We start from the raw sequence: 72,089 nt of genomic DNA, 5'->3' as shown, positions 1-72,089 counted from the left end.
TAACAAAAAGTCCCAGTTAAAAAACACATGCAATCAAATTGAAAGTGATATGTCTACAGGATTCTTTTCACAGGACGCTGCCCACAGGACGCTGATTACAGGGCGATTGCCTACAAGATACATTATTTCAAAGGACACTGCCAAACTGGATGCTTTCCATAGGGTGCTGCCCACAGGATGCTGCCTACAGGATAGTTTCCACAAGCCGCTGACCACAGGACAGCGCGTACAAGACGCTTTCCACAGGACACTGCCTACAGGATGCTGTCCACAGGGTACTGCCTACAGGAAGCTTTCCACAAGACACTGTCTACAGGATGTTTTCCACAAGATGCTGCCTACAGGACACTGCCCACAGAACACTGCCTACAGGATGCTTTCCAAAGGACACTGCCTACAGGACACTTTTCACAGGACACTTTCCTCAGGACACTGCCTACAGGACACTGCAATGTGATTGGCTGAGAGGAGTTTTATAAGTGACATTATTAGGTGATAGCGCACTGTAACCGAAGCTCTCCATGTATTACTCCGCCACATACAGGTAACCTAGCAACGATTATCAGCCAAATACAAACCCATTGCGATGTCATTAAACAACTTTGGAGGCGCTGGATCCCATAGGCAAAGTGCAGAAACGCCATGTCTCCAATAGGCGGCGCAGACACTTTTCACAGGACACTTTCCACAGGACACTGCCTACAGAACACTGCCCACAGGATGCTTTCCATAGGACACTGCCTATAGGATGCTGCCCAAAGGACACTGACTACAGGATGCTTTCCACAAGATACTGCCTACACAACACTGCTGACAGGATACTGCCTACAGGACACATTCCATAGGACGCTTCCCTCAGGACACTGCCTACAGGATGCTGTCCACAGGACAGTACCTACAGCGATTTAAAAATGTGCATTATTACACACATTATCAGACACCAATATCGGGTTAAGAGTTGTTATTATTAAAATAAAAGCTAAAGTGTATATATTTTACAGTTAATACAGGGTATTTTAAGCTGAATGTAAGGTGGACCCTTGTAATTCCGCAGGTCTTGCCGTTGGGTGGCGCTGAAGTAATTCCTAATTTTAATTCTTTAAAAAAAACATTTTCTTTTAGTCAAACGAGCGCTGGATGTTAATCTACACAGCTTCTCTCCTAAAAAATTTTTATTTGGGTGAGTAGGGCGCTTCTGTTTATTTACAGTATGCTTAGATTTCCACAATTTTGACTGAAATGGCCGATATTGCAGAGCTTACAGCGCAGCTACAAACAGAGCAGCTATGGAACTATTTTAACTCGCGGAGTGTTTATAACCAAACCGTTCGCATTTTCTCATCCTGTTTAACTCAAAATCTTTCAATTAATAGCAATAATGGAACTGTGGTATAAATCACAATAATACACAAGAGGTTCGTGCTGCTGTGCTGATACTCGGCACTCTGCCTTCAACCTCGGGCCTTTGACCGCATCACAGCAGTGCCAATATTACACATTATATCACTCCCTCTAGTGTATTATTGCCTAATTGATGGAAAGTGAACTTAAAAGTCTACATAAACATTTCTGTAGACCGTGAATTTAAGGAAAGACAAAACTAAACTAATTGGGAGATCCTTCATCATGCCGTAAAATAATGACCCAAAACCCACTGCAGCCTGGAAAAGCATCATAGAAGAAGAATGTAAAAGTTTAGTGGTATCAGTGGGTCACAGACATGATTACTGTAAGTGAAGTATTTGCAACTAAACATTAAGTGTTACTAACTTTAATTTACTTTAAGCTCATTAGAAAAATGTGTAGTAAAGACTAATGCAGCAGCCTGGGTCTATTTAGCGTCTCGCAGGTTCTGGACTGTGGTCTCGTTACGCAGGGGGAGTTTGTGGTGTTGTATTGGGATGTGGGATGCAGTGACGCATTGGGCTAAAGGCCAGTTACCCAGGCTTTTACAGAGCTGTCAGACCTGTCAGGAGGCAGAGTGCAGCTCCAGGCCTCGTCGACCCTCTCTACAGGCCTGTCACCGATTCAGCCTGCAGGGGTCTGTAGGCCTCACCGCGCAGCTCCGCAACCAGTCAGACTTCTGTATCTGACATACATCGACGATTCTGAAGAGACAAAAAACAACCTCTCCCAATGTTGGCAGTACTTTGAATAGGGCAATATCTTAAATTTTCCTTCATTCTGAGATCTGTGAGCCCTACTGTGCAGCTCCACACCCAGGCCTTTTTAATGGCAAGCTTTCAGAACGTCTACTCGATTTTTTTTCTTGATTCGATGTGGAAAAACCTACAGCTCTGCAAAGTAGGACATTTTCAGACTCTCTTTCTCAAAGGTCTTTGCTTTTCCTCCACCTGAAGTCTGTGAGCCTCACCACGCAGCTCAACACCCAGGCCTTTTTTACTGGCAAGCTTTCAGAACGTCTACTCTACTTTTGTTTTTGAGTTCATGTGGAAAACCATGATCCTAAGGTAAAAAGGATTTCTGCAAAGTACGACATATTTTTTTCTCTTTGTCATTTTCAGACATTCTTTCTCAAAGAAGGTCTTTACTTTTTCTCAACCCTGAGGTCTGTGAGCCTCACCATGCAGCTCCACACCCAGGCCTTTTTACTGGCAATCTTTAAGAACATCTACCCTACTTTTGTTTTTGATTTGATGTGGAAAACTGTGATTCTAAGTTAAACTGCATTTCTGCAAAGTAGAATATATTTTTTCTTTTTTATTTTCAGATTCTATTTCTCAAAGAAGGTCTTTGTTTTTCCTCAATCGAGAAGTCTTTTACAATGTCTACTCTACTTTTGTTCTTGAATTGATGTGGAAAACCGTGATCCTAAGATAACCTGTAGTTCTGCAAAGTATGACATATTTTTTTTCTTTTTGTAATTTTCAGATTCATTTTCTCAAAGAAGGTCTTTACTTTTCCTCAATCCTGAAGCCTGTGAGCCTCACCAAGCAGCTCCACACCCAGGCCTTTTCCCGTTTCACAACTTCTGTCACTTACATACTTACAGTACATTCTGAATTCACCATGTGCAAGACATGTCGCAATGTTCAAACAGTCTACCAACATTCTATTTTTTTTACCCCTTCCTTCTGCTTTGTTTAAATAGCAACGATACATGTAAATATACAGCCCTGGAAAAAAATACGAGACTTCAGTTTCTGAATCAGTTTCTCTGATTTTGCTATTTATAGGTATATGCTTGAATAAAATGAACATTGTTGTTTTATTTTATAAACTACGGACAACAGTTCTCCCAAATTCCAAATAAAAATATTGCAATTTTGAGCATTTATTTGCAGAAAATGAGAAATGGCTGAAATAACAAAAAAAGATGCAGATGAGCTTTCAGACCTCAAATAATGCAAAGAAAGCGTTAAGAGTTCAGAAATCAATATTTGGTGGAATAAGCCTGTTTTTTAATCACAGTTTTCATGCATCTTGGCATGTTCTCCTCCACCAGTCTTACACACTGCTTTTGGATAACTTTTTGCCTTTACTCCTGGTGCAAAAAATCAAGCAGTTCAGCTTGTTTTGATGGCTTGTGATCCTCCATCTTTCTCTTGATTAAATTCAAGGGGTTTTTAATTTGGTAAAATCAAAGAAACTCATCATTTTAAGTGGAGCTGTATATGAAATATGAGTTGCTGAAATAAAGTAATTTTTCAATTATATTCTAATTTTGAATGCACTAGTATACTGGCCAATCTCCTTAGATTGCTATGTAAACTCAGGAAAGGTGGTCTGAGATGGCTGGTCTGGAAGAAAGGTCTCTACTGCACTGTCTCTGGTTGCAACTTTGGCAATATGGTGGACAATTTTAGCTTTGTATATAATGAAAGGAAATCCAACCAGAGTGTCCATCTTTTTCTGTGTTTGAGTACTATAATGTTAGCTGGAACTTAAAAACCTTGCTTTTCAGATGTTAGTGAGTGTTCCAAACTTATATACATATAGCTGTGGGGATTGTTGCATCACTGAGATGACACCAGTCTGTTGTGCTGTATAGAATGAGGTATTTTTCAGTTCCAGCGTGTCAACACAGCAGTAATGTGCAGCTCCATGACTAGACCTTCTCAGGCATCTCATTACTCCTCAATCCTTTAAAACACAGAGGACGCAGACTAACAGCACAGATATAGAACTCGTTTCTTGCTTTTTACATCCTAATGAAACCAATTATCGGGACAAATGGGATCTGGTCCTAGAATCGTTGGTCAGAGGAGCACTCCCTGCATGCCTCAACTGCTGGAGAAGCCAATTTGATGGGACAGTGCTGTTATAAATGCAGTGAAATTACATTACGCTAATTATGTGCATTTGCCTGTCTGGCTGTGGAAGCTGTTTCTGGCTCTGGTCCAAGTTTGTCCATTCACTTATTCCTTCGTTCATTCCTTCTTATTCACTCATCCTTATCAGGGTCACGGTGGGTCCAAAGACTACCCGTAAACACTGGGCACGAGGCAGGAATACCCTTGGACAGACTGCCAGTCTGTTGTATGCTTGACTATTTTAGCTCTTAGCCAGAAGAGGCCATATTTACGTTTAAGTTTACATGGTTTAGCTTATCTACCAGCATAACCAAACTGGTGGACCAGCTTGAGAAGCCTTACCAAACTGGTTAATCAGTCTAAGCAGCGAAACTTTACGAAACCAGTTGACCATCTTTTTAAACATAAAAAAATGGTAGACCAGCTTGATTAGTGCAAACAAGCACAACAGCTTATCTAGATTTACCAGAAGACTAGCTTGAACAGCTTTACCAAACCAGCAGAACAGTTTGACCAGCTTTACCTTTAACTAGTAGATTAGCCTAAACAGCTTTACCAAACTAGTGGGTCATCTAAACCAGATTTACTGAACTAGCAGAACAGCTTAATCAGCTTTACCAAACTAGTGGATCAGTTTTACCAGATTTACCAAACTAGCAGAACAGCTTAATCAGTTTAACCAAACTAGTGGATCAGCTTAACCAGATTTACTAAACTAGCAGAACAGCTTAATCAGCTTTACCAAATTGGTGGAATAGCTTGACCAGCTTTACCAAACTAATGGATTATCTTAAGAAGCTTTACCAAACTAGCAGAACAGCTTAATCAGCTTTACCAATCCAACAGAACAGCTTGAATAGCTTTATCAAATTGGTGGAATAGCTTGACCAGCTTTACCAAACCAGCAGAACAGCTTGACCAGCTTTACCAAACTAGTAGATTAGCCTAAACAGCTTTACCAAGCTAGTAGACCAGCTTAATCAGCTTTACCAAACTAGTGGATCAGCTTAACCAGATTTACCAAACTAGTGGATCAGCTTAACCAGATTTACCAAACTAGCAGAACAGCTTAATCAGCTTTACCAAATTGGTGGAATAGCTTGACCAGCTTCACCAAACTAATGGATTATCTTAAGAAGCTTTGCCAAACTAGCAGGACAGCTTAATCAGCTTTACCAATCCAGCAGAACAGCTTGATCAGCTTTACCAAATTAGTGGAATAGCTTGACCAGCTTTACCAAACCGGCAGAACAGCTTGATCAGCTTTACCAAACTAGTAGATTAGCCTAAACAGCTTTACCAAGCTAATGGACCAGCTTACCCAGATTTACCAAACTAGTAGAACAGCTTAATCAGATTTTCCAAATTTGTGGAATAGCTTGACCAGCTTCACCAAACTAGTAGATTAGCCTAAACAGCTTTACCAAGCTAGTAGACCAGTTTAACCAGATTTACCAAACTAGCAGAACAGCTTAATCAGCTTTACCAAATTGGTGGAGTAGCTTGACCATTGACCAACTTTACCAAACCGGCAGAACAGCTTGACCAGCTTTGCCAAATTTTTGGATCAGCTTTACCAAACCAGCAGAACAGCTTGACTAGCATGACCAAACTAGTGGATCAGCTTGACCAGTTTTACCAAACTAGTTGATCAGCTCAATCAGCTTGACCAAATTGGTATAAAGCTTGAGCAGCTTTACCAAATTGTTGGATCAGCTTAATCACCATTACCAAACTAGCAGAACAGCTTCATCAGCTTTACTAAATTGATAGAAAAGCTAGATCACCAGCTTTTTGCTTACCTTGACCAATCAAGACCATCTTGGACCATCTGAAATCAAGCTGATTTTGTTTGCAGGAGTCTCATTTCAGTTTATTTAAATTCCAATCTGCCGTGTTATTGATCTCCATTACTCCCTTGGATTATGTAGAAACGTGAATTAATTTGACCCAGTGACCTCATGACTCATAAACTCGCCGGAACTGACCTTAAGTCATTGCATATCCTGACATGTTAAGTAGTAGGAGTGAATTGGGTTTGGATATGAAAGATAAACTATACGTAAATAATCTATATCTAGCTTTTAGTCACTGGGGATGAATGCTAATAGCGCTTCCTCTTTATGTCAGCCCTCAGGACGGTACAAAGACTTCAAACGGCAGAAATGGAACGTGAGATGCTACTGCTCTGGCGAGATTGTGGGGAGTTAAATAACATATAGATGAGTCTCGCGGCATTCCTTTACATCTTTATTTACGGGTCTGTTTAATTGATGCTCCTGTCAATTTGAAGTGCAAATAGCAGAATCCAGTTGCAGTACTCTGTGTTTAAAGCAGTTCTTCTTCTGAGCTGTGGACAGGGTCATTTCAGAACATGTGGAGGTCTTAAGCGAAATCCTGCTGGGTCTGAGCACCCACTACCACTTCCATATGTAAATGATTACAATATTAGAGTGAAAGCATGGGGGAAAGTTCATTGGGGAAAACTGTTTAATTGAAATGAGGCTCTAGTACCCAGTTGGATGCATCTAGCCTGGATACAAGATGCTATATGGTTGGGCATTACAGTTGTGAACCCTTTGGAATTACTTTGATTTCTCACAACAATAGACAAACACAATGGTGTTCTCCTATGAACAAAAATGTTAGCATGTGCCAGAGATTTCTGCAAGTCAGCTGACACTCTAGGATTCTTACTCACCTCATTGATCATTCTGCGCTGTGCTCTTACAGTCATCTTTACAGGATGACCACGACTAGGGAGCTCAGCAACAGTACTAGCATGTTGTTTTCAATAAAACCATGCAAACATCCTGACTAGTTCTGTAAAAGCTCAATTGCAAAAAAAAAAGGAATTGCCACAATCTGGCGAAAACCCTGGGAATTCCTTTCTTAAATTATATTAAAAGTACATTAATATTATGCTTTCATCAAATGATTGAAAGTAAACTTTGATCATACTTTTTAAAAAGTATATTTACAATATAGTGTATTAAAAAAAATAGACTACTATGAAACACACTTTTAGGTTAATGTAATTCAATATACTTCTAAAATACTTTTTTCCAAATATACTTGTGTACATTTTTATCAAAGTGTGTTAAAAAAAAAAGCGCTGTTACAGTAGTTCATTTAAAGTACAGTGTATCAAGTAACTTTTTAGAAAGTAAATTAAATTCCTACTACTAATTTTAAAACAATTAATTAAATTTGTAACATGCTAAACATTGTAGTACAGTATTTTAAAATATATTTTTATACCCAATGAAGTATACTAGAAGTGTGCTACTTACAAAAGACAGAACCAAGATGCATATTTATACTCAATTCTAAGTACATTTTTTCTTAATACATACCAGGTGTATTACAGTAATACAGTTGTAATACTCATTAAATATATTATAATTTTACTTTAAGCATACCTAAAATATGGGGTTTGGACATGAAGTAGTATGTTTAAATGTTACTTAATTATATTTAAAATATACTTAGAATTTTAGTACAGTTAAGAACACTTAGAACCATTTAAGTAAGACTTTAGTACTATTTTATGCAATTAAAATATAATACGGGGCGCCGAGTGGTCCAGTGGTCTAAAGCGCTGCCACTATGAGCAGGAGGTCGCCGGTTCGAACCCCAGCTCATGCAGCTTTGCCATCAAGCTGCCGGCGTTAGAGGGAGCAAAATTGGCCCTGCTCCCTCTGGGTGGGTAGATGGCGCTCTCTCCCCACATCACTATGGTGATGTCTGCAGCACAGGGCGTCTGTGAGCTGATGTATCAGAGCCGAGCCGCTGTGCTTTCCTCCAAGCGCGCTGGCTGCTCGGCAATGCTGCATCGGCAGCAGCTCGAAAAGAAGCGGTGGCTGACTTCACATGTATCGGAGGAAGCATGTGTTAGTCTTCACCCTCCTGGTGTGTTGAGGTATCACTGGTGATAGGGGGAGTCCTAATGAATGGGTTGGGTAATTGGCCGTGTAAATTGGGGAGAAAATGGGAAAAATTAGAAATAAAAAAAAAAATAATAATAATAAAAAAAAAAATAATAATAATACGTACAAAAAATGTTGTTCCATTTTAGCACTCTTTAAGTATACTGATTAATAATGTGGCTACACTTAAAGTACACTTTAGTGCACTATAGCAAAATAATGCTTAATATGCTTTAATCTATGTATTTTTTTTTCACTAGGGCAGAGGGCCAATTCATGCCAGGTTTTCCAGTAATCCAGGGTTCATAATTTGTCCAAATACTCATATATTTATGGTCCCCTATTGGTTTGAGCCTATAAGTACCTACTTCTATCTAGAAACAGCCCTGACGCACAGGGTCCAGTCACAGAAGCTTGCGTCGGTTCAGAAAGTCAGCTTTTACTGGGAATACAGAATGACATTAGCTCCCAATTCAGTGTCTGAGATGGAGTGAGTAGCCACACATTCACTTAGCAGCACTCTGAATGAATTACACTGCTATTAGGCGTTTAGCTGGTTTCCGGTCATGGATTGGGTTCAGTCTCTTTCAGTGGAGTTTCTAAGCTGACGTCGTAATTCAGTCCAACACCAGCGTTAACATCGTAAACAGCCACCTATCACGGCATCAAATGTCTTGGCAAGTAAGGGGATCTTGTTTTGTGGCTAAGTATCAAACATTTCTCATTTTCTATATTTACTTGTTCATATTTTGGCCCCACATTATAAAAACCTTATTATAAGTTTATATGCAGTTAGATTAAATCAATATACCAGTTTGAGCAGCTTTGAACAGTTTTTTATAGCTTCACCAAAGTGGTCATCCAGCTTGAACAAACAAGTCACGACTGCCGATATGACTACCTTGGTGGATGTAGCCATGCTGACAAATCAGTTAGTTCTTCAAACTCTATGAACACCTTAAACATCAAACCTACTATGATCAGAAAAAAAGATGCTTAGACCAACTGAAACAAGCTAACAGCAGAAACTACAGTGGTATAAAAAGTTTGGGCACCCCTGATTTTTTTTAATGATTTTTCTTTATAAATCATTGGTTGTTGGAATCAGCAATTTCAGTTAAATATATTATATAGCAGATGAAGACAGTAATATTTGGGAAGTGAAATTAAGTTCATATGACTTACAGAAAGAGTGCAATAATTCTTTAAACAAAATTAGGCAGGTGCATAAAATTGGCTCCTTAACCCTTTCTCAAAATTAAATCCACCTGTGTATGTAGGTCAAGGGTCAATGAGCTATGCTATGCTATATGATGTATTTAACTAAATTGCCGATCCGAACAACCAATGATTTGTAAAAGGAAATCATCAGAATTATTGGGGGTGCCCAAACTTTTTATACCACTGTATTTGGCGCAGGTCAGACTGCAGGCAGGCCAGTCCAGTAGCCATACTCCCTTCTTCCACACTTATGCCCATCAAGGTATTTAGGGGGGCCCAAGCTAAATGCCCCTCCCCATTTATGTTCTTCCTCTTCCTTTCTCTTCTTTCTTTTCTGCTTTTATGATGGATAACTTGTTCTTAATTGCTGAAGTTTCGTATTTTGCTGGCTGCGACAATCACATCCCTGACTAGCTGACTACTTTTAGCAGCTAGTGATATCCACTTGAGGGGATTCCAAGAAAAAGTGTTGTTGTACTTGCCTGCCTTGACAGTCACAGAATTTAAAGGGGTGTTCACACAGTTTGTCGTTGCATTCAATTCATAGCTATTTGTTGTCTTGTTGGACAATGCATGGACATCCATGGACAATATGTGGTCTTGAAGGCAGCATATGTTGCTTTAATATGTCAATGCACTTTATTTCATGACAGAGTACACAAGTGCACAGACACTCCTGTATTATGACATTGGCTTTTTGACTTAGACTGATAACAGTCTGGATGGTCCTTTTCCTTTAGTCCAGAGCCAATATCATCCATTTCACTGATTAGTACTGATTAGTCTGATCACAATACATGTTTCCACTGAGTGAAGCGAACTGAATCCTAGATGCTGCCAAGCCCAGAGAAGTTGACACCACTTTTGGACATGGTTAATGCTAAATATTAGTCTTCTGTTGAAAGTTCTATGTGGAATTGGACTTCAGTAAATCAGAGCACTGGAGAGAAATGAAGAAGGTACACTTCCGTGCTTAGACAGGACGGATATCATTACCTTAGTTAGCTCAGTTTAGTCAGCACTGAGCTTATAAACCCTGCAGCTGTGCCCCAGGGAGATATGAGCTAATCTCTCTGAACCATCCTGCCCTGATTTACTGCTCACCCACTCACCTTTATAGAGTCTTACCTCCACCTGCCGCCCCCTGGCCGAGCCGTCGCATCTCAGCCGGATGGGTTTAATGATCTCGCTCAGTGCTGAAGCTCCTCAGAGCTGTAATCTGCGAGATGTAAATAAGAATAGCTCACTCATCTGAGCGTAAGGGCCCCTGGGGGCCCGGAGCTGCGGGCGCCGCCGGCAGCGCTGAGGCCACTTTACGGAGACGCTTCATCGCTTCTTTAAACGCCGCTGTCTCCTGTGATGAGTGGCCAGCGTCGGCTAGATGAGAAGCTTTGCGAGAGAGATCCCTAAACGCTGGCTGTAATGATGTAACGCATGGAGGCTTCCATCATTAGCCCCTCCTGAGCCTCCGCACCAGGTACTGAAGACTTTTAGATTTGATTCAAAAGATTCAAGAGATCATAAGCATGCAAATCTTTAAAATCGAGTACCAATCACTTCAATGGCCACAGATCTGTAAAACCAAGCACTTGGACCTACAGACTGCTTCTACAAACATTAGTGAAAGACTGGGTCACTATCACGAACTTCCACGTCGTGTAATAGGATGCCTGTACCTGGGCAACATGTGCAGTCATGAAACTTCTTCCTCACTACTAGCCCTACTCACTATTTTCTCACGATACCACTATCCCTGCGGCAGCACGAATAACCCCCGCGGCCGCAATGTCACTATCCCCGTGCCAGCATGAATAACCTAAGGCTAAGGCTACTAAACTCTTACCTCAGACTTGGTGATTCTGTGATTGCGCAGTTTCACCGCGTCGAAGCCCCAGAGTCCACTCTATATCATAAAATCCAACGTGAATGGCGCCCCCTTTGACCTGTGTTCTGTCGAGTTGATCTGCCTTGTCAAACCGTGCTTCCCTAGTGTTTATGTAAGGTCTCGGTAAAACAATACTACACTACTACACGGTAAAACACTACTACAGCCTCCCCTCAGGCCGGAGGCTGCGGAACATCAAGTGCAAAACAACCAGACTGAGAAACAGCTTCATTCCGGAAGCTAAACTCCACCTAACAACACACTGCACTGTCACTTTACAAGGACGATTACTGCTTACAAACACTGTCACTTTACTTGCACTGAGACACTTTATCTTCTACTGCTCTAATTCTATATCATGCTGTTACAACCTGTCTACTCTCTCTATTTATTTGTTTTTTTTGGTGTATTTATCTTTATCTATTTTGTATATTCCAATTTAATTGTATCCTTTATTTTATTAATATATTTATTTTAATAGCTGCTCTTGGGTGTAAACTGGATCGTGAGATCACAATTTCGTTCCACCTCATGTACCACATGTGACGCGAATGACAATAAAATCTCCTTGAATCCTTGAAAACACAGAGTCAACCGGAGATCCGATTTAAACCCATAGTTACTTACACAAGATAACTAATGCTAGCTAGCTCTGTAAACAGAAGCTGCAAACAGAGTTAACAGAGCCGTTAGCTCCTTCTTAGCTCTAGCTCATATTGCTGTAGCCTGAGTTCAGCGCTGCCTTTGGACCTGAGCCGAGCTAGGCAAGACCATTTACATGCTTTTTAGTATTTCATTTGTAACGCCATTTATTGTCTCAAAACACCATAATCCGCATGTTTACTTTCACTCCGGGGTCTGCGGTGAATCTCATCACAATGTCTTGTGGTATAGTGGCTGTCTCCTAACATAACTGTGTTATAACAAGTGAAAAAACACACCAGAACAGGCTGGGGTTACACAATGATTAAGAATTGTGTCCCAAGCCTGTTGCAGATATAGTGTATGTAGCATTTTTGTAGTGTGTATTTCAGTCATTGATTTATTCCCTTGGAGCTTCTACCCAGTCAAGGCTAGTCCAGGTTAAAGGCTCCCCTCAGTCGATAGAAATTGAGAAGACAGTAGATGAGGAACCAGCGCCAGAGGAATGATCTCTCACGCAGAGCGCCGCTTCATTTATTCCTCTGTTCACAACGAGTGGAGGAAGAGGGTACGCGAAACATATGGCATAAGCTTAGATCACGCTCTGATACAGCACACGCCATCCCTCAGCTGTCCACGTCTGTCCCTGCAGTGTGTTTCTCCACTTCTCTTGATATGGATGTGGCTTCACTGTGGGTTGCACCGCCCCGGAGCTGGACCTTTCATTGTTCTGATCATGTAAGGGAATGGGTTTAAGTGCTGCTCCTCAGGCTGTGCTGTGTCTGCATGGGTGAACCTCGCTGAAAGATGATGAACTGCACCGGCCGCTGTGCTTCCTCGAGCTACAGAGCACTGTCCACTTGTCTGAGAGAGAGAGAGAAAGGGGCTTTTATTATGTAGGAGTGATGGAAAATAGTGCTGTTGGGGGAAGAATGCATTTGTGTTGGATCCCTGTCTAAGAGCACCATGTTCCAACTTACTAAATACACTCTTTCCATCAGAACATCAGAAGATTTATTTAAGTGTATTTAGAAAACATTATCAGTGAAATATTATCAGTATCAGAGTATGGCTAATAACTTTGGTAGATCTGAAAATAACAGCATAACTGAACAGAGAGAGAGCCAGAAGGTAACATAGACAAGAAGGCACCCTGAAACACTGGTATCCACCCACTCCATCTTCCACAAACCTGAGTGATTGTCTGCAGTGGATGAAACAACAGCACCAACATTTATATTATATGTCGAGAAACACCTGGATCTGCAGCTTTTATGTAAGAGGAAACAGCAATTCTTAACAACTAAACTGAATAATTATTATTTTTGTCTAGAATTAAGGATTGAGACTGTGTCTGAGACCTGAACATTTTCTGAAAGGCTATTCCAGAGTTGGGTGGCTTAAGAAAATAAGAAAAGCCTCCACCCCCTGCTGAAGTTCTCTGAATTCTAAGAACTAATGGAAAATCCAGCACCTTGTGATCTAATTGTTTTAGATGGTTTGTAATACAGAATTCTACTATATTTTGTAGCATTGCTGTGCGGATTTGATTGCATTTAGTGGCGAGAGGTCAAGATGTTAGATGTCAGTTTAAAGGGATGCCCACAAACTTGCTCTTCAGGCATCATTGAAGGCTGGTATGAGACCTGAACCTTAAGGTTAGCTCTATCAAAGGGTTTAGCCTCTACTGCCAGCAGAGGGCAGCAGCGGCGAGGCACTGTTCCCCAGGGGAACTCAAAATCCCAGGGTTCCCAGGGGTAATTAGTGCCAAGTCAAGTATAAACAAAGTCAAGTCTGAACAATTCTAAACGAAGTCAAGACTCAAGTCTAAACAAAGTCCAGTCTCTAGCCAAACCTTAAGTTTAAACAAAGTCAAGTCTTGAGTCAAATCTTAAGTCTAAACAAAGTCAAGTCTCAAGTCTAAACAAAGTCAAGTCTCAAGTCTAAACAAAGTCAAGTCTCAAGTCAGTTCTAAACAAAGTCACGTCTCAAGTTAAGTCGCAAGTCTAAACAAAGTCAAGTCTCAAATCTAAACCATGTCAAGTCGCAAGTCTACACAAAAGTCAAGTCAAGTCTAAAGTCAAGTACAAAAAAATTCCAAACAAAATCTCAAGTGTAAACCATGTCAAGTCTTAAGTCAGTTTCAAGTCAAGTCAAGTCTCAAGTCATCTCTAATCAAATCTCAAGTTCAGTCTAAACAAAGTCTAAACAAAGTCAAGTTTCAAGTCTAAACAAAGTCAAGTCTCAAGCCTTAACATGTCAAGTCTCAAGTCAGGTCTAAACAAAGTCAAATCTCAAGTCATACTAAAAAAGTCTGTTCAGAACCTAAAAGTTTCAGGGCTGACATTTTAATCAAGTCTCAAGTCTTAACAAAGTCAAGTTTTAGGTCAAACTTTAAATAAGAAAGAAAGACGTGGTGTCTCCTTTTTTGTTTTCCCGCTTTTTTCCCTCCCAACACTCTTAAGAGTGCAACTCCTGTTCTCACCTGTGCTCTGAGCTGGTAAACCACAGGTTGCCGGTTTAAACCCAGCTCCGGGCTACAACATCAAAAATGCACAATCACTTCAAAAATGTACTCAGTTACACTTCACTGTTTACCTTCCTACAATAGTATCCATTTATTTTATATATAAATATATTTAGTTATTTTCGGCAAACGACCACTCTATTCATTTTCCAACCCGTTCTCATGGGTTTTCCTCTCTGGCTTGGGTCTGTCGCTGACCGTCCCGTAACACCCTGATCTCCTGTTTGTCATAAATCACAGCAGTGCGGTGTGATATACAGCCCTGCCCAGCCAAATCCTGCGCCGTGTCAACTCATCCGCAAATTGCTTATTGATCTGACAATCGCCAAATGTATTGCGCTCCGCCTCTGGTTTTTAAAAACACACTCAGTAGAGCTGCTATAGTTTATCTGGGTTATTGTACTCTAGTACTAAAGAAAATATTCCCACCCTCACCAACACCCTTTTTAGCTCTGCTGTCTGCTGTATGTTTAAATCCAACCCTTACGTAACCATAAAATTGTGTATATACTGCCCTTGGCCTAGGAGTAAAAAATGACCTGAAGGTAATGTACGTTACAATACCTTAGTATTGTAGAGCTTTGATGATGTTTCACTGTCTCTTTTGTTGGGGTCACTCTATAAAAAAGCATTAAATGTCAAGCAGAAAAAAAGGTAACAGTTTCTGCTGCTAAACATGGTGGCGGGTTATTTTTACTCTCAACCCTGCCATCACATTGGCAGGCAACAGAGTGACAAGACAAGAGACCATCTCATCATTTCCTATTGGAGGCTGCAATTGACAACAGAAAAGCAATCTATGTTAAGACTTAGGATTTTCTTATGCAAATGAGCAATAAGAAGTGTTAAAGCAATCATCTACAATGATTGGCTGAAGATATTCTTCCAACCAATCATAGACAAAGGGGTCAAGAGGACCGTCAGATGTTGTTTGAGGTCATTATGCAGACATTTAGAAAAATACTAAAGGGTTTACAAACTTTCAAGCACCACTGTACACTACAGCTACACCTTAGCAATGACCCATTTCACTGTAATTTTCACCAAACAAGTTAACCTGAGTTGGCTAACCTAGTTAACTAGTTAGCTAGCGTTAAGTATCTAATGCTACATTAAAAACCTAACCTAGATACTAAAATTAGGGAGAAGAACATGTTTGAAGTATGATTACTTATGAATTGATGGAGGGAAATAATCCACTTACTGAAAAAAACTGCTGAGAACGTTTTCCTGAGGTTCTGTTACAACAGTTAACTACTGAACAAGCCATTGCTTTACTTCAGAAATTCTGTCATTTTTAACAGTAAAATCCGAATGTCTGAAAGATCTGACTGTGAGCTCTGCGACTGAGCCACCTGTCAATCAACTTGCCCTCAGCTGTCAGTCACCACATTGCCACACCCCTTTAAATATCACGGTATAACTCCTATAAAGCGTATTAACTGTAAAGAAAAACACTGGGCGTTAATAAAACAGGAGGGGGGCTTGCAGAACGTACAGAACCCAACTTTCAAAATTTAAACTTTTGTCCACTCCCATTCAAATGACCAGAGGGCGTATGATTATGGCTAAATCTGCTGGATTGTAACCTCATACTGTATATTCACTAGCCTGAGCTGCTGCTAGGTTAGCTTTAGCTTTAGCCACTAAAAGTCTCTACAGTCTGATTAGGAATCTAAGATCAGCACTCGAGCATCCGATATGATATGATTAACAAGGCCTGGACTGAGTCGACATGAAGAGTGTGTGTATGTGTGTGTGTGTGTGTGTGTGTGTTTGGGGGTGGGAGGGTGGGGGGGCTAGCAGAGCCCAGTCCAATCACATTAGGCTTGATTTAAGACAGGAGACAGAATGCGAGCGTCCGTACGAAAACACTCCTGACCTTTCGCTCCCCCGACCTTGAGCAGAGACAGGCAGTGGCATTGATCTGAAAGAGCAGATTTTAGTGTGATAAATGTCATGTGTAATCACATAAATCACCAGCGCTCTTTCATCTCGCAATATTTATCTGATAACAGGGAGCAGAAGGGAAGCGTTTCATGTGTTTCTAAATGTGGCCGAAGGAAACATGACTCTTATCCTGAAATCGCCTTTAAAAGGACACACAGACTGATATGATGATCCAGATAAACAGGTTTACACTGTAATGTAAATACACCACATTCATAAGCTAAAAAAAAGCTGATTTAATACTGATCTACAGCTCTGGATAAAAATTACGAGACCACTTCAGTTTCTGAATCAGTTTCTCTGATTTTGCTATTTATAGGTATATGTTTGAGTAAAATGAACATTGTTGTTTTATTCTATAAACTACAGACAACATTTAGAGCATTTATTTGCAGAAAATGAGAAATGGCTGAAATAGCAAAAAAATGCGGAACTTTCAGACCTCAAATATTACAAAAAAAAAAAAAGTTCCTATTAACCCTGTTTTTTAATCACAGTTTTTATGCATCTTGGCATGTTCTGCTCCACCAGTTTTACACACTGCTTTTGGATAACGGTATGCCTTTACTCCTGGTGCAAATATTCAAGCAGTTGATTTGATGGCTTGTGATCATCCAGCTTCATCTTGATTCTCTATTCCAGAGGTTGTTAATTTGGTAAAATCAAAGAAACTCAATATTTTTATTTTTATTTATTTATTTATTTTTTGTGGTGAGAACATTATGTAAAGAGTGAAGATGTGAATTTGCATCAATTATCTATAATTGCTACTTCATTAGAAGAGGATGTGTCTGTGAGTCTCCTCCCAATCTTTCTTTCTCACCCAGTGAGGAATTTTAGGAATTTTATTGGTTACAACTAATTAACAACTAAGCTGCTTTCTTGCAACATTAGTTGTAAAAATATATATAAATTATGTATTTCTAAAGCTGGTAACTTCTGTGGCTGATGAACTTATTTTGTGCAACAGAAGTAGCCCTTGGTCTTCCTTTCACGGAGTGGTCCTGATGAGAGCCAGTTTCATCATAACTGGTTTTGATCATATTTGCCACTGAACTTGAGGATACTTTCTAAACTCTGGATTTTCTTTTTATTTAAAATTGACTGACCTTCATTTCTTACGGTCGTTTTTTTTTTACTTAGTTTAGTAGTTCTTGACAAAATATAGATTAAAACATGGATTAGAACTTAAATAGGACTATTCAGGACTATGTATACCAACTGTATTTCTTCACAACACAACACAAAACAAGACACAGCTGGTGTGTCCATATTTCTAACTGGTACTGTATAAGAAATTGTTTCCACATATGTGTTTTAACTTTATTTGGCCATATATTTCATTAGTATTCATAAGTACATATATGACATTTTTGGAAGGGAATTGATGGGGTTAGTTGATAATTATCAACTACTTTTATACTTTTATACTACTCTAGCCATCTTAACTGTTCATAAAACTAAAAGTTAAAGATTAGCGTTGCTCCTGCTTGTATTTATTATCCAGTTAACTGAGAAACGCTGCCTCATCAGATCTTGCAGAGATTTGACTCTTAGTCTAGACTCTTGACAGACTTGCTATTTCAGGAGCGCAATTTAGGAAATTGATGACATTTAAAGCTAAAAGAAAACATTTCCGGAAGTTTTAAATTACTTTATTGACGGACAGAACAAGAAACGAGAGCATGGGTGGACTACAAGGTGCCCAAAATTGTGACTTTTAGACGGATGGCGGGGGTGTAGGTGTAGCGAGGGGTAGCACTTGTAGTTCCGGGCGTATTCTCAGAGCCATTAGCTAATGGCTCCCAGTCCACAGCCAATTAGGGCCCAGTCAGCGCGTGTAAAACGGAGACAGGTAACCAGTCTCCCTTCCAGAACATCTCTCTCAGAAATGCCAGCCTGGTCATTATCAGAGCTGCTGGGTAATGGAAACTGTCTGCCTTTGCCAACTTTAATTGAAAGATTTTTAGGACTGGCACTCCAAAGAGCTGCTGATCTTCCCTTTTGAATCCAATTTTCATCCTTATCTTTTTTTTTTTCATTTCTTTATTTCTGTCTTTATTTCTGTTTTCCCCTTCAAAAATGTCAACAGCTGGAAAGCGGTCCGGCTCGGAGGAACGCGTTTGTTTTTAACGTGTTTTGGAAGTAAAATGTCACTACGGGATGTGTTCCCAACACTCATTAAAATATTTATGCATGATAAGCATTAATTAGTCTCTGAGAGGGACGAGAGAGAATGGAAACAGACACAGTGAGTGAGCTTTCTCAGTGAGTTCTGGATTCTCTTAAGACGCCCAGAGATAATTGGCCATTATGTGGACAGCGGTTAGTATTAGTTCGCTTCTTAAGAACCTGTAGATGCTGATAAAGCGTTCGGTGGAAATCCATTCTGAGCTTTTTGTAGTCAAGGTTCCTCTTCAGAGCTCTATTATGTCTTCAGGATAGAGACGCTCTATTGTTATCGAATTTATATAACAATTGTCCCAATCAGTGTAAGAAGTGTCCGACCTTCAGCCTTGGAGAGCTGAATGACAGCAGCTAATCATTTGCTTCTAAATATGGAATACAGATTTTAGTCGGTCAAGTGGTTCCTTTGGTTATTTAAACCTTCAGTGTTCCAATTTGTTCATTTTAACCCTTTAATGTTTAATAAAAATGTTTTGTTAGAGCACATTTTGTCCTCTTTTATACTGTGGAACCAACTGGTTTTTAAGCCCATGCTGTACTGATCTGTTTAGACCCCATGCTAATTTTCTGATATTTTGAACAGTTTTTGAACAGTTTAAACAGTTTTGGATAGTTTGAACACCCTTTCCTATAATTACAAGGTAATTAAAGGACACGGTCACACATCAGACATTGTTATTTTCCACAAGAGATCATAAACTCTTCAAGTTTGTCTTCACTGATCTAAAAGTATTAACACATTTTTGATATCTACATTAATTTTACCATGTTTTGGTCAAAAATCTAATAAGCTTCTGCAACTTTTTAATATTTTTTGCTTGTACAAACTATAAAACAGTACACATCTTGAGAAATCTTATTGGGAAATAATAATCTTGATTTTTCTTTTTTAGCCGAATGTGCAATATTTTTAATGCTGGGTCATATTAATAACTTGGTTGCAGCACCCTTGGCGGTAACAACTGCAATCAAGCTTTACTGATAACTGGCAATGAGTCTTTCACATCTCTGTGGAGGAATTTTGTTCCACACTTCTTTACAGAATTGTTTTAATTCAGACACATTGGTGGGTTTTCAAGCATTAACCTCCTGTTTAAGGTCAGCCACAGCATCTTAATCAGATTTTCTCTAGGCTACTACAAAACCTTTATTGTTTTTTTAAGCCATTCAGAGGTGGACTTTTTGTTTGTTTGTTTTGGATCATTGTCCTGCTGCAGAACCCAAGTACACCTGAGCTTGAGGTCACGAACAGATGGCCGGATATTCTTCTTCAGGATTGTCTGGAAAACAGCAGAATTTCTGGTACCATCTATTACAGAACCTTGGTAAGGCCCTGAAGCAGCAAAGCAGCCCCAGACCATCACACTACCACCACCATGTTTTACATTCATTATGATGTTCTTTTTCTGAAATTGTGTGTTAGTTTTATACCAGATGTAACTGGATACACATCTTCCAAAACATTCCACTTTTGTCACGTCAGTCCAAAAAATATTTACCCAAAGTCCTGGGGATCATCAGGATGTTCTTTTGGTAAATGTGAGATGGGCTGTTGTGTTCTATTTGGTCAGCAGTGGTTTTTTTTTGCATTGGAACTCTTCCATGGAGACCATTTAACCAGTCTCTTTCTTATTATTAAATCATTAACACTGACATTAACTGAGGTAAGTGAGACCTGTAGTTCTTTAAATGTTATTCTGGGTTCTTTTGTGATCTCCTGGATGAGTTGTCCATGCTCTTTTGGAATAATTTAAATCGGCCGCCATTCCTGAAAAGCCTCCAGCTTTGTAACCTTCTGCAGACTGATATATGTTGACTTTCTTTTCTCATCTACAGGGGTTGGACCATGAAATTGAAACACCTGTCATTTTAGTGTGGGAGGTTTCATGGCTTCATGATGCACATTGCACCAGTAAGAGCAGAGTGTAAAGGTTCAATTAGCAGGGTAAGAGCACAGTTTTGCTCAAAATATTGCAATGCACACAACATTATGGGTGACATAACAGAGTTCCAAGAGGACAAATTGTTGGTGCACGTTTTGCTGGCGCATCTGTGACAAAGACAGCAAGTCTTTGTGATGCATCAAGAGCCACAGTATCCAGGGGGATGTCAGCATACCACCAAGAAGGACGAAGCACATTAAACAGGATTAACTGTGGATGCAAGAGGAAGCTGTCTGAAAGGGATGTTCAGGTGCTAACCCGGATTGTATCCAAAAAACATAAAACCACGGCTGCCCAAATCACGGCAGAATTCAATGTGCACCTCAACTCTCCTGTTTCCACCAGAACTGTCCGTCAGGACAATTAATTATTGTAGTCTAAAACCAGGTGTTTCAGTTTCATTGTCCGACCCCTGTAACTTTGAATTTTGGTATAATTTTTTTGATATTTTATCTGCTTCATGATGTCAGACAGGTGATTTCTTGATTTTACAGGTCTACAGATTTTACAAGTGCTTTTTATTATTTACTCAGGTTATCTTTGTCTGATATTAAAGTTTGTTTGATAATCTGAAAAATGTAAGTATGACAAAAATGCAAAAACAAAAAAAATCTGTACGTTGGCAAACACTTTTTCACACCACAGTATGTATACAATATATGCAGCATTAAAAATGAACAAGATATCTAAACTGGGATATAAAAAGGACCAGTGGTTATAAATGCATTACTAATGTGCTGGTTTCTGTACAGGCAAAAAAAAAAACAGATAAAGTGCTCTATTGTTTACCCTTCTTGCTAGGGAAAAGTGCCCATTAAAGTATCCTTTCTTGTAATATATTGTAATGATGTGCCCTCTGGATCAAGACATTCTGATAATGTATCTAAATGAACGCAAATCTATGGGTGCCCGTCAGCCTTTTAGATAGAAATGTGTAGTGTTATGTCTTTTCAGCCTAACGGTATAGTATATCCTAATAATGAACTGCTAAATTTAAAGATGAGGACTTTTTATACATGGTTTATCATAGCTGTTATTTTGCAAACAAACTGTATTTTTTTGCACTATATGGCGCACCTGCTTAAAGGCACACTATCAATAAACATCACATTTCTGGTCTATTTTCATACATAATGCGCACTGGATTATAAGGCGCATTATGCAACACTAGTAAGGAACTGGAGTGTCACCATGTTTTCCTTCTAATTTAGCAGGTTTTGCTGGTGGGTGGTGGGGGGTAACTAAGTTTAGTACAGCTAAGATAATTAAAGTAAACCAAACTGTAATAATAAAAATCTTATAAAGTCAAATAAATACTGGATGTAAATCTACACAGATTTCTCTCCTGAAAACTGTTTATTTAAGTGAGTAAAGCACTTCCATTTATTTACAGATTAGATTTCCAAATTTCCACTAAGGCTAGTTGCGGTTAGCGGCTAATGTGGCCCAACAGCACTACACTGAGTAACTCTGAATGCCCCAGTAATCCAGAAAGATATTAGCTAGCTGTTCGTCTCACGTAGCATGTTGTAACAAGGTAAACAAACAAGCTACAATGTGATAATACTCACCTTTGAACGGTGAAAGAGCTAACGCTGCGGTTAGCGGATAATGTTAATGTTGCTCCAGCAGTGCTAGCCAGGTTTAGCAGCAGGCTACAGGCCAATATACTCACCTCTGAATGGAAAATTGTTAGCGCTTAGCAAGGTAAGCAGCTAAAATATTAGCGACTACAGCATAGTGGCTTTACTGCTTCTTACAACCTGACTGGTGTAATTCATACTTAAGATGCACCAGATGATTTTTGGGAAAAGTACAGGATTTTAAGTGAGTCTTATAGTGAGAAAAATATGGAAACTAAGCAAATGTAATTAAATTAATTAAATTAAACAAATTAAACAAATCTGATTAATCATGACAATATGATTCTGCGATTTATTGTGATTAATCAGACTTTTTCTTAAGACACACGTTTCTATTGTGGATAATGAAATGCAAATAAAAGAATGAATGTAAGAAATTTATGTTACGTCTCCAGTCTCTCCTTTCACACTCCCGAACTCCATTTCCCATGAACCCACTGGTGATGACGTCTCTGTCAGCCGCTCACCTTCACCCAATCGCGTTACGCTCCCCTGTTCAGAGTCACCTGTGTTCTAAGTTGTTCCGGTTCATAGTAATTCTATGTTTTGTATATATAGGGTTCTGTTAGCATATATTCCTTGCGAGGTATTGCCCACTCATGTTGCGTACTGAGCGTTTTTCCAAACCCTTTTCTGACTGCCCTTTTGTTATGACCCTTTTTCCTGTATTACGGATTTTGCCTTTTGTCTTTGCCCTTATCGGATTTGTTGTATTATCGGACTGTCTCTCTGGCTTTGGATCTTGGACTGTTTCCTGTACTACGTCTTCTGTTTATTCTGTTCGATCTGTTATCTGGTTGTGTTATCCTGTTTACGGCTCTGTAAATAAACCAGTCTTTACCTTTTATTTGGCAAGCGTCACCCCTATCTGTCTGGTGTTTCAATTTAAAAATGAAGTACATTTATATTAGTGTCAGTTGTCAGTTAAAATACTAGTGTATATTTGTATGTTTGAGAGGAGGTAAAACAAACGTGGGGCGCTGGAATAAAGAATGCATGAAAAATTGGATAGAGAAAACTTTTTTTACTTTATTGTATTGTATTGTAAATATCTCAGCTTGGTCAGTAAGGATTTCTGAATTAGAAATTAGAAATTAATTTGCTGAGTATAAAAATCTCAGTAAGTGTTTGAAATTGCACCCATGCTCACAATGGGGAATGACCATTTAAATGGCCTGGAGAAAATATGTAACAGCCAGTATTCATTAAAGTGTACACTGTCCCTTTAAGAGCTTCTCACGCTAAGAGAGCGCAGAGAACTAAAGTGTGTGTTGTACTGTACCATGGAGACCACTGGGCCTTGCTCCTTTCTTTTATTTCTTTTATTTCTGTAAGTAACGTCATAAACATGATTTGGTGCTGCATTAGTGAAATACCACCAGAATGTGTCTGAGGGTCCTATCCGCTCCCTGTGCTTCGTGTTTCACCTACCCCAATGCTCACCATCTGGGTCAGAGCTGGAAGTCTGAACTGAGACTGGGTCCAGAGCATTACAGGTGGACACCGCACGCCAGGGGATGTCTCCTCTGTCATTGTGTTGTCTGTGTTGGAGCTTTTTTCAGTGATTTAGCCAGAAAAAAATCTGAGCTTTGGGTGGGGGTGGGGCAGATTACGGCAGGAGTTTGGGTCAGACTTGGTGGCATATTTAATTTGCGTTAAAATAATAATGCATTACTTATTACAAATTTATTGTGTGTTAATGCTAAAAACAGTGACAGCCATATTATTGTTATAGATCCATATAACTATTGTCTATGGATGGACGAGCAATCCTAAATTCAGGGCTGTGGAGTGTGAAGGGTTAATCACTGCTCTGATTATACTGTGCTCACTGCTCTCTACGAGGCTAAAGATAATAAACAGCGGTCTGGGGTGGGGGTTGGGGTGTATCCAGTCGAGGGGTGGGTCAATACCTGGCAGCGGGAGTGGGCTGATAACCCTGTGAGAGAGCGTGGCACAAACACATCAGCAGAAATGTTCCAGAACCCAAATCTGTAGGAGGGCCTTGGAGCTATTGACCAAACACTCACCTCCATCCTGTTCCTCTGGCTCCTCTGGCTCCTCTGTGCAGCTCAAATAAGTTGCTTTTTAAACTCCCCTGGCCACTTTATTGGAAACCCCTCTTAGTTAGCTCCACACTGTTGGTGGTCAGTTAGTCCAGATATTATAGTGTCCAGATTAGGTGGTGGACCCAGTCTCAACCAAGCAGTAACACAGACCTCAGGACTAGCATTATGACTAGCAGGCTATTGTTAATGATAGTGTGTGATGCTAAGATTTATGCTAGTGTTATGTTCATACTAGTGTTCCCACTTGTGTTTAGTCTACTCTTTATGCTAGCATAACGATATGGACACTAGCATGGGGAGTACCATGAACCCTGACATAAACAAAACAAAAATTAGCATGAAACACTAGCACAAACAGAGCACTAGGATAAATATTAGCATGAAACACTAGCAAACATTTGCATAAAACACTAGCATGAAAATCTAGCATGAAAAACTAGCATAAACAAAACACTAGCAATAAATAGTAGCATGAAACATTAGCACAAACACTAGCATAAATATTAGCATGAAACACTAGTGTGAACACTAGCATACACAAAATACTAGCATAAATATTAGCATGAAACACTAGCATAAACAAAACACCAGCATAAATAAGCAAGAAATACTTGCACAAACACTAGCATAAATAAAACACTAGCATAAATATTAGCATGAATACCAGCATAAACAAAACATTAGCAATAAATATTAGCATGAAACAAGCATAAACAAACTTATATCATAAACATTAGCATGAAACACTAGCATGAACTCTAGCATAAATAAAACACTAGCATAAATATTAGCATGAACACTAGCACAGAAACTAATAAATGCTAACAGCATTAAAAACATTTGATAGATACGTTTTACATAGATAGAAATTGGCTACATCCTGTAAGCAATTGTGTTAAATTGTACAGCTGCACATATTGAATTATATAGTACAGTTGGCTAAAACTTAAATTTGATCTTCTTTACAGTGCAGATTTCTCACGTTTCCTCACCCTGAGCATGTTTTGCTGATGTCCAGCCTCAAGCTGATCCACACAATCAGACAATCAGCACCCCGCAGCTCCTGATTGCCGGTCTGAGGCGTGCTGAGAGTTGGAGTGCTGAGAGTTGGAGTGGGTCAGAAACGCTGTCCAGTTTGACATTTCAAGGATTTTAAACATCAGTCTTAGTTCAGCAACATCCTTGACCTGTTTGACCACTGCCCCACCCCCTCACACACACACACACACACACTTGTGTCAGATGTGAATGAAAAGGCTTTTTATTTTAGCCTTAAACAAGCTGTTCTTTACCCGTCATCACCGAAGATCCAGTTTTCGCCTTTAAACACAATACAGCACTAAAATTCTTTAGATAAGTGTATTATCTATACATATACACTATATATCTATCTATCTAACTATCTATCTATATATCTATATAATAAAAGGATGTCAGACTTTTTATTAAGATAACAGTAGAATTAAATAGAATTTTGTAATAGGTATGTAATAGGATGTATACAATAAAATAAATATATATATAATAAAAATAAATTTGGTAAGTCAGAGCTTAATGATGGTTAATCAGGTGAGCTGCTGATGGAATTGAACACATCCACTTGGGTGCAAGATCTCATCTTTTTCCAACAAGAACAAGAAGATCTTCTTTATTTTTACTATATTTATGTTTAACTGCATCTGTTTTAATAAGATCTAGACTTCATATTCATATTCTCATATTCACTCACCCCAGCACAACACATATTACTAACACAACACCACCATGACACCACCATCACATAAATAATAGCTGTTCTGTGTTGGTTCTGAGGGTGCTGTCATAGAAAAAACAGGGTGAAAAGAGGATGATAATAAAGTACAAAGAAAAACAGATACAGTACTACAGTCTGTAATTATAGAACTACAAAAGTGCTACAAAGAGCTAAAAAAATGAATTTACGTGGAAACAAAAAGGTGGGTCACAATATTTTATTCATTATTTGGCAGCCTGATAGCCTGTGGGAAGAAGCTGTTTCTAAACCCACTGATAAACACTGCAAAGGTAAAACAATATACAGTACTAAAAAAGAACACAGGAGTCTGTATTGGAGGAGTCTGATAAACTGGTTTATTTGGGAATATACATGTACATATATATATTTTTTATTTCTCTCTGTAGATCTAAAGTACAAGATAAACTCTGATATCTTCATTTAATTCAAAAATAAAACATATTCTCTAATATAATCCAAACGCACAATGTTGAACTTATAAAAATAAACAGCTATTTGGTTAGTTTGCATTAATCAACACATACGTGACAATAACCCATCAAACAGACATTCAGACATCAATCAGACGTTATATTGATATTTAACAGCAATCGCACTCAAAATAACGACTTATTAAACAAAACAAATTAAACAACAGGTGAACTAACAAGATTAGATAACAACAATTACTTAAAGACCAGGAACGTTTGATGCATAACATGTATACATTTGTTTTTGTACGTAAAATAATATATATTTCAGAAACAAATACATAAACAAACCAATAAATAAGTAAATAAATACATTTTAGGTAAACAAATATCACCCAGAGCTTTTGTTAATATGTCTCACAGTGAAGGGTACAGTACACTACAGAGTTTATCACACAGTATTCACCCACAGACAGTATACAGAGTTTACAGTGAACATCGTTTAAACTGTACATTACTGCAGCAGCACCACCACATTAAGAAAATAGTGATTTATATTTGACTATTATTTATTTATGTTTATCTTCTATTTGATGACCTCTCCATATTAAATAAGACAAATTTCCTACTCCTAGCTGTGACTATGTAAAGTCAGACCCCGCCTCTTTTCCAACTGCATCACAAATTGGAAACACTGCTCTGAGGAAAGTGCTGAATACCCAGCTCTTGATGCATCAGCTAATAGACAACTGTGCCTCCCAGTATCGCAATAGAAGGGATTAGAAGAGAGTGCGCCATCTACTCCCCAAGAGAATGCATGGCACATTTTGCTCTCTCGGATTCCAGCTGCTGATGGAGAACCAGCATAGTCCTGGATTTGAACTCACGATCCTCAGATTATAGTGGCAGTGCTTTAGGCTATGTTCAGACTCCCAGCCAAAATCTAATTTATGCTATACTGATTTTTGTGAATCAGATCTTAAACACATTTGGAGGTGCTTTAAAATATGATTGCAATCAGATTTGGACACCTAGAAATTATGGACACCTAAATTGGATTTCAACATTTCTTTTGCACACAAATCCAATCTGATCACTTGAAAATAATAAAAACAGTCATGTGAACAGTCATTTTGAAAGATCTGATTGGAGAAACAAAGTCTGAACATAACCGAAGTCTGCTGAGCCACAGAAGAGCCTTTTTTAATATTTATTCTAACCAGGGTTGTACAACATTTAGAACTAAATTGAGAGAATTCAGAGAAAATTCAAATTTAGTTCTTAAAAGTGAATTTGAATTGAGATTTCAAACAGGACACAGAATTGGAGTTCACATTTGAATTATAGGACTTCACATTGGAATTCCATGAAATTCAAAGAGATTGACAATGCATAATTAAGATGTATTTAACAGAGAAACTTTACAGTATGTATTACATATGATTCGAACATAAATTTCATACAGATATTACTGTATGAACCACAAATTAACATACAAAAATAGTAATTTGTAAATAATAACATTTTAAAATTGTGGAAAATTATGGGACAGCACTTCATTTCCCAGAATACCTTGTTTTATCCAAGTCTTCAACATAGTTCTCCAAACATTTAGGCCACTAGATGCAACAATTTTACACTGTAAAATCCTTAAATAAAGGATATTTGTAATTACTAAAACATTGTTCATTTGATTATATTGAATTTAAGATATTGCTAATTACTAACCATTAACAGAATGTTTGCTAAATGTTAGTGTCTGTACTTCCATTTGGAAGAAAAACTAACATGTGATAAGTGAACAAATTTCTCTGAATTGCAAGGAATTTAATTTTACTTCCTGTAATTCCAGTTCAAATTCATTTCAACATCCTGTAGGGTGAAACCAATTCAAATTCAAATTGATTCACTGATTTAAATTCAATTCAAAAATTCTAAATCTTGCACAACCCTGATTCTCACTCAAATCACTGAATCGGGTCACAGGAAGTCTGAGAGATATGCAGAAGCATATATATATATATATATATATATATATATATATATATATATATATATATATATATATATATATAAATTTATTATAGCTCTTATTGCTTTATGTGTTTTATAATATTTCGGTTTAACAGTGAGGAACATTCAACTATACATACTAGATTTATGGATACAGTATATTTCTATTTTTTTAATCTGAAATGTTGCGTATGATAGTTCTTCACATAAAGTGCAAGTCTTCTCTCCCTCTGATCACAGCATTTAAAGTGTTATAGTAACTTTTATACTTCTTTTTTATACTATTTTCTATACAACAAAAAATTATCATATCAAATCATATCAGTGATTTCTATTGATGTTTACAGCATATATTCGGCAGGTCGCACTCGTTTATGCAGGAAACATTATGGCACACATACAGTTAAATATATTCACTCAGAAATTCAGAATATTGATAAAAATATAAAAGTTGTTGTTTACAAGTTTTGGCACATGATGATGATGATTCTGATTTGATGCTGATCAAAAGCATCAATTTACTAACTTTACTATCTGGCAACAGAATTTATTCTCATTATTCTACAACATTTGATATCTAATGCTGTTGGCTGGTAGCTATTATATTCTCAGCATCTCAGAACTTTATGGTAATATGTAAAATATATTACATAAACATAAACATATATATATTAATATCTCTGTTGGTTTATCTAGTGTTGGACATGCTGATCACAGTAAGAGTCTCTCGCCCAGGAGAGAGAGCATGGCTTTCCATTCCATCACACAGCTACACTAATTACATTCACAGTAACTAACACGACTATCACTACTTCTACTACTATACACACACTCATACACACACTATAATCTCTACAGTATACACCTAAATACATGCATACAGGCTTTGTACTCCTTAATTGTAGGTTATGTCAGGTTATAATATTCTGTTATCCAGTGTATAGCTTTATACACTTTAGCATGGTCATATGATCTGCTTGATTAAAGCCAAAATCTTATTGTTATCCAGTCTTATTACTCATACATGTGTCCTTCCCCCTTTTGTCTATGCATTAAGATGGTGTAATAAAAAAATCTAAATGCAGAAAATATATTTTTATTGTATATGGCATGAAAGGACGGATCATGTTAAAAAAAACATGGATTGATAAGCTGGTAAAGCTGTAATAATATTTGTAATATTTAATTTTAGCAAGTCTACATAACCATGCTATAAACATGTTGCGACAAATATCACATCATTGCTGCTATTAAAAAAAATATATATATATATATAGTATTTCTTCTTTTACTTTTTACCATAATGGGAATTTATTGTGTTCGAATTTAATGATGAATGGACCCATAAAAATTGACTTGGAATAAAATCATTCTGTAGTTTTTCTGCAGTTTTGGTGATATGGGTTTTTTGCCTGGCGATTATTATATGTTAAGATATGATGAGATGTTATGACTGATTATATCCAATTATGAAACAGTGCCACACCCTCTGTACTCCCTCTTGTATCTATTTACATTCAAAGTTTTTTTTTTTTTTTTACATGGTTTTAGTCACAATAAAAATTATATATTTTATTGACGTTAAGCTTAAAGTTAATGCTGATATAAGTGACTTTAATCAATTACTGTGCTTCTATTTTAAGACACATTTCTATTTTGTTGTCGATATACAGGGGTCATACTGTTTTCTTTACAGATTTGCCTTTTTTTTTTACTTTTTTTTTCGATTATTTTTTTTGTTCTGTAAAGTGCAATACTACAAATGAACAATTTAACTGTATATTTGTATTTTTACAAACACATGTACAAGATCATTCAATGGTCAAAATAAGGTGTATTCAGGTAAATTTCTGTTGTATTAATATCTTAGCAGCGGAAATCACAGGTGCACCACTGACTGAATACAACCGATAGATGTTCATTGCTATCTTAGTAGTGAATTATCAACAGAGGCATGTGTGCCCAATGTGAGTAACTGAACATGGACATGCAGCAGTGCACAAACCCATAGTGCATGCCTCTTGACAGCTATGCAAACTTTTATATCAACAATAAATAGAATAATTGATTGTAAACAAGCAGGTCTATTTCCTCTGCTGAGAAACATCCAGGTAGCTGCGTCCCTAAAATAGCAATCCACCAAAGTCAGAGCGCACCTGGCTCTTATAGGAAATACAATTGACACACTGATTGGTTGATTGGCTGAGTGGAAGATGTACTTTTCCCATCGTTATGATAGCAATGACACACTGACACGTCCTGAATCAAGATGTACGGTGAACGGTTGACGGCTTGCCTGTAGATTGTTAAAGTAGGCCCTTATATATTTTACAATTTTACATTACTTGTCTTTTAGTTTTTTTTTATTACATTAAAATAATTTACAATTTCACTGTGAATTGACAGTAGTTTACTCTCATCTAAAATGGCCAGAAATTGGCTGTATATTTTACTGTAATATTTCTGAAGTACAGAATTTAAATGGTTAAAATTCAAACATTAGGTTTACAATATGACTTTAAATTACTTTCAATTTTGGATATAATACTACATTTTATAATATTTACATACTATGAATGGACATGATGACTCCTGACAGCATATTACCTGTATGTTATAGCATGGTTATATCAGTGTTATGAAGCAAGGCTCATAAGTACTGTTTTCCAGAAGGTCAGTTCTGACTCAGGTTGGCGTTAATGAAGTGATCATAATATGTTAGACGGACCGGTGTGAACATCACTCACAGAGCCTAAATCTGATCAAACCACATCTGACTGACAGCTACAGTGGAGGATGAAGCACTGGGTGGCTGGATTATAAAAGACCAATCACATCCCATTGGCAGGGAGCCATCATTCAGAACTGGATGATTGACGGACAGGTGGGCTGGTCGATAGAGGCTGGCTCAGAATTCAGAAGCGAAAACAATGAAACAGCAGATACTGGACTATCAATTACAGCATAACCAGTTTTGCCAGCTAAGGATTCTATCAGCCTCCAGATTAGTCAAGATTAGTTCTGTTTAGTACTGTTTAGTCCATTGTGTTCCAAGAAAACACCTGTACATTATGGGTGACATACCAGAGTTCAAAAGAGGACAAATTGTTGTTGCACGTCTTGCTGGCTCATCTGTGACAAAGACAGCAAGTCTTTGTGATGTATCAAGAGCCACAGTATCCAGGGTAATGTCAGCATACCACCAAGAAGGACCAACCACATCCAACAGGATTAACTGTGGACGCAAGAGGAAGTTGTCTGAAAGGGATGTTCGGGTGCTAACCCGGATTGTATCCAAAATAATATAAAACCACGGCTGCCCAAATCACAGCAGAATTCAGTGTGCACCTCAACTCTCCTGTTTCCACCAGAACTGTCTGTCAGGACAATAAATTATTTTGGTCTAAAACCAGGTGTTTCAGTTTCATTGTCCAACTCCTGTAGATTTAAATGTATTGATCGAAAAGTTTATGGATATGACATATTTCAAGTTTATTCAACGTCACATAGCCTTAATTTAAATATATAAAATATAACTTATGGAACCATTTAGGCTCATCTGAATTGCCTCTCAGATATTATGGTTGCTGATGCTGTTTGTGATGCATGTGGCTCATATTTGTCATAATTAGTCATTTTAACAAATGCAGGCCAAGCCAGGAACAATAGATCTTATGAATGAATAAATAAATTTAAAAAACAAACTGAATTAAGCAAGCCAGCTTGGTAACAGAAATTGATAGGACACTTCCTGCTGGAATTCTCCTCTGATGCTGACTCACATTCTGGGCGTTGCTGGTCTGGCTCCTCCCTTCTCCACACTAGCACTGTTACATTTATTGCACAGATCTCTCATGTCTACTAGCGCCAGCTCCAGGGCCTTCATCATCTCCAGCGACGAGGTGGCGCTACACTCCCGGAAACTTGACACGCAGAACAGGATGTGCTCTGACTGAGGGTTGTAACACGCTCCGTAACCGTTGGGAACCACCGGTCCGTAACAGCAGAACATGTCCACGGTAGTGGGAACCTGAAAGAACCGATACAACAAATACAGGAGATCAGAAATGAAGCCTACTCACTTGGTAGACCTGCCAACTTCTTCCAGACTAAGGCCCAATCCCATTCCACCCCTTAGCCCTACCACTTAGCCCTAGCCCTATGTTTGGCACGTTCACACCTAGGGGTAGGGATGTATCAATTCTTGTTAGGCTGAAGGGGTATGGGAAGCGATAGGGCTTGTTAGCCCTTCATACAAAGATTTTTCAGAGGCACACTTCAAACCGAGGGATAAGAGAATCACCGGCAAGATGGCGGCACAAGTGGCAAAAGAAACAAATTCCAGTAGCTTTTTTCCTTATTAAAAATTACCATACCACTAAATTACCATAGTTGAATGTGTAGTTTCAAGGTTTTATGGCCGAATTCTCCATAACAAGCATAAAAAAGATTGCTAGTCATTTATCTCAGTAGCTAGCTGGCTAACTTTCCCATGCTACCTTAAAGGATGCAACAGACGGCAGGGGCTGCAGCATTTAAGGTGGAATGAAAAAATAGAATAAATCAAAGCTAATCAAAGCTAATTTCAGCTGCTTATTACAGAATAATTAAGAACATTATGAACATTTATAATTAGTTTTTACACCATCTGCCCCCTTTCTAAAGACATGCAATGCCCTAAAGTTAACTAGTTAACCAGCAGTTAAGTTGCTGAACTTTAGTGCTTCGCTGCTGTAGCCGTATCGGGTGCTTGAAGTGTTAACCCAATTCTTAGGGTGCATGATTTTACCCCTTCCCCTTGTAACTCTGTACCAAAGTGAAGGGTTACACTTGAAAAGAAGGGGTAAAGGGAAGTAGTAGGACCTTAGCCCTACCACTTAGCCCTAGCCCTCTGTTTTGTGGGTGCACACCTAGGAGTAGGGGTGTCCCGATTCATGTTGGGTTAAAGAATTTGGGCGAAGTGTTAGGGTTATATGACAATAAAGATTTTTCAGAGGCACACTCCAAACCAAGGGGTAAGAGAATCACTGGCAAGATGACGGCACAAACAACCAAAGAAACGCACACATTTGAGTAGCTTTTTTCTAGTTAAAAATTATGATAACCACTGTATTTCCATAGTTTAACGTGTAGTTTCAAAGTTGTATGGCCGAATCCTAAGCATAAAAAAGATTGCTAGTAGTTTGACTCAGTAGCTAGTAGTAGCTCAATAGCTAAGGGGAAGAGGGGGAAGAGGGGTTACACTCAAAAACAAGGGGTAGGGGTACAACAGAGAATTGGGATTGGCCCCGAGTGTCTCAGACTGTCTTCATTGAGTTTAAAGTACAGTTAAAAGGACCAGAGTGGATTTTTCCACTGGATTCCCAGTTTGTCACCAAGCCATTTAGATTTGAATCAAATAAAGTAACGGAGCTTAGAGGAACTGAATCTACTAATGTTCATTTTAACCCCCGAGCTTCTGTGATAGTTTAATGCTATTTGGAAAATACATGTGACAAGAGTGCTGACCAAGTCCCAGACAGTGGAGATGGAAAGACAGTTTGGAAGAGAAATAAGATGGAAAATGGGTGGGGCTGTTTCATCATTGAAATATATTGGGATGGGCGGAGCTACAATCATACTGCAACCAGCCAGCAAAGGCGCTAGACCTGTGATGACTCACTTTTGATATACATTGTGCTGTACATACTTTTGCCATCAGATCCCAAGCTTTAATTGGAAAATGTGCCCAATATTCATACTGGTCAAATGTTTTAGGACTCAACGTCCACCATTGCTGGTGCTTCCCAGTCCAGACATGTCACTCTTATCTCAACTATGTCCTTCCTTCTGCCATTCCGCCTGTCAATCCTTCAGCTCCTGGTCTTCACTTCAGTCAGAACCAAGTCTCGGTCACTAGAACTGTTAGTCTGAATACTCTGAGCTTTACACTGCTGTCAGGTGAGCCGCCCGTCATCGAGCTAGTCTTCTGATGCAGTTGTGGACTTGGTTCTGCCAGGCTGTCAGAGATCTGATGGTTTGGGCTTCATCTGAAGATGCTCTGAAGAACAGAGCTGTGCTTTAAATGTTAGGACAGCTTTTTTTCCCCCAATCACAAACGCAATCCTGACGTCCAAACTCCAAATTCCAAGCCAATAGAGCAAATTAATACAGTCTGCTCCCAGTTTGCATTGCTTTTTAAAGCTGAATTTAAACTCTAAGATGTCAACCAGTGTTTTTTTACTCTTTACTATTTTTTCTTATTTATCTTTTTTTTTCTTAATTTTAGTCTTTTTACTCATGCTTACATCATTGTAATGTAAAAACTATGGTTCTAAAGAAATAAGGAATTACAACAATACTGCAGATGTGTTGAACAGGTAATCGTCACCTTGTTCTGTTTCAAAGATACATTTTAGAGTTTCTAAAAGTATTCAAATTACTTTGATATTTTACTATTAAATGGTGGACAGCTAAACCTCACCTAGCTTTACCTCAGCTAAATATGGAGACTCCTTTGCTGCATCTGCATCAGATTCAAAACCCTGACACTGGCCTACATAGCCAAAAATAGACCAGCTCCTTCCTACTTGATGACACTGATGGTCACACCCAGATTTGTACCAAGAGCTCTTAACCATCCCTCAAAACTCACAAAAAAAACATCCTGACAAAACATCCTCTGTGCTAAAGGACCAAGGTGGTGGAACAAATTTCCACTGGGTGTCAGAGTCACAGCACAGTCACTCAGGATTGGACGCCGACTGAAGACTCATCTTTTCAAAGAGTTCCTAAACTAGTCCTAGGGTTCTAAACATTATCAAGCTTTGTGTATCTCTTGATTCTAATCTCTACAAACTAACTATTGACATCTTAAAGTAAACACTGAAGCACTGTTATAAGTCGCTCTGGATAAGGGCATCTGCTAAATACCTTCAATTTAAATGTAAATGTAAAATCTACACGATGGACAAGGGCGGTGGGTTGAGGTTAAGGCAGATTACAGTGGAAGTTGGGGTCAAACTTGGTGTCGTAATTAATTTGAAAAATAATAAAAAAAAAATATATATAGCGGGTAACTGATTCCAAATCAATCATGTGTGATATTTACTTCTTGAGTTTTTTTTCCATGATTTTTGCCACTGCAGTGTTCGTAAAGCTAGTTTATGAATTAGTGAAGATTTTAAGCCGTTGTTCTTACCTGGCTGGTGGAGAGGATGAACTGGTTGCTGAGGTGGTACGTCTTATCCGTGAAAATCTCCGGGCTTTCCATCTTCAGCTCTTTAGCGATCTCCCGAAGTCCCAGTAAGTGATTGTCGATTCCCAGTCCTGTAATGGCCTGATTTGGAGCAAGAGAAGAGGAGTAGTTTGTTTCTTTTTGTTGTAGTTTTTGTTGTTAAGGTAAACTGGTACCACCATTACTGAAATAATGAATGAATGAGTGTGTGATGCTCACCAGCTTAGTGTAATTAGTCTGAGCGTCCACAGCCCTCCTCAGCCTCTCCATCTTCTCCAGATCCTGAAAGAATGAAATCAGACTGGTTACTCAGGGGATCTGTAACAAAGTAAAGAGAGCGCGTTCGTACAGAAACCAGAGTGTGAGTCAATCGCAGCGCCACCTGTTGCGCTGAAATTGATAATTACAGCAGCTGCTCTGTTTATGGTCAGCGCGAGGTTATTGGTCTAATTTACAGATCAGTGTGATTCCTTGTTATCATTAATGGACAGTGAGAGCTCATCATGTGCGGCATTACCAGCTCGCCCGCGTTAGCCGGCGCAGTACCGCCGCTCGGCTGGGCCGGGCTGTAATCTGTAATATGATTAGTGGTTGGGTTTAGCGGAGGAGACAGGGGCCGAGGGACCCGTTTACCGGCGCAGCGTGATGGACGGGATTAGAAGTGAAGCGCAGTAATAGGAGGATAAGTAAGAAAAACGAGGCACCTGTAGCGGAGCTCGCTCGTCCGTCATGGCCTTCACGAAGCTCAGAGCCTCGGGGGTCGCCGAGCGGATGTTGTCGACTCGGCCCTCGCGGAATCGGCGGGTGGAGGCGCTCTCGTAGGTGGAGACGACTCTGCCGTTACATCTGAGATAGAGAGAAAAAAAATGAAAGGAACGATGTACTTTTTAAGAAGAGTTAAAGAAGAGAAAAGTATTTGGACACATTTGAATTCACTCTGAATTGTCGTAATTATGTTTCTTCTGAAATCAAGAGTATTAAAAAGAGATTATCCTGCTTTTGTTGGAGTAACTGTCTCTACTGTCCAAAGTAATTTTTTTTTACTAGAGCATTGTTGTGAGGATTTGATTAATTGCAATCTTATTGCACTAATGATAAGAGCATCACCATATTTTTAGCACTTTAAGGCTCAATTAAAATCGTTTAATTTTCCCGAAAAAGTGGCCAGTGCACCGTATAATCAGGTGCGCCTTACGTATTAATTTTGTTAGTCAGGTTGTAAGGAGCAGTAAAGCCACTTTCAGGAGTTTCAGGAATTTCACTTTAGTTATCCAGCACCTCCAGAGATTCAAGACAGTTTTAGCATTAGCTGCTAATCACGCTAAACGCTAGCTCTTTTGCCATTGAACGTTGAGTATCATTAGCCTGTATAATGTGCCTTGTGTGTGAAAATAGACTAGAACATAGACATTTATTGATTACACCTTATAGTGTGAAAAATACGGTAATAATTACACTCTATAACGACTTAATTATATGATTCTATCATTTCGCTTCCCTACTGAAAAGTGCACAGCCATTCCAAAAGTCATGTCACAGCATAAAGTGTTTACCACCTCAGGGGATGGCTTGGCAGTGGTCACACTTGTATAAGTCGTGAGGTGTTATCTTGTGAGCGAGGTGCAGTACTGGCCAGTGTGTTAATTTAAAAGCCAGGTAAATTATGGGAGTTGGAGGGAGATCTAATAGTGGGGGCAGAATGTGAACTGGATATTTTGTTTCTGCAATTCGGTGCATATTTATGGCATTACTGCCCACAGTAGACAGCACAGTGCAGTGGATGGTAATGATGGGGACCGGTTGTGTCTGGCTCGAATTGTTCGTGTGAACGGACAAGCAACTCACAGGTCCAGGTCAGTGTAGTGTTCTTTAGCTTCCACAACTCATGACAATAGTCACGGGACTCACGGCTTTTAATAATGGCATGTGAGTATACTGTATAAGTGTATGAACTTGAGAGATATGTGACTAGTATGAACTGTCTGCTTACCGGTAGAAGGCCAGCTGCAGTGCCACCTGAACATATGCATCCGGACTCATCTTCTGCTTCTTAATGAACTCCTTCCCATACGCTCCAAAGGTGAACACCTCCATGTCCAGGTTCTTCACCAGCCTACAGTGCAGAGATTGTGATTTAGAGAGATTTAAGAGAGCTGTTGCATTACATCAATAGTTTTCAGTATGTTGCTGCATTAATCATCATAAATCATGATGTAAGGACACTGCTTAATTAATGTTATACCACACTTAGTTCCGACCCTGCTATGTGATCGGCTGAGACGCGTTCTATGGGTGACATTATTAGCTGGTAATACACCTTAACCAAAGTTCTCCAAGTATTACTCCGACACATACTTGTAACCTAGCAACAGTGCATCGCTTACAGCGCAGCTACAAACAGAGCAGCAATGGGACTATTTTAACCGTGGCCCTGTGCCTACGACTGCAGCACAACAGTGCCAATATTACACATTATAGCATTCCCTCTCGTGTATTGTTGCTTAATTATATTTAAGTCATACCAACGATGTAAATATTTTAGCTGTGAAGTAGTTAAAAAAACTACTGCCAATGTACAATCCCAAATCCGAGAAAATTTGACATGAAATGCAGCCTTTCTTATATTTCCTTAAATGGTTTCATGATATAATGAGCTGTAAATGGAGAAATTAAAAATTATGGAATCGCTCCGCAAAGGGTGCATTCCAATTGCATACTAATTACTAAAGCTAACTAGTTTTAAAATATGAAGCATGTAGGATAGATGAAAACCACTGCTGAGCAAAAAGAACATTGAGGCTTGTCTCAAAGACTTTTGGAAAAATTCTCTGTGGACTGATGAAACTTTGATTATTTTGGAAGGTGTGTGATTGTGTGATAGTCTGGGGCTGTTTTGCAAAATAAAGTTTTGGTTTGGGGTTGTAGTAAAAATCTACAGTCTCAAAGAGGCTGCTCTTAATTTATCAGAGTGTGTAATTTTTTTATCATCTCAAATTCAGGTTAATGACAGATTTGTCAGGGTTGTCATCACTGTACACTGAATCTCACCTGTGCAGATGTTCTGCAGAGGAGGCCAGCATGCCCTGTACCTGAGGAGAGCACCTCCAGGCCAGTCTGCGAGGAGTTGGAAGCTCAGTTACACTGGAGCCCCGACTCAGCTTACTGGGGCTACTGGTCCTGTCGGGAAAAACAGAGAAGATGAGCAGTGGTAGAATCATCAATAATACAACATTGTCCAATAATATTGCACGCCCCACTTTTCAGTTTTTTATTTCTTAAAAAGGAATTAAAATATCCAATAAATTCCGTTCCACTTTCCGATTGTGTCCTATTTGTTGTTGATTCTTCACAAAAAAATTACAATTTCATATTTTTATATTTGAAGCCTGAAATGTGGCAAAAGGTTGACAAGTTTGGTAACACTTTACTTGGATAGTCCATTTGATGGCCTCTTTAATGCTCAACTGACATTTAACTAACATTCAACTACATGTCTATTAAATGCAATTGAACTAAAAGGTGAAAGTAAATGATTCTCTATTGAATATAACCCTACATTCAACTCTAATCCAAACGCTTATCTTAATATTTTAGGATTGGGTTTAGGGTTAGATTTTAAGTTTAGTTTAAAGCTAGGGTTAGGGTTAAGTGTAGGGTTAGATTTTAGGGTTGATTAAGGGTTAGGGTTAGGTTTAGGTTCTATTTTGAATCATTTACATTCAACATAGAGTTAAGTTAAATTTAATGGACATTCAATTCAGTGCCATAAAATGGACCATCCGAGTAAAGTGTTACAAAAAGTTCAAGGTGGGCGAATACTTTTGCTAGGCACTGTGTATATAGTATGTATCCCTGATCCTATTAGTATTAAATAATGAATGGAATTAGATTGATGCTTCTTTGCTTACAGGAATTTCAACAGGTATTCGGTGCACTGAACCAGAACAATCCCTTCAAATGGTGAGTGTTCACACACTACTCCACACACTCCGTCAGCACCGACCACAAACTGCAAAACCACAAAAAACAAGATACTTCACTTCAGCAGAGTTTTAAAAGCCATCCTCTGAGGTAATACTTCACAATTCAATTACCTACTGCTTTTTATACTTTTATATGTTAATATTTGCAGCGGATGTGTACAGGTGTTTCGTACCTGCATAGATTTATCGTACCAGCGGTTGGCTCCGTTCTTGTCATGGCCGCCTCCGTGTAGCATTAGCATGGCTCTGTTGGAGTCTGTGGGCTGAATTCCAGTGGGCTCATCCAAACACACCACACACACACACTGCTCGATCACGCCCAGCGACTCCCGGTTAACTGCATCTGTTCATCAGAAAATAATATATAAATATATATAAAAATTGTTTATTCAAAATTTAAATACCAATAAACTGTTTAAAACAAATGTTCAGGAGATTATTATTAAATAAACAAGATTTTATTATTTCCTTCTTTTATCTTCTGTCTGTATTTCTGTATTTATTTTACTATCTAAATACATTTTTGTCAATTATTATTGGGTAGTTCAGACCAGTGACTGTAGAAAAGTCCTCACAGGTCTAGCGCCTCTGCTGGCTGGTTGTATTATGATATGTAGCTCCGCCAATCCCTATATTTTCCAGTAACAAAACAGCACTGCCCATTTTTCATCTCATTTTTCCTTTAAAACTGTTTTTCTAGTCATCTCTAGTGTCTAATTCCAACATTTCCAACCTGAAAAGAAAAGAAAAAGGAATAGATTTTTATAGATTTCCTGATCACGTGACGCTACAGTGTTCTAACTCGCCGAGCTTCTGATTGCCCACCTCTGGCCCTGTTTGTATAAATACCCCCCTGTTTCTGTTTCTCGTTGCCCGGTATTGAATCTAGTTTGGTTTAATCTGGTTTATTGCAGCTGACCCTTATTTTTGTATTAAACTACTCTTTTTGCCTAGCCCATATATATATAATATAATATATCCCATATATGACCTTTTTTGCCTGCTCGCTCCCTGTTATGTTGTTTACTATCGCTGCCATTTTTGTTACTGACCCTGCCTGCTTTCAATTATTCCTGTAAGTTTGATCCCTTTATTAATACACGTCTCTGGCCAGCATGACAATAAGTTTATAAATAAATTAATTGATATATACAGTACATCTAGATATATTCATTATAAACAAATATAATTTAAATTAAATCTTCCCATCTGCTCTTTACTTGGATGTAACACCTACCCCAACCCTAACAATAAGAAATCAAGTAGTAAAACTTAAAAAGTGTTAAACAAACCAAAATACTCTGTGAAGCATTTACTATAGGTGCTCTTATCTGAGGTGCTGTCAACTTGTGGTTTCTGAGGCTGGTAACTCTGATGAACTTATCCTGTGCAACAGAGTTAACTCTTGGTCTTCTATGCTTCTTGGTGTGGTCCTGATGAGAGCCAGTTTCATCATGTTTTAATGATGGTCTTTGCAACTGTACTTAAGGACTCTTGCAAAGTTCTTGCAATTTTTTAGATTGACTGACCTTCATTACTTAAAGATTTTATTTTCTTTACTTAGTTGAATAATGTTGAGTTCTGGCCATAATATGGATTAGAACATTACTTAAATAGATATTAAATAAAATAAACTTAAAAAAATTAAATAAACTTAAATATGTTTTATGTTATATCCTGGTTTGGACTGTCTCTAAATAGCATTTAACCCTCCTGTGTTCATTTATGTTCATTTGTCGGGAACAGCAATGGTGTTCCCAGGTCAATTTGATCTGTTGCATATTCAATTATTCAATTAATATCCAAAATAATAATTATTCCAAAAAAATCTAAACAAGCAATGTGAATATTTTATTACTAACTACATTTCTAATTATTCTATCAATATTTAGTGAAATTGTGTTCCTTACTTCTCACAGGTAATGGGTCAATCAGGATAATTCACTTGTTCTAAAAAAAAAAAGTTTTTTTTTTTATGTTTCACTACTATACTACTTTTGAAAGACCAACATATTAAACATAATAGCTTTACATAACATTAAAACATATATATATATATTTTTTTATTTGTTTAGTTTTTGTTTATTGCAGGTGGTTATATGTTGATTTCACTTATTAAGGCAAGCAGAAGAAGTTTCATACTGAAAAAATACTTTTAACAATTTTTTTTAGATCTTCAAACTTTACAAAGGGGCAGTTTGCCCCGTAACATAACAGGAGGGTTAATACATTACTTTCTCTTCTTTTAATAGTGACCACTGCATGCTGAATCTATTGCAGCAGTTCATGGGTTAAACTGTAAAGCAATTGCTTCGTTTTTTTCTCTTATGATATGCAAAGTAAACAGAGCACAGGGCTGAGCTCAGTCCTGTCATTTGATAAAATGTAAATGGTTTGATAATGAAATACATAAACCACACATTTGTTTTGGGACGTTACACTTCCTGGATGAACTTAAAATATTAATAGAAAAATTCACTCTTTTTCTGATCCTTTAGGCTGCACTGAAAACTCAATGAAGGCAGTGTGAGACACACTAGTATCTAGTGTACAGAATAGAGTGATGATGCTTATTTTTTTTTTGGACAGTTTTTTTTTTCTACAGTTTTCTACTGGATCAGGCTATAAAGGGTTAAAACTTATTTAAAGGGGACATATTTTGCCTCTTTTTACACATTACAAGTTAAAATAGGTCTGTGAGCTACACAAAACAAGTTCATGTAGATATTTGCACAACATTACACTCATATAAAGAGATATCACTAGTTCTATTCTGTTTACCACACATTAGAGTTAGCTTAAGCTATATCGCAAAACACAAGCAAGAGCACGAAACTCTATATTTGAAACTGGACAGCAGGTGTTTTTTTTTTTCGTTTTATCTCTTGCGATAAGCAAAGTAAACTGAGCTGAGCCTCAGTACCGTCATTGGATAAAATGTAAATGCTTTGATAATATAAACTTATAAACTTCCTGGACAAATTTGGAATAAAGGGGGAAATTCATTCTGCATATTTACACTGAGCATTTACCACACATGCTTAACTGTGAGAGAAGCACAAAACTCATTATTTGAAAATAGTACTTTCGTCTCCTTCATCTACTGACTTGCCACAGACAGTAGGTATAGATTCCTCCCTCAGACAAAGTCTGCAGGCTAATCCTGTTGTGCACTTTCTGAAACTAAACAAAATGACGTTTCTATGTTTCTTCAATAATCTAGTGGATGTGGTTCTGGTTGGGGTTGACAAGTAAGGAGTGATGCCAGGGTGGTTCCATGTACATTTCCTTACTATCTTCCTATTGTGATGTCACAATAAGGGAGGCATCCAAATGGTTCATAGAAGCATATGATTCCTAAAAACAAACTCATAGAAAACAGATGCATGGATGGATTTTTTTGGATGGAGTGTTTATAGGGACAGTTAAGACCCAAGTGGAAATACAAAAGCGAGAAAAAAGTACGTTTTTACATGTCCCCTTTAATATACAAATAAAAACTACATATGCCACTGCTACAGAACACTGTGTGCTCAGCTGCCTTTTTTATTTAAGGATTTTTTATAAATATTTTAACTGTCAAAGCTTTCACTGCCACATCAACATGACCTCTGACCTTTCAGCAGGGCGTCTCGAGCTTGAGCCCACTCGGTCCGTCCGTCGGAGGTCAGGAGGCCGATGGGGGTAAGCCTCTCCTCTGCATTTTCCGCCATTTTACTGATCTTGACCAGCTGAGTCAGCAAGTCACTCTCGTTCAGCCTCCGGGATTTCTCCATCAGATTCAACACAAAGAACTGTGGAGACAGACTGCAGCTCAGCTTACTGACCAGAAGAAAATCACACCAATTTAAAATCACCCCTTAACAGGCAGGATTTTTGTAAAAAAAAAAAAAAAATCAGCCTAAAATAACATCCCTAAATTTTGATGATTTCTACTCAAGCATTACATAAAAAGGTTTCAAGTTTAATAAGGAGGTTGTAGTCAAGTAAATCTGCAAAAATTAGCTCTTTTCTGAACTTCATTTTGAAATCAATACAAATCCTGAATACAAATCAACCAGTTCATCTTCTCCAAACCTTTCATTTCATTACGTTTGTCTAGTTTTTACGTCTAAACATGCAGAATTTGGATTGATTCCTGTTACTGATCTGAAATTATTAAGTAAAGTAGACAGAAAATGGGAAGCTTCTCCAAGTGTCCTGTAGGAGATTTCAAAGCCCTCAAATTTAAAGAATGTAAATAAGTTATTTTACTGCAGAGAATAAGGGTTTTGTATCACCTACACCTGTAGCCTGTATACAGGTCAAGGCATTTTAATAGGTTAAAGTTTGTTCATCTTCTGTCCTTAACTTATGTTATGACCCCAGACCTCCACCTTTGAGGATAGAATTGGTTCAATCCAACAGATTGAACCAATGAAGGTTAGCTTGGTGTTGGGCTTTGTTGTTAATTGGTGGCACTTGAAAGCAATTACTAGGAGCATTTAAGCTCTTGAACCCTGGTCTCTCACTCACTTTTTTGTCTTCCTATTCACCACAATGTCTTACATTTTGATTTTGTTGGTCTCTTTCTTCTAGTTAATTGTCTTCGCTTTCTTTATGTTGCAACCCTGGAACAAGCTGGTCCATAACACTTACATTTACTGACAAAAAATAGCGCAACAAAGAGGTTGCGAGTTGAGAGTTGAAATATAATAAAGCTCTATAAGTGGTATAAGGACCCTGTGCACTCATTGCCTTATCTTTGGTTTACTGGTTGTCCTTTCTCAGAGCACTTCTGGTAGGTCCTGACCACTGTACGTACTGTAGATACTATAGGTACTCTGATATCCCACAAGGTTCTGATAGTTTTTTTTGATGTTAGATTCCAGTTGCAGAAGTTACTATACATTATTAATTCCTAACACTAACGATTTCATGGACTGGTTCCCTAAGAAGCATAAGTGAAAACACTGAGAACAGTGATTAAAAGAGAGATAAAAAAATTGCCAGTTGGAAGCCCTTCTGTGAGAGGCAACAGATGTTGCTGAGTGTCCCTTGTATCACTACTAGGTGTGACCAAATCTCACAAGTGATGGCTTCCAGATCATCACACCAGCAGTTATGAAACTATCCATCCATCCATCCATTTATCCATCTATTTCCTTCCGCTTATCCGGGGTTGGGTCATGGAGGCAGCAGCCTAAGCAGGGAAACCCTGACTTCCCTCTCCCCAGCCACTTGGACCAGCTCGTCTGGTGGAATCCCAAAGCGTTCCCAGGCCAGCCGAGAAACATATGTTTGTGGACACCCCTTCTAATGAATGGAGACAGCTTGGCTACTTTGAGTTGCACCATTGCTGACACTGCCTCCTGTGATGGTGAACAAACTTTAACATGACGGCAGCATGCCTAATGCCAGGAGTGGGGTAGAGGGGTATAAATCAATTTTACAGAAGAAACAATAAAGAAGTGCATGCCCCAAAACCTTTAGTCCAGGGTGTTAGCAACTCATGTAAGCACCAGAACCTTGCAAACCCATTACCCTGTCGCTGGTTTTAGTGGTTGTCCTTTCTTGGGGCACTTCTGGTATTTCGTGACCACTGCAGGTATTGGAGATACTATAGGTACTTTGACATCCCTCAATTGGGTATATTTGACAACGGTTGACGCCAGTTGCAAGAATGATGTGATTCATTCCTTAGATTAACGATTTTACGGCCTGGTTTCTTAAGTCCCAATACCTTTGGACCAAGATGTTAGCAACTCCTGTAAGCACCAGAACCTTGCGAACCCATTACCCTGTCGCTGGTTTTAGTGGTTGTCTTTTCTTGGGGCACTTCTGGTATGTCCTGACCACTGCAGGTACTGTAGATACTATAGGTACTCTGACATCCTTTAAATGGGTATATCTGACAATGTTTGACTCCAGCTGCAGGAATGATGTGATTCATTCCTAACACTAAAATTTTCATGGTCTGGTTTCTTAAGTCCCAATACCTTTGCACCAAGATGTTAGCGGCTTCTGTAAGAATCAGGCCTTGGGAACCCATTACCCTATCTCTGGTTTTAGTTGTTGTCCTTTCTTAGGGCACTTCTGGTATGTCCTGACCACTGCCGGTACTGTAGATACTATAGGTACTCTGACATCCCTCAAGGTTCTAATAGTGAGGAACTGAACCGAATTGGGTATATTTAAAAACGTTTGACTCCAGTTGTAGGAATAACGCTATTTATTCCTAACACTTGCGATTTCACGCCCTGGTTTCGTAAACAGTAGCATAAATGAAAACACTGAGAACAGTGTGAACATTGTGAATATTATAATGCTGTTGCAGCAGGAATGGACAGTTTCATCTCGAAGCTTCTGCTTTGCCACATTATCTGCATCTCTCAAAGCCAAATGAAATTAATCTGCTTGGAAACGTACAATTACTGTAATTTCCTGTGAGGGATTAAGGAGGACCGTCTGGAATGGATCCTTCAGCAAAGCCCGCTAACAGAGCCCTAGTCATTGTGCGAGGGCGGCTGTGGTGAACACTGCCAGCTCTGGTGGTCCCGGGCCCAGACACGGGTGCTTCCAACTTTCCAGGCTGCCAGACAAAGTGGCAGATCCAATCAGAAATAATCGAGTTAGCCGGCTGCATCTCCACAGGGAAGGGCTCGTTAGTGGCAGATAGACTGTTCCGGAATCGTTTCCAGGTACAAGACCCTCTGCCTACTCCCAACGCTGATAGCTCCACATGATCCACATGGTGGGAAGTAGGGGATGGTGGTATACTGGTATTACAGTCCATAGTTGAGGGATAAAGGTAATGTTTTTTTGTTTAAACATATTATAGATATGAATTAATTTCCAAATTCACTGTACAAATGTATTACTTATATATTATACTGTACTTATTGTTATTAAAATAGGTGGCAAGTTTTATTCTGTAGAGACAAGAAAACAAGCACTTGTCCTTCAATGTGAAACAGCACATAGTCAAATCTGATCTGAAATCACATTTCCGAATCTGAAATCACAGAAATTTTCAAGTTACGATACTTAAAACCTCAAGAATAATATCTCAAAGACAAAAGACTCAAGACTTGACTAAGACAGAGATCCCACATAGTAGAGACAAGACTCAGAGACAAAGTCCTTGACTCAGTATCAAATCCCAGAGACTCAAGACGTCACTCAAAATTCAACTTAAGACTCGGCTTACACTCATATTACACAGACCCAAAACTCTATTCACAAAGACAGAAAACATCTGACTCAGTCAAAGATTCCAGAGACTCAAAACCGGAACTTGAGACTCAGCTCAGGCTGATATCCTAAAAACATATGACTTGACTCAGACTGAGATCCCAGAGACTTGAGACTTGACTCAAACTCAAATCCCAGGGAATCAAGATCAGGCTCAGGTCCCAAAGATTAAATTAAGATTTAGATCCCAGAGACTCAAGACTCCACTCAGACTGAGATCCCAGAGACAATAGCTTTTTTGATTCAGTATCAATTTCCAGAGTCCTGAGACCTGACTCAAACTTCTGAAGAAACAAGATCAGACTGAGATCCCAGAGATTTGAGATTCAGGACTTGAGTCAGGCTGTGATCCCATAGACCTATGATTCAACTCAGACTCCCAGAGATCCAAGAGACATCAGATCTGACTCAGTCTCAAATACTATAAGACCTGACTCAGTCTTAAATACCAATGATTTGACACTTAACTCAGACTCAAATCCCAGGGAAAGAAAACTTGTCTGAGATTCCACAATTTTGAGACTCTACTAAGACAGTGATCCCAGAGTGTAGAGACTCGACTCAGACATTTGAGGTAATGATGGGACCAGTGTACAGCTCCACTTATCCATAACATTTGAGGATCCACCAGTATCTCCTGTTACTCTTGGTGATCTTAAACGTATGGGTCAGTTGTAGAGTTGAGACAGAGAAGGTTACAGAGAAAAAAACAGCCTTGACAAGATCTGATGCTTGTCAGTGGGCGGCTTTCATATCATTGCTCATGAATGTGATTAGCTCCATTGATCAATATCTCTGGTTGCAGTAGCAGTATGCTAAATGGCTCTGCAACGTGGGCTGCAGCCTAATTGAGAATTTATTGGGAAACATCTCATTGTCCACATCACTCCTGCCCAGTTTCACTAATACTATCTGCAGTTTGGTTTCTTAAGAAGCTTAACCACAGATTGGTCAGGAGATGATTTCCAGCTGTCATTTCCAAACGCAACTTGAGAATTTCAGATCTCTGTAACTCATTGATCATCTTTAGAAATGTAGGATGTCCCAGAGACTCAACACTTGACTAGAACTTGCATACCAGATTGTAATGATTTACACCACACTTCTTGAGACATCTTGAGACTCATTACTTGATTTAGACTCAAAACCTGTCTCAGACTCATGTTTTAGAGACTCAAGACTTGACTCAGATCCTAAAGACTCAAGACTCGCCTCAGACTCAGATTCTAAAGACTCAATACTTGACTTAGATGCAGATCCTAGAGACTCAAGACTTGACTCAGATCCTAGAGACTCAAGACTCACCTCAGACTCAGATTCTAAAGACTCAATACTTGACTTAGATGCAGATTCTAGAGACTCAAGACTTGACTAGAACTTGCATACCAGATCATAATGATTTACACCACACATCTTGAGACATCTTGAGACTCAATACTTGATTCAGACTCAGATCCTAGAGACTCAAAACCTGTCTCAGACTCATATTCTAGAGACTGAAAACTTGTCTCAGACTCATAGTTTAGAGACTCAAAACCTGTCTCAGACTCATATTCTAGAGACTGAAAACTTGTCTCAGACTCATATTTTAGAGACTCAAGACTTGACTCAGATCCTAAAGACTCAAGACTCGCCTCAGACTCAGATTCTAAAGACTCAATACTTGACTTAGATGCAGATCCTAGAGACTCAAGACTTGACTCAGATCCTAGAGACTCAAGACTCACCTCAGACTCAGATTCTAAAGACTCAATACTTGACTTAGATGCAGATTCTAGAGACTCAAGGCTTGACTAGAACTTGCATACCAGATCATAATGATTTACACCACACATCTTGAGACATCTTGAGACTCAATACTTGATTCAGACTCAGATCCTAGAGACTCAAAACCTGTCTCAGACTCATATTCTAGAGACTGAAAACTTGTCTCAGACTCATAGTTTAGAGACTCAAAACCTGTCTCAGACTCATATTCTAGAGACTGAAAACTTGTCTCAGACTCATATTTTAGAGACTCAAGACTTGACTCAGATCCTAAAGACTCAAGACTCGCCTCAGACTCAGATTCTAAAGACTCAATACTTGACTTAGATGCAGATCCTAGAGACTCAAGACTTGACTCAGATCCTAGAGACTCAAGACTCGCCTCAGTCCCAGATTCTAAAGACTCAATACTTGACTTAGATGCAGATTCTAGAGACTCAAGACTTGACTCAGATCCTAGAGACTCAAGACTCGCCTCAGACTCAGATTCTAAAGACTCAATACTTAACTTAGATGCACAAAACTTGTCTCAGACTCATATTTTAGAGACTCAAGACTTGACTCAGATCCTAGAGATTCAAGACTTGACTCAGACTCAGATCCTAGAGACTCAAGACTCGCCTCAGACTCAGAGTCTAAAGACTCAACACTTAACTTAGATGCAGATTCTAGAGACTCAAGACTCACCTCAGACTCAGATCCTGACTATAATGATCATAGTTGAGATTATAGTAGTAAGGTCTTACCTGGTTCTTGCAGGCCACTATAATGTGACCCGGTTCTTGGGTTTTGTTTGCTGCTGGGCTGCTCTGGGTGATCAGGGAGTCTTGTTTGAGTCCAGGACGTCTGTAGGAAGTGAAGAGGTGGTAGTACTGCTCCATACACAGCTCAGTTCCAGCCTGCTGCCCACGAGCATAATCCTGAGGCAGGGATCTCCTGAACCGACAGAGGACACACTGCTGTTACATACTGTACATCTTCTACTACAGACTGCAGACAGGAGTTTTTCACTGTTTTTTCCAATGTTGACTGTTGACTAGGCCTATCATCAAATTATTTTGGACACTTATAATTACTGTCATTTTAAGATAATTTTATGCTACTAATATAATTGATAATCTAATAATAGTGCAATTACACATTTTATAAAGTGCAAGTACTGTGGAGATTATGACCAACACCTAATGTGGGATGATAGAGGTAAAACATCTCACACTAGAGGATTTGGGGGCACTTTTTAACTCAGGAGCTTGATTGCAACTTTTATGATTGGCTTGTACATGTTCCCCACACTACCAGATTACCCATGTACTTACCAGCAAATTGCTTCATATTGAAAAAGAACAGAAAATTACAAAATCTTAATATATATTTATATGAAAATGTCTCACTTTAAAATACATATCTCTAATAACTGAGACCACTTCAGTTTCTGAATCAGTTTCTCTGATTTTGCTATTTATTGGTATATGTTTGAATAAAATGAAAATTGTTATTTTATTCTATAAACTACGGACAACATTTTTACCAAATTCCAAAAAAATATTGTCATTTAGAGGATTTATTTGCAGAAAATGAGAAATGGCTGAAATAACAAAAAAATATGCAGAGCTTTCAGACCTCAAATAATGCAAAGAAAACAAGTTCGTATTCATAAAGTTTTAAGAGTTCAGAAATCAATAATTGGTGGAATACCCCTGGTTTTTAATGCATCTTGGCATCATGTTCCCCTCCACCAGTCTTACACTCTGCTTTTGGATAACTTTATTCCACTCCTGGTGCAAAAATTCAAGCAGTTCAGCTTGGTTTGATGGCTTGTGATTATCTATCTTCTTCTTTATTATATTCCAGAGGTTTTCAATTTGGTAAAATCAAAGAAATTCATTTTTAAGTGGTCTCTTATTTTTTCTTTTGATTTTTTCTATCTTTTTACATCTGTGATCTACCATTTTAATCTGCCTGATGAAAAAAATCTCTTTAAAGGTGAGAAAGTTTAAAATCTTTAACAGCCAAAAGTATTTTTCGAAAACATTGATGTTTTTAGTGTGGAAATGAAGTGAAGAAGAACTTACATGTCCAGCATGTCTTTGTATGCCATAACACCTGTTATCAGATGAGCTGCATATCTGTATAGAGAACAGAAATACAACAGAGCATTAACAAAGTTGTGAAAGTATTCCCATTCATTCCTCAGGTAGAAGTATAGATACTAGTGTTTCAAATTCTTCTGCAGAAGTTGAAGTATCAACTCCAGCTTTTTACTCATGTAAAAGTGTAAAAGTACTGCTTTCAAAACTACTTAAAGTCTAGAAGTAAAAGTGATGTAAAAGGAAAAAAATCATTAAGGATAAAAGCTTAGGCTGCGCCACAGAAGTCTATAGTGTACCACCCCCCCTTCCTTCCCAAAACACATTTTTCTAAAAGCCATAATGATGTACTAGGCTCGATGTCTCACCTGCATATATGCCTATTGAACAATAATTCAGTATAGTACAATGCAAATATATCAAAAAGGCTTAGTTGGGACATTTTGAGTTCGTACGAGTTCTCTTGAGGCTCTGCTATGCATCATCTTCAGACTAGATTATATCCGTCTGCTATGTTCTTACTGGAGTGTGAGGTGAGGTGTGCAGGTGTATAAACCAATAGGGTGTCAGAATGTTATATGTTTAAACTTTTCTATATCCAACCACAATCTAATTCACTCTTTCTGGATGAAGAGATTTATCTGGATAGGGTTTCATTTGAACGATGAGAAGCTGAAATGGTTATTTTCAGATAAGTAAAAAGTCGTTTGAAAAATAATTACTACAGTAAAGCATAGATAACCAACATTTCTACTTAAGTAACTTTATTACTTGACACCTCTGAGCATTACCCCACTGTGACCCCAGTGTATCTGTTAGCTCCTTAAACCTGCTTATAAAACGAAAATACACCAATCCATACAAAACCATAAAAGCTCATCAAGAAAAGTATGATCTGGTTTACATAGACCATGAACAACTAAACCACAATAGGAAAGTCCTGGACAAACACAGTGTAATCTCAATTAGAACTCATGTAAACATATTTAATCCAGGCAGATTAGTTAATTCAGTGCAAACCCAATTTAAATAAAAATTTCAAATTGCATCACAGACAACAATTGGATGGACGTGGGCCACGTCTAGCAAAGATATGGCACGTTTGACCAACTGCTGGTGCTGGCAACCTGCATGTGCGCTGAAAATGGTCGGCATTTTGAAAATGCACATTTTTTCCACATTTTCCAAAACTTATCTTGTACACTTCTTGCACAAGTACAGTCAGAGTCAGATCTGCATACTGAACACGTTTATTTTTCGTTAACATAAAACGAGCAAAATGGCGAAAACTGAAAGTGACAAAAACAATTTTGTAAACTGAAACTAATAAAAACTGTAATTAAAAGAAAAACAATAACTAACTGTAAATGCATTCAGCGTTTATGAAACTAAAACAAACTGAAATTATAGACAGAATACTGTGATTAATCACACTATTTAAAAAGCTTTCAATATGAAAAGAGTTCAATTTCACTAACCACAACCAGGCCTGATTACTGCCAGACCTGTAGAATCATAAAATCATTTAAATAGAACCTGTCTGACAACATGAAGTAGCGAAAATATCTCTAAAAAAAAAAAAGATTATGCCTCAATCTAAACAAAGTCATTGACATCTGTCAGTCTGGAAAAGGTTGCAAAGTCTTTTCTAAAGCTTTAGGACTCTAGCGGACCACAGTGAGAGCTATTATTCACTAATGGAGAAAACATGGAACACTGGTGAACCTTCCCAGGAGTGGTCGATTGACCAAAATTGTTCCAAAAGGGCATGAACAACTCATCCAGGAGGTCACAAAAGAACCCAGAACAATATTTAAAGAACTGCAGGTCTCACTTGCCTTAGTTAATGTCAGTGTAAATCATTCAATAATATAAAAAAGAGTCTGGGTGGAAATGGTTTCCATGGGAGAGTTCCATAGCAAAAAACACTGCTGACCAAAAAGATCACAACGGGTCATCTCACATTTGCAGAAAAACAACATCTTAGTGATCTCTAGGACCTCTAGGACTAGGACTCTAGGAAAAATCTTCTTTGGACTGACAAGATAGAAGTGGAATGTGGAACGTTTTGGAAGGTGTGTGTCCCGTTAAAGCTGGCATAAAAAAACGAACAAATAATTTCACTTCTTAATTTATTTTTGAGTTGGTCAATTTGGGCGAAATGAATCAAACCTGATGTAATGTGTTTTCCATCTATTGGCTATTTTAAGCAGCAGTATTACATGATCTCTTGTGGACTGCTAGCTGTTCAACAGTAACTATAAATGAAATTCTGGTTCTTCCTTCAAAACAATCCAAAACATCCAACACAACTTCACCATTACCATCAACTCACTCTCAATCTCCCTGACAAAGGTTGCAAGGAACCTAGGAGTTATAGTTGATGACCAGCTCTCCTTTAAACACCATGTTGCCTCAGTTGCTTGGTCCTGCCACTTTATGTGCTTTACTTCATCATAACTCAATATTGCCACCCAACTCTTGGTACAAGCTGTGGTCATCTCACGCCTCGACTACTGCAATGCAATGCTTCCCGGCCTATGTAGTAAAACCACAACAGAGGGTCCAGAACACAGCAGTGCACCTGGTCTTCAACCAGCCAAAACGGGCACATGTCACCAAACTCATCATTGAGCTCCACTGGCTACCGGTTGCTGCTGGGATCCTCCAGTGAATGGATCCTAGCTTTGCCAAACATTCACACAAAGCAATCCAGACTGTTCTCATACAGAGTTCTTCCCCAATGGTGAAACAAACTACATCCACTACCAGATCAGGAGCATCCCTTGATACCTTCAAAAACCTCCTAAGGTCCGAGCTCATCAAAGAACACTTACTCTCCTAACACCCCTAACACCCTAACAAACTAACTAACCTGCTTTTTGCCTTGGTCTTTCATGTCTTCTGTTGCTAATGTACATCATTATTAATTTATATATTTATATTTAAGTCGCTATGTGTGCAATGCCCACATATGTGGTCCACTTCTTGCACAGATTGCTGGCTGTCATTCAGCTCGACTGGCTGAACAACAATACCGATTGAGGGTTGGGCAGGACGCCACATTAACCTTTACAGGCGGCTGTGGTAATACATCATTGCGCAGGGCTCCTGTAATGCTCTGCATCATCTCTCAAGATTAATGCTTTTTACCTTTGGAATCAATCACTGAAATGAACTCAGTTTAGTTTAGCTCAGTGTGGTTTGCAGTGTTCGCTATCTCTGCTGTGTTACTGATAGTCACTGCAGTGTGCTGAGTGATGGACGCACAAGAGGTGTATCCAGTTAGTGTTCTGATACTTACTGTACTGGGCTGAGTAACACTCTGAAGACTCTGAAGAGGGGTTTCCGGTTAGTTATGTCACAAATTTGGTAAAAAAAAAAAAACCAGCTTTTACAGCCATAACTAAGATCTGTATTGCTGTTTAGTGATTAAAGGAGGAACTGCAGGGTCATGCCTCAGCAACTTAAATGACAACAAAATATGACATTGTGAGGACATTAGAAAAGATGTCCTTAATTCTATCTACGAGATAACATCTACATGACTTCGGACAGCATCGTCAGAACTTGTTTTTTTCAGCTGGGAGAAACTTCAACAACAAACACAGCTCATCCTCCCTCGCTACTATCTGTACATCTTCAGCCTGCAATCTCATTACTCGCTCATCCTCAACCACAAACACCAGCTGACTGCTGAGAGAGATACTCTATACAGGAAAAAGTATTGGTACATGTGCTTGTTCATTGTTTCTTCTCAGAGTGCTGAATGTTGCCAAATTTGTAACAAACTTATATGTATATATGTAGTATTTGTGGAATGTATGTACAGTAGCACAGTGACACAACTAACCAGAAACCCCTTTTCAGAGTCTGTTACTTAGCGCAGTACAATAAGTCTCAGAACACTAACTGGATAACCCCCCTTTGCGTTCATGACTCAGCACTAGGGGTGTAACGGTACAGAAAATTCACGGTTTGGTTTACACCTCGGTATAAACCCCACGGTTTGATATGTTTTCAGTTCATAAAGAGACTTCTGAAACAATGAAGGGCTTCTGCTTTTGTTGGAAGCCCTGCCTTATCTCTTCTGTGCAGAAAAGACATTTTACTAGATTTCTACTAGAGCATTGCTGTGAGGATTTGCAGACCATTGAAGTGACCCAAACTGACAGAGACATTCCTAAAAACATTTGCTGTGTGTGGGTGAACATTATTCTGCTGAAAAATGGCAGTTGGAAGCAATGAATATATATTTAAGCTGTTAGAGTGCCTCTTATATCTACTAGGGGTGACTGACTGTCGTATTCGATAACTCCCCAGATCATCACACCAGCAGGGGCAGCAGTGTGTCGCTCCACAGCAGAGGCAGGACTGAAACGTTTACAATAAAAGTTCAGTCTGTAACAGTGCGGATTACTCATTTACGACAACAGAATAATTGAAATAAAAATGGACCTCCTCTCATGACCTTACATTAACCTTTCATGGCCTTAACACACCCTTATTCAACCCCCTACACACACACACACACACACACATTCTCACACACACACTCAGGGTCTCACAGGGCTGTTTAGGCCTGTCAGTGCTGATTGAATTAAAGTGTGTGTGTGTACCAGAGCATGTTCTCCTGCAGTTCTTCACTCAGATTGATGATCCTGTGGAGCTGATGGAGAATTACTGCAGTGTGTTCTGGGTAATGTTTCCTCATCCACCCAACACAGCTCAGCCTTTTAATCACACTCTCTCACTCTACCTCTGTCTCTATCCCCAGTTCTACCTCTTTCTCTCTCTCCTCTCTCTCTCTCTCTCTCTCTCTCTCTCTATGTCTACCTTTTTTCTCTTTCTCCTTTTCTCCAACCCCCTGCCAACCTATCTACCTTTACCTCTTTCTTGCTCACTCCATATTTTCCTTTCTTTCTCCCTCCCCCTTTTCTATGCCCATCTCTGCCTCTCTCTCTATCTCTCTCTCTCTCTTTCAATCACACTCAATCCCTCATACTACTACTCTCTCTTCCCCCATGTCCCTCTACATCTCTGCATTGTTTTCTCTCTCTCCATCTTTACCTTTCTTTCTCCTTTCCCCCTTTGCTTATCTCTACCTTTTTCTCAATTTTCCTCTTTCTCTTTCTCTTTAAACATTTTACCTATCTTTTTATATTCACCCAACACAGCTCAGACCTTTAATCATGCTTTCTTTCTCTCCCCCTCTCTCCCAATCTCTCTCTCTCCATCTCTGCCTCTCTTTCTCTCTCCCTCTCTCTTCCCAGCTTTACCCATCTTTTCTCATTCATCCAACACAGCTCAAACTTTTAATCACACTCTCTTACTCCACCTCTCTCTCTCACCAACTCTCTCCCCATCTCTCTGCTCATCTCTAACTTTTTATCTCTCTTTCTCTTTCTTTCCTTCTTTCTTTCTACCTTTCTTTTTCCCTTCACCATCTCTATGCTCATCCCTACCTTCTCTTTTAATCACACTCTCTTACTCTACCTTTCTCTCTCTCACACTCTTTCTTTCTCTCTTTCTCTCTCTGCCCAACTTTATCAATTTTTTCTAATTTATCCAACACAGCTAAGACTTCTAATCACACTCTCTTACTCTACTTCTCTCTCTCTCTCTCTCCTCATATTTTTTTCCTTCCATGTCTGTCTGTTGCCCCTCTATCCACCTTTCTCTCTACTTTATTCTTTCTTTCTCTCCCCATCTGACCTTTCTTTCTCACTCGCTCCTCTCTGGACATTAAAAACAGCTACTCCAATTATTTTTTTATTACTCCAAATACCTTTGATTTCAGAAGAAACACTGAATCAGCAGGTGTCCTAAAACTTTTGTCCATATTTTATGAGTTCTCTAAACATGTGTAACTGTGTGATTGTACAATTTTATGTTTTTTATGAATTTATTAAATAAATATGAAATTAAAGCTAAAGCTGTTTACAATGTCTGGCTGTTATATCCAGGTCAGGTACTGTTCCCTACCTGAGTGAATCATCCCGGCTCCGGAAGTTCTGCTGAGGGAACACCAGGACTGGGCTGGAGTTCACAGGTAGAGCCAGTCTGTTGTTCAGGTACATGTCCTCCAACCAGTAATCATATACCTAAAGGAAAGCCGAAGATGAAAAAAACAAAGTCATTAATTATCTATCAGTCCAGAAAAGTCTGAAATGGCAAAGTCATTTTTATGGCTTTTGGACTCTAGCAGACCACAGAGAGCTATTATTCACAAAGGGAGGTAACACGGAACACTGATGAACCTTCCCAGGAGTGGCCAGCCAACCAGAATTATTCCAAAAGGGCATGGACAACTCATCCAGGAGGTCACAAAAGAACCCAGACCAACATTTAAAGAACTGCAGGTCTCCCTTGTCTCAGTTAAGGTCAGTGTTAATAATTTAATAAGAAAAAAGAGAATGGTCGAAAATGGTCTCCATGGGACAATTCCAAGTCAAAACAAAAAGTGCAGACCAAGAACTGCAGATCAAAAAGAACACAAAAGCCCATCTCACATTTACCAAAAAAAACATCTTGATGATTCCCAAGACTTAAAATATTTCTCCCAAGAGTAAATATTCTTTGAACTGACATGACAAACGTAGAACTTTTTGGAAGGTGTGTGTCCCGGCATGAAACTAACACACAATTAAAAAAAAAGAACATCACACTGAATGTAAAACATGGTGGTGGTAGTATGATGGTCTGGCGCTGCTTTGCTGCTCCAGGGCCTGGAAAACTCACTGTAATAGATAAAACCAGGAATTCTGCTGTTTACCAGACAGTCCTTAAGGAGAATGTCCGGCCATCTGTTTGTGACCTCAAGCTCAGGCGTACTTGGGTTCTGCAGCAGGACAATGATCCAAAGCACACAAACAAGTTCACCTCTGAATGACTTAAAAATAAATAAATAAATAAATAAATAAATAAAGATTTTGGAGTGTCCTAGTCAAAGTCTGATTGAGAGGCTTAAACAGGAGGTTCATGCTGGAAAATCCTCCAATGTGTCTGAAGTAAAGAAAGTCTGTAAAGAAGAGTGGAACAACATTCCCCCACAGAGATGTGAAAGACTCGTTGACAGTCATCAGTAAAGCTTGATTGCAGTTGTTGCTGCCAAGGGTGGCACAACCAAATTTTTATGTTTAGGGGTAAAAAACAGGTTTAGGGGGCAATTATTTTTTCACACAGGGCTAGACTGATTTGGATAGTTTGTTTTTCCCTTTAAGAAATAAAATGATAATTTAAAAAGTGAATATCTTTGACTGATATTAAATTTTATTTTAACACACTGAACTGCTTTGTACTAACAGAAAATGATGAAGTAGTGCTATGCCAACATATGATCTCCTGCATCCATTGCATAACTAATTCCTCCCTTTGTTTTGCATTGCATTGTGGGATAATTATGTCCAGCAAAACCACACTAAAACCTGACTGGTTGTGAATATTGTCGATATTTGCGTACACAGAGCTTTTACACATTTATCTACAGTATACTATATACTTTATACTCCAAAGCTTAGTTGTATTAGTAATTAGTACGTAATTGGGACACAGCCCTCGTCTGCTGTGTGGAAAACTGATAGCTGTGAACAGTGAACTGATCTAACACTGGATAAACCTGGATTACTGTGATCTAAACAAACACCATCAGGAAGATTAATCACTGTCAGTCCAGCTGATACAGGCAGCAAAATCAATCAGTGCCTAATGTCATAGCTATTGATTACATGTTATTGGTTTTCCAAACATTTAGCAATAAATCAAATTATACTACTGTTTCATTTTATATATATATATATATATATATATATATATATATATATATATATATATATATATATATATATATATATATATATATATATATATATATATATATATATATATATATATAGAGTTTCTCTGATTTAGATAGTTTATGTTTAAGTTTATGTTTTATTCTATAAACTACGGACACCATTTCTCCCAAATTGCAAATAAAAATATTGTCATTTAGAGCATTTATTTGCAGAAAATGAGAAATGTCTGAAATAACAAAAGATGCAGAGCTTTCAGACCTCAAATAATGCAAAGAAAACAAGTTCATATTCATAAAGTTTTAAGAGATCAGAAATTAATATTTGGTGGAATAACCCTGGTTTTTAAACATAATTTCCATGCATATTTTCCTCCACCAGTCTTACACACTGCTTTTGGATAATGTTATGTCACTCCTGCTGCAAAAAATCCCATAAATAACCAGATGGTATTTACCCAGTTTTGGGTTTTCTCCCGTCTCTCCAGCAGCTTCTTCTGTAGGATCTCCCCGACACCACCAGGTCTTCCAAATTTCTCCACGATGGTCCTGGTGTTCTGGAACTGGGCTTCAGGTACCAGGTGTCTGACGTATCTCAGGTATATGTCCAGAGTTTGCTGCAGGTCCGGGACAGGTAATTTGGGCAGGACCTGGAGGCAAAAAAAAAAAAAACATTAGACTCATCAGATTGTATTTAGAGAGCACAATATGATTCAGTCAAAACTTTAAATTCAATTTAATTCAATTTAATTAAGATATACAGCTTTGGAAAAAGAATTAAGAGACCACTTCAGTTTCTGAACCAGTTTCTCTGATTTTCAGAGATTGTAAAATGTTAAAACGTTGTTTTATTCTATAAACTATAAACAACATTTCTCCTCAATTCGAAATAAAAATATTGTCATGTATAGCATTTATTTGAAGAAAATGAGAAATGGCTGAAATAATGCAAAGAAAACAAGTTCATATTCATAAAGTTTTAAGATTTCAGAAATAAATATTTGGTGGAATAATCCTGGGTTTAATCACAGTTTTCATACATCTTGGCATGTTCTCCTCCACCAGTCTTACACACTGCTTTTGGATAACTTTATGCCTGCACTCCTGGTGAAAAAATTCAAGCAGTTCAGTTTGGTTTGATGGCTTCTGATCATTCATCTTCCTCTTGATTAAATTCCAGAGGATTTCAATTTGGTAAAATCAAAGAAACTCATCATTTTAATAGGTCTCTTATTTTTGTCCAGAGCTGTATTTGTGCAGTACATTTTATAATAAATGCTTTATTGAGATGCTTTATCAAAGACGACAGTAGCAAAAGGAAAAAATCTGAATAGGAAATACAGTACCAGTCAAAATTGTGACACACCTTAAAAACCTTAAAAGGTGTGCTCATTCTGATTTGTTGGTCCTAAATCTTTTCCATTTATAGAAATTATTATTATAAGTAATGTAAGTTTAACTACCATACATATAAATTGCATAAACATATAAAGTAATTATAAGCATAATTATAAGCTTTTTTCTCTAATTTGTGTGCATGTTCTGCAACCAGGTAACCAGCATTCTAGTAACTATAGTCCAAAACAAGGTTTGTGTGTGTAAATGTACATTGTATAAATATAGTCAGGTTTCACACTGAAGTTTGGTGACAGTTTAGTGCACTAAGGAACTTTGCAACATCCTCTTATCATCATTAATGTTTGTAGATTCTCCCTATACCTGACACTGATTTAAGCGGGTTGCCTTTTCAGGTGTTGTGCCAAATTCTGCCTCCCTGCCAGAATCTGCCTCCCTTCAAGTCCCTTCAGCCCTCACAGCAGAATGAGAGTGTAAGAGTTTCTTCTCAGATTCCTTTTATTTCTGTATATAAATACTGTAAGAATTGATCTATAGATCTATATTCAGTTACAGTAGATACAGAAATCAGCACAGTCATCTGTTGTACCCATACTACTGTGTGACGCACCTGCAAACCAATTGAAGTCATATTTTGGCACAACACTACTTCTTTATCTTCTTCTTTTGTTTAATGGGTGACAATAATCTGTCTCCTCAAATTTCTGTAATTGATTGAAAAGTCAGAACCATCCAAAAAGGTGTTTTCACACCGCAAATGAACCAAACCATGCTTCAACTGATCCAGACTAAAACCACATTCTGGAACTTTGGTTCAGATTGTGTTTTGGAACAGCTCAGTTTAGACCAGTACAAATGAAATACTACACATTATTGAGAAGAGCATGTTTACACTAACAACAGATTTGGCCTGCTTGTTTTTTTTGGACAAGTTTGTTTGTTGTGGTCTGAGTGCTGATGGAGTGGAAATGCTCCTCAGGCTTTGGTGAAATTTGAACAGTGGTGTACTGGTCCAAGAAATACACCTTTTCTTTATCTTCATCTACTGTTTAATGTGTGACACATCTGTCTCCTCAAATTCCCAAAAAGTGTTTTTACACTGCAAATGAACCAAATCATGGTTCAACTGATCCAGACTAAAACCATCTCTTTTGGTCGGACCAAATTTTGGACTTTTGGTCCAGACCGTAGTTTGCAGCCACATTTACACCTAATATTTTGGTTTGAATGTCCAGTGCAAAGAAGGTGGATGTAAAAGCACCCTTCAATCTGAATTAAATACTAAAATGGCTTAGGTCAGCCAGATTTGGCCTCTTTGGTTTGCCGGACCAGTTAATTGGTTGTGGTCTGAATGTTGGTAGAGTGGAAATGCTCCTCAGGCTTTGGTGAAATTTGATAAGTGGTGGACTAGTCCAAGAAATACAGTATACCACTTCTTTATCTTCATCACTTCATCTCTTCAATGGGTGACAATAATCTGCCTCCTCAAATTCTTGTAATTGGTCTAAAAGTCTGAACAATCCAAAAAAGTGTTTTCACACTGAAAATAAACCAAACCATGGTTCAACTGATCCAGACTAAAACCATCTCTTTTGGTCGCACCACATTTTGGTCTTTTGGTCCAGACCGTAGTTTGCAGACACATTTACGCCTGCTATTTTGGTTCAATAGTTCAGATTAACACGTTAGATGTAAAAGCAACCTTCAATCTGGATTAAATATTAAAAATGGCTCCAACTGTCTGAACTGGTTCAACTGATCCAGACTAAAACCATTTTTGGTCCAACCACTTTTTGGACCTTTTCTTCAGACCGTGGTTTGGGACAGCTCAGTTCAGACCAGTACAAATTAAATACTCCACATTACTGAGAAGAGATTGTTTACACTAACACCAGATTTGACCTGTTTGGTTTACCGGACTAATTTGTTGACTGTGGAGTGCTGATGGTGTTGAAATTCTCCTAAGGCTTTGGTGAAATGTGAACAGTGGTGGACTGGTCCTGTAAGCTCTGGTGTCTGTGTGGAGGGCTTCAGGCTGCAGAGCGTTCATCAGACGACGTAATTGTTCAGCTTCTCTCTGAAGTTCTGCCGTGTTTATCTGAGCTCTCCTCAATAATTCATACGAATGGCCTGAAGACGTTCGAGTGAGGTTCTGAAACCCTTCTGAGACAGGAAGTGCTTGCTTCCCCTGGGTTACGCAGCGCTATCTTAAATAGTAAAATGCTAATGACAAATGTTCCAAACGTTCCATCAGAAAACACCCGAATACTGAAGATATTTTTAGAAGAACATGTTCTCAAATGTTCTTCCATCTCCATCAGAACAGACGTCATGAGACTGCAGTGTGTAAATTGATCAGTAGTCAATTTAGTGTTGCGTGGGTATTTAACTTATTCCTCAGTCCACAGTGTGACGTGTATTCTAGGATTACGCCATAGAAGGAATTACCACCCATAGTAGACAGCAAATGCAGTGCAGTGGGTGGTAATGATGGTGACCTGCGGTGTCTGGCTAGAACTGTCCATGTAAACAAAAAATTTATTCTGGCAGAAACTCCAGACTCCAGATTCCACATCCGCATTGAAGCAAAAGATCCCACACACATATCCCACAAGTCAGTGCAGCATTCTTCAGCTTTCATGGAACATGGCAAAAGTCATGGGACAGCATACTAGTTAATGAATAAATGCATTATTGGAGACTATATACAGTTAGGTCCAGAAATATTTGGACAGTGACCATATCTTTGTCATTTTGTATTTTTCAGTTCTTGTACTGCTTATTTTCTACCCCATGTGTTCTGTAAGCACATGGCTCCTTTTCCCTAGCCATTAGTGTTGTCATCTTGTGTCTTGCTTGTAACCCCGCCCCCTCATTTCCTTCCCCAGGTGTTTCTCACCCTCCTCGTGTTTTTTAAGCCCCTGTGTTTCAGTGCTCCTAGTGGAGTCTATTGTGTGCTACTATGCTGTGCATGAGCCATGTTTGTTTTTTGATCCCAGTGTTAATGTTTTTTTTTTACTAGCCTTTTTTTCCTTTGTTAATTTGCTAGCCCAGTGTTGTATATATATATATATATATATATATATATATATATATATATATATATATATATATATATATATATATATATATATATATATATATATATATATATATATATATATATTATATTTTCTTTTCCAGTATTTGTTTTCTGTTTTGCTTTTGTTAATCTTCACTGTTAAAAAATATTCATTGGCTCAACTTAATTCAGTCAAGTCATAATTTTGCTTTGACTCAGTTATGTTGTAAATATATACAAATTTAAGTTTATTCACCTTAACTGAGTCAAAGCTAGATGATAACTTGAATCAGTTAGGTTTATTCAACTTAAATGAGTTTTGTTCACACAACAATAATTAAATTAACTCAACAGTTTTTAGAAGTTCTGTGGGCTGAAATAATTTAGTTTATTTTGTATATATATATATATATATATATATATATATATATATATATATATATATATATATATATATATATACAGGTATTCTCAACATATTTCATATATTATTATTGTTATTTAACTGCCAACACTGACAGTATAATACTGGAACAGCCAATATACTGTGATCACTAGGAACACAGCATAAAGTAACTAGCTCTTACAGCCTACAACACTCAGACCTGGCAACCACCACATATATTATAATTACTGCACGCCTAGGATAAGGGATCTTTGGGCAACAATCAGCTCTAGATATTTTGCCTGCTTAACTGATGATGGATTAAAGAGGAAAAAATCCATAAAGCCCATAAAATAGAGCTCATAAATTGAGATAATTTGTCCAAATACCATTAAGACCCTTAAAATGAGGAGGCTTTGTAGAAAAATGGATGTAATTTCTAGAAGCTTTATTGGATATTTTTGGTCAAGCCCTTTAATTTAACCTGAAAGTCTAGCGTTTAGTTATATCTCATTTTTTAATTGAGATTAAACCCAGTGTGGTGGAATGTGGAATGCAGAACACAAAATATGAAGATTGTGTCACTGTTCAAATTTTACTGGGCCTAACTGTATGGCTTCACTTTATTTCAATGAAGTGCATCGTAAATTAAAAAAAATACTAAAAAAAAAGACATTTGTATTTAATGTTAGACATTCCAATTTTTATAGCATTATTTATTTAATGTAAAATATAACATGGACTGTTCTAATGAAAAAAAGTCTTAGTTTGATTTTATCTTTTTTTTAAATGTTAACAAATATGAATATTTTCATACTTTATTATAAATAATTTAGCATAAATGATTATATGTCTTTCTTAACAAAGTACTTCCCAGACACGGATTTAGCCTAGTTTTGGAATACAGTATTTTGAATAAATATTTCCCATTTAAAGACAAACTAAGTCTGGGAATAGGCCTATTTCCAATCCAGGAAACCAGCCAAAAGACACATAAAAACAAATTAATAGTTATGCTTTGTTTGTCACAATATAGGACATTATGTCACACTAAAGGACAAAATGGTATTAATTGCATTCATGAGAAACTATTTAATTTAATAAAGTAATTTATGTTATTTAGATTTTATTTTATTTAGAGATTATTTGTCAGGGTTTGTTTAGTCTGAGCTTGAAGGTGTTTCAAACTAAACAATTTATGGTATTTGTAGAACATCTATTAAACATTATGTCCAATCACTTTTCTCCTGTCTGCTTTAAATTCCCTTATCTTCTATTCAGACCCTCTCCGTTTAGCATCCTGGTGCTGAGCTGGTGAGCTGAGGTGACTAGATGGAGAACACCCATGTAGTAATTCCTAAACTCCTCCAGAGAGGACAGGAGAAGACTGCAGTCGGAGACAGCAGTGATTTACACAGCCCGGAAGAACCGGTTCAGAACCACAGACAGAACCACAGACAGAATCGTTCACCCTCAGTGGGTACTGCTACCGGCAGGTCTGCTCCTCTGTATTACCAAAGACTGTTCAGACCACACAACTGTAGCTCTCCTATTACATTTTTGCATATATTCAGAATTTGCGGATGAATGAACCAATAGAAATGCTTCAAAATTACTTGGAATTAAGTATTATCTTTTTATACTGACATTTGTTCTACTCCTGTTACTGATTTGGAGATATGATGTGGCACACATACATAAATGTTATGCAGAGGCAAATATGATGGAACAATTTGATTTGTTAAATTTGATAAATTATTTGATTTTGTTTAAGTGAACAAATCATTTGGTTTAGTTTTTTTTTAAGAAAATAAATATATTTTTTGTATGAGTGAAAAAATCATTGGGTTTGTTACAGTAATTAATCATTTGGTTTGTTTAAGTGAACAAATCATTTGGTTTAGATCAAATAATTGAATCATTTTGTTTTGTTAAAGTTAATGAATCATTTGGTTTTGTTTAAGTGAATGAATCATTTGGTTTAGCTCAAGTAAGTGAATCAATTGGTTTTGTTTAAGTAAATGAACCATATGGCTTTGTTTAAATCAAGAAATTGTTTGATTCTGTTTAAGTGAATGAATTTATGGTTTTGTTTAAATGAACAAATCATTTAGTTAATAATTTGAATAATTTGGTTTAGTTTAAGTGAATGAATAATTTGGTTTAGTTTAAGTGAATAAATCATCTGGTTTAGTTTAAGTGAATGAATCATTTGGTTTTGTTTAAATGAAGAAACAATTTGATTTTATTTAAGTGAATAAATCATTTATTTTTGTTTATGTGAACAAATAATTTGATTTAGCCCGAGTAAATGAATCATTTGGTTTTGTTTAAGTGAATGCATCATTTGGTTTTGTTTAAGTGAATGAATCATTTGGTTTTGTTTGACCGAACTAATCATTTGGTTTTGTTTGGGTGAATGAATCATTTGGTTTTGTTTAAGTGAATGATTAATTTAATTTAGCTCAAGTGAATGAATCATTTGATTTTGTTTAAGTGAATGAATCATTTGATTTAGCTTAAGTAAATGAATCAATTTGATATACCTCATGTGAATTATTAATTAATATTGTTCAAATAAGAAAAACATTACTTCAGTTTTTTTTTTCATCTTATATTTGAAAAGACAATTCAGCAAAATGTTAATTCAGATAATTATCTCTATCTGTTTTATTTTGCTTGTTTAATAATCCATGGGGAATGGTTCAATATAAATGCTCCAAAATTGTCTTTTTTACTTTGACCTCTATTGAAAGTTAAGATATTTGATCCTTCTCCAGCTGTTTAGTAACAGATATGACATGCATGTGCAAAAGTGTATAAAAAAGTACATAATTTACTTTACTATTTATTCCTTAATATTTATTCAGAAAACCAACACATTATTATTATTGTTATTATTGTTATTATTATTATTATTATTATTATTATTATTATTATTATTATTATTAGGAAGGTCTTACAGTGCTGTCTCTGCGGCCTTTAGCTGTCTCTCTCTCCAGCACGGGCATCCTGTCTCTCTCTCCCGGCTGGTCCAGCGTGTCTGAAAGACCCAACACACACACACACACACACACACACACACACACACACGTCACAGGGGATACATGATATACTATTACAGACCAGTAAACCAGACTGCATGTCTCAGAGCTGTGGTCTGAACTGGGGCGAGTCTCATTCAGACTGATATTATTATTATGTTTTTTTTTTTTTTTTTCATTTTTACTGACATAAAGCAAATTCTACACAAATTAATTGACCATGCAGAAATAATGCAGCACGCCTGCGCACACACACACACACAAAGTAAACCCAGTACACCCAATTAACCCAGTAAGAGTAAGTGTGTGAAGGGCTTACCTGTGGAGTTGCAGCAGAACCTGCTCAGAACTTCTGTGGATCAGCCCGGCGCGCGCGGAGTCCAGCACCGATCCCTTAGCCCATCCTTCTGCTCTCAGCATCCCCCAGCATCTTCTCTCTCTCTACCACTCTCTCTCTCTCTCTGTCGAAAGGAACTGCACGTGCTTCCATATGAGTGAAAGTGTGGAAGGTGTGTGTCCGTCAGCTCAAACTCCGCCCATCTGCATCCATTCGTGGTGTGTGTGTGTGTCTGTGTGTGTGTGTCTGTGTGTGTGTTTGTTGTGCAGAAGATCCTCTAGGATCAAACAACTCAACCCGGATTTTCAGTCACTTAAACCCATTCAGAACCGCCCAAACCAAACTAAACCTGACCCAAAGCAATCGAGTCCGGTTTAAAGTTTAAACACCTTTAAATTATATTATCATATTTAAATTTAGATACAACAAATATGTACCTATGTATCGGCTTGACTGAACCCAAATCAGTCTCAATTCAGTGTTAACTCATTTTAACTGAACTTGATTGAGACTTTAACAAATGTAAACCTATCTAAGATAATCAAATGCCATTTAAACTCAAAATAAACTCACGCTCAGGTCAAACATAAACCCATTTTAACTAAATTTAAATCACTTTAAACCCTATACCTTTCTTTCAATTGAGAGGAAATTAAACAGACTAATTAGATTTAAACCCAATCAAACCCTAATCAGTGTAAACGTATTTAACAAAAGTCTAAATCTGTTTAAAAGCCAAACACTCAAACTAACCCTTTATTCACCCCTGTTCACTTTTATACCTACCCAGAGTTCCCCAGAGCCCAAACCCAGCCGAACCCAGGCTTACTACAACCCAAAATACGCTCAGCCTCACGCTCATGGATCATGGATAAGTATGTGTGTGCGCGCGCGCGGGCACGCTCTGCTTCTCTGGCGCGCGCCTCTCCATGCAGCAGCAGATTGAACACAGTGCGTGCAATCAATTTATTATAGTGGTCCGGAATATTAGAATCAGAACAAACAAGAATTAAATACGCATATTCTTCAAACGGAACTTTCATTAGTGTAAATGCTAGATTAACATATATGATTAAATCCATTTTGTGTCTCATATTTACAAAGAAAAACAAACAACTGAATTCAGTTATGCTTTACTTTTATTATTAATCATTATTTGCATTAAACCAGTGTGTGAATTGTTCTGATCTTACATCTTTACCATCCAACTCTCTCTCTCTGCCTCTTTCTCTCTCTTTTTATCTCTCTTTCAATTATTTTCTTTTTTTGGAGAGTGCGCGTGCCCCTCCATGTAGCAGCAGACTGAGTGTGAGTGTGAAACCAGTTTATTCTGGTGGTCCGGATTCTCAGAATCGGACCAGAAACGAATTAAGCACTGATTTTATTAAAGCTACTTTATTCAATCTTTAATTGTTCTGAGATCAGGTTAATTCGCTTTTATTTGTTTTAATTCATTTGTATATCAAACTCACACAGAAAACAAACAATGCGAATTAGTTCTTTTTAGTTGATTTTTATTATCAAAATTAACCGCATAAGCTTGTGAACAGCTCTTTTCTCACATTTCTCTCTCTCTTTCGCTCTCTCTCTCTCTCTCTTTACCATCCAACTCTCCTCTGTCTCTCTTTCTCTCTCTCTCTCTCACACACACACACACACACACACACTCTCTCACACACACGAACACAGTCGAATACACAGATTCACGTTAATTTACAAATCGCTACATAATATATACACAGTAATCTTACAGCCCCGTATTTAAAAGGTCACGTGTTTACATCTGAATACTCAATTACATTTAATTACAACAGTAAATAAAATTACTCTCATCAAAATAAAAAAATTACATCTGTTTATATGGAAATATAGACATTATTTACTTCTGCAGATTTTACAGGAAGTAGCTGTGAAACATCACGAATGCGCGCGCTAAGGTTCTCTTCACACCTGGCGGAAGGTAGCCTCACGAGGCTCGGCAGATTCACAGGTGATCAAACTCCCAAAGTCCAGGATCTTCAGTTCTGAGGCGATCCTACTGTTCTGCTGATGAACACATCTCAGCTCTCAGTGGAACATCAGGGAACATTAAGGGTTGTTATGGTTCTTTAGCAAAGGCTTTAGCATCATTTTTATCAATACAACAAAATGGTTTGTTAGGACTCGCAGAGCTGTAGATTACCTCTTTTTTGGGTTATACGGGTTTATTTGTTTATTAGATTGGGATCCTTTAATTAATAAAAAAAATACACCAACAACAAAACAAAACAAAGCGATTCCCCATCGCATTTTGGTTTGTTATATAAAATAAAAAAATGATTGATTGAAAATTGATTGAAAGTGATTAATATTTCTCTTCTGAAACAAATAACCTCTTGTGCATATAACCCTTTTAAATAGTTCTAAATGTAGCTTTAAAATGTTTTTCAGTGTTTAGTGCGATCTAAGGGGCTCCTAAATTACGGGGTTGATTAAGGGTTCTTTCGTAAAGGTGCTTATGTATACTTGAAAGTTAAAATCGTTCTTTGCTTATAGTTTATTTCTCGTGAAAAAAAAACTTCTTGTATGTGGGTATTTTTCTTTATCACATGTATATATTTGTAAATTATTAAATTTATATGATGTGCGCGATTGTTATGATTATATTGTTTGAAATAAAATGAGATTATATTGTTTGAAATAAAAACTTAAAGCTTAATCAGTATATAGAACCCGGCATGTTTTGGGTCATACATTCTAAAAATCTAATTCTAAAAAGAGGTAATTTAAGTGGGTTCTCGCGATTGTATATAGAACAGGTTACTTATTTATTCATTAAACTTTTTTGCTTAATCTTCTACAATATTTATATGGTTCTTTATCGTCCTTAATCTATACATATGGTGCTTATATTAGAAATGGAATGTTTTGTAACTTGTAACCAACTTTGCCTCCTTTTTTTAGTAACCATCAGAAAAGCTACTGGTTCTGTTACTAGTCAAGGAACCTTTTTAGCACCTGTAGAATCGTTTGTGCGTAATGTCTAAAGAAATTTGAGTTCTGTTACCTGATGTCCCACTGTCTCAAACACACACACACACACACACACACACACACACACACACACACACACACACTAATGAGTGGACGTTCAGATTGCGTGGCAGATCGTGGACGGTAGTATTGATGTTAGGGGGATCCGTCCACTAGACGCGCTCAGGTCCGGGTGAGTCCCCCGGGGAGGAAGCGCTGGATTCGGCTGTGTCCACGTCTAGCCCGCTCCCCTCTACAACCAGCGGGGTGGTGGTGATCTGAGCAGAGCCGGGGGGTTTGGGCCTGGCTCTGCGGGGTCTGGCTATACTGTGAGGGGGGTTTGTGTTGGTGCTGTTGGCAGTGATGTTGTTGGTGCTGTTGGGGGTGCTGGTGTTGTACTCGTTCCGCGCGCAGTTGTTGGCATCCAGCCCTTTCCTCTTAGCCTTGCGCTCCTCCATCCTAATGGCATCATAGAGCCCCGGTCCTCCACCTCCCTCCTCTTCCTCCTCGTCGTCCAGCAGGATGCGCCTCTCGGAGCGCGATGGCTTGATCTGGCACACGTGGCGCAAGGCGAGCAGCGCGGGCGCATATAGCACGTTGGCGAGGCCCATGCCCAGGTTGAGTTGTGCGAAGCCCATGGTGTGCACGATGTGTCCGGCCGCCACGGGCCCGAGCGCGTAGGCCACCGAGTAGGAGATGTCCGCGATGGCGTACACGCTCCCGTACACGGAGGCGTAGCGCACGTCCACCAGGAAGGCCATGGTGGGCAATAGGGCCGTGTCCACTAGCGCGATGCCGAAGCAGATGCCGCACAGCGGGAGCATGAGCTGCGAGAAGCTCTTGCAAGCGGGCACGACGCACGAGCTGGCCCCGATGATCAACATGCCCACGGCTCCGTAGAACCACTGCATGCTCGGGTAGCGCTCCGCCAGCTTGACGGTCAAGTAGACGCCCAGCACGTGCGGGAAGAAGGAGGGCAGCCACGCCAGGCCAATCTGCCACTTGGTGGCGTGCATGGTGTTCTCCATCCAGCCAGCGATGGTGGGCTCGAGGAAGGCAAGCGGGATGTTGCAGACGGTGAGCGCGCCCGCCACCACGGCGATGTAGGGGTCCATGATTAACCGGTGCAGGGGTACGCCGGCCGGCTGGTTCTGGCGCGCGCCTTGGTTAGAGAACGGCTTGACCACGGCCAGCAGCAGGCAGCCGTCCGCGAGACACACGCACGCGAGCACCAGGAATGGCACGCGCTTACCGGCCAGCTCGTAGAGAATCCCGCCGAAGGGCGGAGCCACCAGGCTGCCAAAGGAGATGAAGGCCAGCGCGAGGCCGAGCGCGCGGCTGCGCTCCGTCTCCTCGTCCCCGTAGCGGTCAGCGATCATGGCGATGCCGGAGGTGTCCGCAAATGCCGAACCCAGGCCCTGCAGGCTGCGCGCGGCGAACAGCGTGGCGTAGGTCTCGGCGAACGCGAAGACGCACGTGGACATGAACATCACCATAAGGCCGATGAGCAAGGGCAGGTCGTAACCCACGCGGTCGATGAAGGGTCCGGAGAGCGGGTTGACCGCGAGCTGCAGGATGGCCTTGGAGGCGAACAGCACTCCGATCTTCACGTCCAGGTTGGTTTTGGACACCGGGGACGCGCTGCCGGTGCCGTTTACGCGCGGGTGCGCCTGCGCCTCAAGCTTAGCCTCGGCCTCAGCCTCGCTCTCCAGCCCAGCCAGGTAGTCCGGGATGATAGGCACGATCACCATGTACAGCATGTTGTCCAGCAGCAGCGCCACGCACACGATCACCAGGATCACCGTCCGCTGTCGTTTCGGGTCCCGCATGGCCTCGCGCACCGTGGGGACCACTCCGCCGCCGCTGGCCTCCATCTCCTCTCGGGCTTCTCTGTGCGCGCACTCACGGCGAACCCTTTTCCTCCACTTTCCTCAGTCTCGCGCTCTCGCCCCTGTCTCTGGACGCGCGTGCTCGCTGCGCGCTTTTGCGCCCTCTTGGTTTGGCCAAGGCGTCTCCTCGCTGTTCAGTCTCGCGTCTCGCGCCTCCGCCTCTCATCCCGCTCGGGGCTGAGGGGCTGCTCTGCTCTGGTGATGCTGTTGACGAGCTCGTGCGCGGTTCTCTCTCTCTCCCTTTCTCTCTCTCTCTTTCTATTTCTTTCTTTTTCTATTACGTAGTGCTTGCGCCCATCGCAACTACGTCAATGTGTGCCCCCCACCCCCCTCCTGCACTCCCCCACCACACACAAACTTCCACGCCCCCTCTAGAGACACTGGGAAGAATGAATTTGCAACTTTGTTTTTTTTTTTCTCTCTCTCTCTCTCTCTCTCTCTCTCTCTCTCTCCTTTC

General features: G+C 38.7%; 2 protein-coding genes across 2 annotated transcripts; both read right to left on the bottom strand.

The window, feature by feature from the left end:
• Positions 1–28,507: 28,507 nt before the first annotated feature.
• Positions 28,508–66,865, bottom strand: LOC103043285 (choline O-acetyltransferase). Its single transcript, XM_022666062.2, has 15 exons — positions 66,714–66,865; positions 66,314–66,393; positions 59,007–59,198; positions 56,739–56,857; positions 50,739–50,792; positions 49,413–49,602; positions 43,283–43,460; positions 39,840–40,009; positions 39,592–39,692; positions 38,732–38,860; positions 37,674–37,796; positions 36,388–36,529; positions 35,903–35,965; positions 35,648–35,785; positions 28,508–32,497 (listed from the first exon to the last, which is right to left on the bottom strand). Exons 2-15 carry the CDS (start codon positions 66,359–66,361, stop codon positions 32,246–32,248), a joined length of 1,899 nt encoding a protein of 632 aa, XP_022521783.2. The 5' UTR covers positions 66,362–66,393; positions 66,714–66,865; the 3' UTR covers positions 28,508–32,245.
• A 1,363-nt stretch (positions 66,866–68,228) lies between these two features.
• Positions 68,229–71,878, bottom strand: slc18a3b (solute carrier family 18 member 3b). The gene has a single exon (XM_007260968.4). The coding sequence runs from the start codon at positions 71,615–71,617 to the stop codon at positions 69,917–69,919; it is 1,701 nt and encodes a 566-aa protein (XP_007261030.2). The 5' UTR covers positions 71,618–71,878; the 3' UTR covers positions 68,229–69,916.
• Between the last annotated feature and the right edge of the window lie 211 nt (positions 71,879–72,089).

The sequence above is a fragment of the Astyanax mexicanus genome, chromosome 15 (assembly GCF_023375975.1).
Source record: "Astyanax mexicanus isolate ESR-SI-001 chromosome 15, AstMex3_surface, whole genome shotgun sequence".
Taxonomy (NCBI): Eukaryota; Metazoa; Chordata; class Actinopteri; order Characiformes; family Acestrorhamphidae; genus Astyanax; species Astyanax mexicanus.
Note: the sequence above shows the minus strand (reverse complement) of the source record. Positions and strands in the feature narration are given on the sequence as shown.

What these genes read in the sequence shown, in the direction of transcription:
- LOC103043285 (XM_022666062.2), bottom strand. Translation starts at nt 66,361, where the DNA reads ATGCCCGTGCTGGAGAGAGAGACAGCTAAAGGCCGCAGAGACAGCACT. An exon ending in TACAAAGACATGCTGGACAT is followed by an intron (nt 49,603 to 50,738) that starts GTAAGTTCTTCT and finishes CTGTCGGTTCAG; the next exon opens with GAGATCCCTGCCTCAGGATT. An exon ending in TAGTGGCCTGCAAGAACCAG is followed by an intron (nt 43,461 to 49,412) that starts GTAAGACCTTAC and finishes CTGTCTCCACAG; the next exon opens with TTCTTTGTGTTGAATCTGAT.
- slc18a3b (XM_007260968.4), bottom strand. Translation starts at nt 71,617, where the DNA reads ATGGAGGCCAGCGGCGGCGGAGTGGTCCCCACGGTGCGCGAGGCCATG.